Source organism: Pipistrellus kuhlii, unplaced genomic scaffold (genome assembly GCF_014108245.1).
Source record: "Pipistrellus kuhlii isolate mPipKuh1 unplaced genomic scaffold, mPipKuh1.p scaffold_m20_p_5, whole genome shotgun sequence".
Taxonomy (NCBI): domain Eukaryota; kingdom Metazoa; phylum Chordata; class Mammalia; order Chiroptera; family Vespertilionidae; genus Pipistrellus; species Pipistrellus kuhlii.
The window spans coordinates 79579144-79650620 of NW_023425551.1; the positions used below are offsets into that span (position 1 = coordinate 79579144).

The window sequence follows — 71477 nt, forward strand, 5'->3', positions numbered from 1 at the left end:
CAACCAGTAGCTTATGTCCCTCGGCCAAAGCGTGGATGACACGGCCATCCCAAGCTCCGAGCGAGACCGGGAAAGAGGCTGCCTGGATGGCCAGTCTGTGCGCGTGGAGCCGGCACAGAGGCCTGGCGCGGTGTGGGCGGCCATTCGAGAGGGATCACCGCAAACGGAGAACACGTGCTCAGTCAGTACTTACTGGTGGAAGTCCATCTTTTTATGACCTGATTCTTCTGTAATTTTTTTTTAATTTCAATTCCAGTTTATATTAAAAATTATTTGATATTCGTTGCAGGTGTACAGCAGAGTAGTCCCACTGACTTTTAATAATGTATAAAGAGCCCTCGTCATTGCTGTGGCTAATCAACACTGAGTACACCGTCTGTCTGTCTGCCAAGCTTCGTGCAGGAATTTGCTCATCTCTTCGCAATACCTGTGACACCGGTCTCACCCAGCTCCATTTTACACGGGAAGCAATTGCATCGCAGGTAATTACACACCTCGTCCGACTTGTTGGGTTACCAGCCGGTAAACGGGGCAGCGGGGGTTTGAACTCGGCCTGACCCCCGAGCCCATGCTCCTCCCTGGAACTTTGGCTCCTCAGACCCGAGCCCGGAACATTCCGGATGGAGGGACGCTGAGGCCCAGAGGTGGGGGGCGACAGCTCCAGGTCACAGCAAGCCACTCCCGAGCCAGAGCCAGGCCCGGGGTGCGGGGCTCCCAGGCCCCTGAGCACAAACTGCACGTTAGTTTAAGGCCTTTGGAGAGACAAGCGGCCGAACGTGGGGTGCAGTGCACAATGGGTTTAAAAACATGTATCTGAGTTTAGGTTTGGGAGATTAGAACAGCTTGTTTCTTTTTTTAAGTGGACACTTGATGAGTTGGCTCCCACGGTGACCCCCCGGTGGGAACTCCGGTCCACACAGGGTTTTGGGTTCTTGGCGGCAGGAGGAAGAGGAAGGGATGTCCGTCAGGGAGCCGGTGGGGCTCACACTCCCAGCTCCGGCCCAGAACGCCTTCTCCGTGGTGTCTGACCGCGTCCCGTGTGCAGCCTGGGAAGCCGCCTGGCCGAGTGCGACCTGGGGGGTTCAAATCCCACTCTCCCCCAGCTGACTGTGAGATCCGGGCCTGGTTCCTGAGGAGAAGCGGGGCTCCGGGTTCCAGGAGCCTCAGTCCCTGCTCTGTCCCTGCGCCCTTCGCCCTCAGCGGCGCCTCCCTCCCGCTGCGCCCGCCTCCCCGGCCCCCAGGCCCTATGTCTGCAGAACTGAAATCTTCCAGGGAGACCTTTGCTGAGATTGAAGTCATTCCGATGGAGCGGGTGAGACCCTAGTCTCAGTGAGGTTATAAGCACAGGCTCTCCACGTTGAGAATGTGGCCTCCCGTGTGCGCAGTGTGTCCCCTCCAGGTCTGTTCCCCTGCAGGGCAGGGGGTTAGCCGCAGTCCCCCTCAGGGCTGTAGAGGGGGCTGGGGGACTGTGACTGAGCCTGGTCACGTGGTGAGCAGGCACACCTCCCCAGCTGATCCCTGGTCACGTGGTGAGCAGTCAGACCTTCCCAGGTCCTCCCACAGCTGATCCCTGGTCACGTGGTGAGCAGGCACACCTCCCCAGCTGAGCCCTGGTCACGTGGTGAGCAGGCACACCTCCCCAGCTGAGCTCTGGTCACGTGGTGAGCAGGCACACCTCCCCAGCTGATCCCTGGTCACGTGGTGAGCAGTCAGATCTTCCCAGGCCCTCCCACAACTGAGCCCTGGTCACGTGGTGAGTACGGCACACCTCCCACAGCTGAGCCCTGGTCACGTGGTGAGCAGTCACACCTTTCCTCCCACAGCTGAGCCCTGGTCACGTGGTGAGCAGGCACACCTCCCCAGCTGAGCCCTGGTCACGTGGTGAGCAGGCACACCTCCCCAGCTGAGCCCCGGTCACGTGGTGAGCAGGCACACCTCCCATGGTTGAGCCCTGGTCACGTGGTGAGCAGGCACACCTCCCCAGCTGAGCTCTGGTCACGTGGTGAGCAGGCACACCTCCTCAGCTGAGCTCTGGTCACGTGGTGAGCAGGCACACCTCCCCAGCTGATCCCTGGTCACGTGGTGAGCAGGCACACCTCCCCAGCTGAGCTCTGGTCACGTGGTGAGCAGGCACACCTCCCAGGCCCTCCCACAGCAGTTTTCATCTGAGTTTCAGTGCAGGTTTGACAACACATCTTTGCTTCTTTTAAGGCACGGACAGTGGGGCAAATGTCTAATGTGGCACCAGAGGGGATGGCATAGCAGGCAGTGGCAGCGAGCCTGGGACTGCAGGACAGGAGACCTGAGTTTGAGGCTGGGCTTGCCACCCGCGCCTATGTGTCCTTTCTCCGCGTCAGTTTTCCTGCTGAAGAACCTGGGGGCGGGGAGAGGGGGTTGGGGGAGAGGGTCGGGGATAAAAGAGGTGACCGGTCTGATCATCCCGGCCATAGACGTCCTTGCGCTCACAGCCACCCACACATCTTCTCGAAAGCCTTAAGTCACCGCACTCGCAGCAGCTGGGTGAAGGTTCAGGGTCCAGTCCTCTGGGTTTGAGAATGAAGAATCCTCCTAAGACCTCCTCCCAGACCAAGGAGAGCCGGTCAGGGGGAAGCAGCAGCCTCTCCGTGTGAGGGTCCCAGGCCTGTCCTCCCCCTCCTGCCTCCCCACCTCCTCTATCCCCCCCCCCCCCCCCACACACACACAGTGTGACTCCATCTTCCACCTCTTCCCCAGACACCCCGTAAACCTGCTCTCGGATCCTCTCCACGTTCTGAAATTTGCTCAGCACCTTCTGGGTGCCAGGCATCCTCTGGGAGTGAGCAGAGAACGTGGGTGGAGAGAGTGCCCCGCAGGGAGCAGGATGAGCTGGGGAGGGCAGAGACGAGTTTGCAAGCAGGGACAGGCATGAGCTGGGAGTGTGTGAAGACACGGTAATGGTGCAATGTAAGGTGACATGTGGGGAACCTCTTTTGTTCGGATAATAAGAGCCCAGGAAGAGAGCGCCATGGCAGGTGGAGAAATGCCGGGGAGCATGTTGTTTCTTCCAGATCAAAGCTGCCGCCTGGGCACGAGCTCTGCTGGTGCAAGCGCCCAGGGCAGAGCTGCTGGAGGTGACCAGCTTCTTAGGGTGAAGGAACTTCTGTCACCCCTGAAATGGAGCCGCTATTTCAAGAGACTTGAAATAATGATAATTTATTAGTGTCATCTGCGGACAGCCATGGGTTGGTGTAGAGGAGTTAACTCATTTAAGCTCATCGGCACAACGCAGGTAGTAACAGTCCCTCCCCCTCCCGTTTCTGAGACGTAAATGAGCTAAAACGTGCAGAGACTGGTCTGTGTTGGCCAGATATTCTCATCTTCCTCGTCCTTGCTGCCAAAAACAAGCTCCCAGGGCCTGTGCCTCCGGCATTTCTGGGTGGAAACCAGCCCGAGAGCGAAGCTGAGCTGCAGGTCCCTCCCCATGGGCTGCATTGCAACATCCGCTGGGAGGCAGTGTGCCCGGGAGGGAGTGGGGGGAAGGGCACTGTGCTGGGAGCCAGGAGCCCTGGGCTGCCATTCCTCCTCAGCCTGCAAGGCAGAGGCAAGCTATTACAAACGATTAAATACATTCACAACTTCCGGTCTAGATGGCGGAACAGGCAAATGCTGTGCTCACCTCCTCCCACCACCACATCAGTATTACAGTGAAATTCTGGAACGACCTTGAGAACCACCTGAAGATTAGCCAGAGCTCCTATAACGAGGGACAAGCAGCTGTGAGACTGGTAGGAGGGGTGGAGACATGAAATGGGCCGGTCCCAGACGCATGGATGGTGGCTAAGAGCGAGGAGGGATCACACAGGTCCCCAATGAGGAGCGAGGGGACCCAGCCTCACACCAGGCTCCGGCCCCGAGCACCGGTGCTGGGAAGAGGAGTCCTCGTAATATGTGGCTGTGAGTATCAGAGGGGATTCTGTCCAGGTGAGACAGGGGACCGCTGTCTTAAAGGGCCTGTGCATCCTTGCTCCCTCACAATTACTTGCCTTAAACTCCAGTGCAGGGACAGCAGCAGTTCAAAAACCACAGGGACATACAGCGAGAAGATGGCTTCAGGGCAAGGGCGGAAGGGGCAGCTTTCCCCCAGACAGGAAGTGCTGGCTGAAGCCATTGTTCCTTTGTTAAGCCCTCTCCCCACAGAGCCATCAGGCACAGGTGGATGCCAAATCTGAGTCTCCGTCAGCCAGGCGAACACTGCTCTTATCCCACCCAGGTGATTCTCTGAGGCCCCTCCCACCTAACCAGCACTCTAGCCTGAACCTCGCAAGCAGCCAGCCTCAACCCACACTGCGGATTTTCCTAAAATCTCTGAAAGGTCCACAAACCCAAACAGGTAACAACTGGCCTCAGTATGTCCTGGACCCTGGCTGAGTGGCCCCGCACTAGTGGCAGCTGGCTCAGTTCACAGCATGGGCAGCTGCCAACTGCAGGTCACTTTGTAGCTCCTGCCAGGAGGCCCCAGGCTGGGCACAGGCAGTGGTTGACCTGGGGCTGGACTAGAGCTCTTCCCAAGAAGACCCAGAACCAACACTCCGATGGCTGGCTTCCAGCCACACCGGGGCACCACCCAACCACCTCTGCAAGGGTCTCACTGAAGTGAACCCCACTCTGTGAGGTCAGTCCTCGCACAAAAGCTTGTTCACTTCGGTCACAGCCAATCAGCCAGAGGTCATCCCACCCACTGACATGCATACAGTAATCAGGGCTCCACTACAACAGGAGGGCACACACAACCCACATCAGGGACATCCCTGGAACACCCAGCGCAGGTGAGTGGGGAGTTTGCCCCACTGGGCCCCAGGACACCTACTGCATAAGGTCATCCTGTCAAGGCCAGGAGACATAGAAGAGCTACCTAATACATAGAAACAAACATGGGGGGTGCGGTGGGGGGCAGCCAAAATGAGGGGACAAAGAAACATGTCCCAAAGAAAGAACAGTACAAAACTCCAGAAAAAAGAACTAAAAGAAATGGAGTCAAGCAATTTACTAGATGCTGAGTTCAAAATACCGACATAAGGATGCTCAGTGAACTTAGGGGAAGAACAGGTAAACTCAAAGAGAACTTACACAAAGAGATAGAAGCCATAAAAAAGAACCAGTCAGAAATGAATAATACAATAGCTAAAATGAAGAATACACTAGGTAGAGTCAAAAGAAGATTAGATGAAGCAGAATACACTAGGTAGAGTCAAAAGAAGATTAGATTCAATTAGAGAATTGAATCAGCAATTTTGGAGAAAAGGTAGCAGAAAACACCCAATCAGAACAGCAAAAAGAAAAAAGAATTTCAAAAAATTAGGATTGTCTAAGGGACCTCTGGACATCAAGTGTAAGAACATTCACATTATAGCGGGACAAGAGAGAACAAAGGGCTGAAAACCTATTTGAAAAAAAAATAATGACTGAAAACTTCCCCTAACCTGGTGAAGGAAATAGACATACAAGTCCAGGAAGCACAGAAAGTCCCAAACAAAATGAACCCAAAGAGTCCCACACCAATACACATCATAATTAAAATGCCAAAGGTTAAAGACAAAGAGATAATCTTAAAATCAGCTAGAGAGACAGTTATCTTCAAAGGAGTTTTTCCATATGACTGTCAGTTGATTGCAAAACAGAAACATTCCAGGACAAAAGGGATTGGCATGAAATATTCGAAGTAATGAAAAGCAAGGACCTACAACCAGAACTACTTGACCCAGCAATGCTCTCATTTAGAGTCAAAGGAACAGATAAAGAGCTTCCCAGACATGAAAAAGCAAAAGGAGTTCATCAACACCAAACCAGTATTACAAGAAGAAGAAAAGAAAATTTAAAATATGAATAATACAATAGCAATAACTAATTACTTTAAACGAAATGCATTAAATGCTCTAATCAAAAGACATAGAGTAGCTGAATGGATAAGGAAACAAGACCCACACATATGCTGCCTAAAAAAGACCCACTTCAGATTGAAAGGCACACACAGACTGAAAATAAAGAGATGGAAAAATATATTTCATGCAAATAGAAACAAACAAACAAAAAAAGCTGAGGTAGCAATATTTATGTCAGACAAAATAGACTTTAAAACAGAGGCTTTAACAAGAGCCACATATGGTATATTTCCTTATACCATAGCCAAGATATGGAAGCAACCTAAGTGCCATCGATAGCTGATTGGATGGAGAAGAGATGGTACATCTACACAATGGAACATCACTTGAACATAAAAAAAGAACTCTTGCTCTGGCCAGTGTGCAGCTCGGTTGCATCATCCTGTGCACAAAAATAGAGGTCACCGACTGGCGGTCCATGGGGTCCGAAAGGTTGGCAACCGCTGCACCTAAAGGTTACTGGTTTCATCCTAGTCATGGTGAGTACAGGAGACAGCTGGTTGGTGTTTTTCTCATACACTGATGTTCCTTTCTCTCTCTTCTCCCCCCACTTCTCTAAAACCAGTAAAAAAAAAAAAAAAAAAAAAAAGCATATACTCAGGTGAGGATTAAAAATAATTTTTTTAAAGTAAGAAGAATAAAATCTTACCATATGCAGCAACATGGATGGACCTAGAGGGTATTATACTAAGTGAAAATGTGCAAGAAAGACAAGTACCATATGATTTTACTTATATATGTAATCTATACTAATAAAAGGGTAATATGCTAATTAGACCAGATAGACTGGACATCTTCTGGACGTTCTTCTGGACAAAGCCACGGTGTCAGGGGCTGAGGCAGAGGTGGTTAGGGATGATCAGGCTGGCAGGGGAGAGCAGTTGGAGGCAATCAGGCCAGCGGACAGAGGCAGTTGGGGCAATCAGGAAGGCAGGAAGAGTGGTTAGGGGCAATCAGGCAGGAAGGCAGAGGGGTTAGGGGCGATCAGGCAGGCAGGCGGGTGAGCAATTGGGAGCCAGCAATCCTAGATTGTGAGAGGGATGTCCCAGATTGGAAAGGATACAGGCCAGGCTGAGGTACCCCCATCCACCTTGCAATGCACAATACATGAATATTGTGCAATGGGCCTTTAGTCCAAAAAATAAAAATAAATGAATAATCAAAATAGACACAGAGAACAGATTGATATTGCCAGATGGGAGGGTTAGGGGGCTAAGTGAAAATGGTGAAGGGATTAAGAAGTACAAATTGGCAGTGACAAAGATGTAAAGTATAGCTGAGAGAATATAGTCAATCCTATCTAATAAAAGTAATATGCAAATTGACCATTACTCCAACACACAAAATGGCTGCCCCCATGTGGACACAAGATGGCCATGACAAGATGGCCAGCAGGGGAGGGCAGTGGGGATGGAGCAGGCCTGCAAGGGAGGGCAGTCAGGGGTGATCAAGCATGCAGGGGAGGCAGTTAGGGGTAACCAGGCTAGCAGAGGAGAGAAATTGGGGACGACTGGGCCTGCCGAGAAGGGCAGTTGGGGGGGACCCAGGCCTACAAGGGAGAGCAGTTTGGAGGGACCAGGCCAGCAGGGACGGGCAGTTAGGGGTGACCAGGCATTCAGGGAAGAGCAGTTAGGGTTGACCAGGCCTGAAGGGGAGGGCAGTTAGGAGTAACCAGGTCTGAAGGGGAGCAATTAGGCATCAATCAGGCTGTCAGGGGAGTGGTTAGGGGGTAATCAGGCTGGCAGACAGAAGCAGTTATGGCAATTAGGAAGGCAAGCAGGCAAGTAGTTGGGAGCCAGCAGTCTCGGATTGGAGAGGGTGCAGACTGGGCTAAGGAACAACACCCCCTCTCCCCCATGCATGAATTTCGTGCACCGGACCTCTAGTATTATAATAACTGTGTATGGTGCCAGGTGAGTACTTGACTTATCGGGATTACTTTGTAAGTTATATAAATGTTTAACTGCTGCACTGTACACCTGAAACTACTATAATATTGAATGTCAACTGTAATTGAAAAGAAAAAAAAAATTCACACTAGCACCGTTTCTAGAAGCAAATATTGGAAGCTACCCAAATGTCCTTAAACAGTACAACAAAATATTAAACGTGCAATCTTAGTGCAAGGAACTCCATACTGGAGTGAAAATGAGCTAACCGCAGCCGAACACCAGCATGCCTGAATTGTGTGTGTGTGTGTGGGGGGGGGGGGGGGGTAAAAGGAAGTTGTAGAAGAATTCATGCAGTAGACACTTTCTTCTCTTCAAAATCCAGAAAGGTGAGACCACACTAGACTTCTATATGGTGATGTAAACGTGTGTAAACACGTGGCAGGACTTTAAAGGAAGAAGGGCACGTGCTCTGGGGAGGGATAGAAAGGAGGGTATTTCATCTGCTCAGTATTAAGCGGAGCCAGGGGTCCCTCCAGCCGCCAGGATCTGGGCCTTGTGTCCCCCAGGCCAGATCTGACCCGAGGATGCCAAGGATGGGGCCAGCGTCCAGCAGCTGCCGGGGATGGCTCTGCAGCCCTTTGTTCCCAGACGGGCTGGCGGGCTTTCCCTGACCCTGCCTTCTTATCTCAGACCTCCCCCCACCGGGATCTGAGCAACTCCTCTGGCATCGCTTCAGAGTCCTCTGAGCCTTCATCCCCATGACGGACATGTGCCTGAGTCGCCGAGGTCAGCCAGCCGGGCCCTTTCATCCTTTCTCATCCTCCCCTCAAGGACTCGGGGTCCTTGCTCTGCTGCCCCACATTCTTTTCACACCCGTGACTCAAAGGAAAGCAGGTCACAGGCATGGCCCCAAGGACCATGGCCTTGAGAGGCACAGGCAGATGCCCATGGGTCCTGAGGCACCAGCCGGCGGCAGGGCAGGACGGAGCCAGGAGCAGGGGTGCTGCTGCTCTGCTGGGAGGAGGCCTCAGGACCAGGTGGGGCTGGGCTGTGGAAGAGAGCGGCCCCAGCCCGCTGGCCAGCGATGGAGGGGCCAGGAGGGTTGTTATTCCCGCTAAGAACTACCTTATTCCCCTCGGAGCCAGTGAGGGGCCTGGAGGCAGCGCTGAGGGGACGGGGGAGCTCTCCCGTCCCCTCCGCCCCCTCCGAGGGGGGCTCCCCCATTGGAAAGCACCTTCGGTTCATAACACACTCCAGGGGCCAGGGCTGTTACTAAGGAAGAGAGAAGCCGAGCTGTATGAGGGGGCTTAGAGGAGCCGTTCGATGAGCAGGTCTGGAGCAAATGCCGGGGGCTGGACACACTAGTGTTGGTGAGTTAGTGGAGCCGCTGGACGCGCACAGCCAGCCATGGGGTGGGAGTTGTGCAGCCGGTGGTCGCGCACAGCCGGCCGTGGGGTGGGAGTTGTGCAGCCGGTGGTCGTGCACAGCCGGCCGTGGGTGTGAGTTGTGCAGCCGGTGGTCATGCACAGCCGGCTGTGGGTGCGAGTTGTGCAGCGGGTGGGAAGCTATTGGCAGAGTCTGCTGGGCTGAACACACACCTGTCCCATGGCCTGGCAGTTCTGCTCCTGGGGATGCCCTGAAGACATCCCTGTGTCCATCATAGCACACGGACAAGAATGTCCACAGCAGGCTGTTCACCACAGCCCCAGCCAGACTGGTTCAACGAACTCCAAGGTGCTTATACATGTGCGGCTACTCGGCAGTCCAGGACACACTGCAGTGACATGCAAAACGGGAGGCGTTCAGAGACAGGGTGCTGCATGGAAGAAGCCGGACAGGAAGAGCACACCCTGCGGGATTCCATCGCCTGAGGGTCAGAACCGGGCACCCTGCTCAGTACCCACAGAACTCCAGGCAGCAGTTCCCCTGGGGCACAGGGCGTGCTCTGTACTGTGAGCTGGGCAGTGGGTTCCTGGATGTATACACACGTAAAAATTCATGGAGTTTAAACGTAGGCTTGTGCACCTTAATTACTATATGTAAGGTTGTATCTAAAGCAACAATACCCAGCCACACAGCCCTCTGCACCTATATCAGCCGGGCTAGACAACTCCATTCTTGACGGCCCTGGCCTGAGGAGGGGGCTGGAGGAGCTCAGGAGAGAGGTACAGCCGCCCACAGAAGACACCAAGAGCGACCCGGCAACTGCTGCCCATTAGAACATTTATTTCTCAGAGAGAAAATAATTTCAGACAGTCATATTATAGTAGGTAAAATTAACTTTTGTACCCTTTACAAGCATAGATTTTCTGTTTATTACCTCTCTTATACCATCTGTTATAAACAATTCTAGAAAGCAAATAAAGTCACTTTCTACAATACAATAAATAGAGCATCGTGTGCTTCACAGCAGATGCGACTGAGGCACGCAGGCCCCACGTCACAGCAGGATCTGAGCGTTTCCCATTCCAAAAGCGCCGTCTTCAAAATGAGACTCAGAGAGAGAGAGAGAGAGAGAGAGAGAGGGGGGGGGGGGAGAGAGAGAGAGAGAGAGAGGGAGAGGAGATACACACAGAAAGAGGAGAAATAGAGAAAGCCCCGAGATCTTACAACACAGGTTGAGACGAAGGTCACAGAGTCCACAGCCGACTGACTACCTGGGGAGAGGGGTGCACTGGCTCCTTAAATACCACACTGTGTGCACTTAAATACTCAGCCACACAATGGAGGACTAGTCATGGGAACTATAGGCCTGAATAATTTAGAGCAGTATTTTACAATTATGTACACCGTGTCCTTCCCTCGCCATGGGCTGCGTTGTATTTTGAGTATTGTACAAAACCAACCCCATCCTTTGTGTTCTGGTTCTGTTGCTTCCATTTAAGACTCTGGCTCGTGTCCGAAATGTATAAGAAGTTGTGGTGGTTGGTTGATTGTATTTTTAAAAACTCGTGTGTGTAAAAATGGCAGTAATCTCCCCAGTGACTTCGTTTTGTCCAAAACTCCCCTATGAAAAATTCAAAACAATGAAAAAGAACGTCGGGGGGGGAAAATCAACATGGCGATCGGCGGCCTGCACCTGGCCCGAGACTTTGGTGCCTAAGAGGTGAGAGGAAACACCCGAGAACATCGGAGCCTCTGCAACTCCTGCTTTGTCAGTCAGCTTCCCATTTCACAGCTTTTTTCCTTCCGTTTTTGAGAAGGTGGTGGTGGGAGGGGTGGAGGAGAAAGAGGGAGGGCAGAGGGTCTGAAATAAAAGTGCAGGCTTCCCGGGATTGGGAAGTGGGTGGCAGGCTGGGCAGGGCCGGAAGACGCTGCACTGCAGGCACCATGCCGTCCGCGGGGTGGACGGGCAGGAGGCCGCCGCTGCAGGAAACTAGAAGAGGCCCCAGGGACAGAGAGGAAGAAGGAAGGGCAGAGGGTTCAACCTCAACAAGCCGCAGCCTTAGCCTCAACCTGCCTCTTGGCCAGACAGGACGAGGGCAGGAGGCCCCCTCAATCCAGAGGGAAGCTCTCCCAGGTGGGTGTCTGCAGACGAAAGGGTCAGCGGGAGGGGGAGCTGGGGGGGGGGGGCAGGGAGCATGTGCTGGTGGAGGGGTCACCCGAGTGGCAGGCTGGCCTCTGTTCTGGGACCTGAGGAGCCAGGCGGAGGCACCCACCTAGCATAGCAGCTGGCCTCAAAGGGAAACACAAAGACCGATTTGGTAATGGTTTCTGTCAGTTTGGCACAAGAGAAAGGAAAGGAAGAGGGGAAAGACTGGGCGGAGGGTGCAGGCGGGACAGGGAAGAGGTGTGAGAATGGGTGATTGGAGGATTTGGGGGGGAGGGTGAGCACACTGACATTCCCCACGGGACCCGAGTGTACCCACAGCACCTCTGGGGTCAATGTCAGCGCCTCGCTCACCTGAGGTGTGGTTACCTGGGAGTGGGGTGGAGGGGTCGCACACCCTGAAGAGCAGGGGACCCCTGCGTCTGAGGCCAGGTCCCTCTCCTTGCTGGGCCTCCCAGCTGCTTCTACTTCTAACTGGTTCTTCAGTGGACCAGCCCCTGAGGGAGCTCAGGTGGGAGTTTTTGGCACACAGTAGGCCCAACAGGGGACCATGCAGTTTGTCAAAACTGGGGCCCCAGCCCAGGCAGCCCCCGGCCTGCTGTGAAGGGGACAGAGGCAGGGCGGCCCGCCCTTACAGGTAGCTGGAGGGGACGAAGGAGTGGGGCCCGCGGACACGGCTCAGGTGGATCATTGCTCGGTCGTAGGCCACCTGCACCGACTTGCGGATGCTAGTCTTGCGACCTTCCAGCATCTTGAGCTTGTCCACGGTGTCCTCCACGCCCAGGGGCAGGACTTTGTCTCTCGGAAGCCACTGCCTAAAACACAGTAACAGTAAGATGCCCGGGCCTTGGTGAGTGGGTCCCACGAGGGTGCCCTCAGCGCCTGTGTGCCCAGGACCAGCACACAGTAGGGAAGGGACAGGCAGAGGGAAGCAGACTGGGACGCCTCAGAAAGGCCACCAGGGGACCTGTTTTTGCAGTCAGCCCCCTCTGCTCAGGAGGTAGTCAGGGCAAGAGCCAGGACGGCCCAGTGCTGCCTCTGGACCTGGTGGGGCCATCGGAGGGCTCCAGGCTCGCCCTTGCAGAATCGGGGAGTTCTGCTAGGAAGTGGGACTGATGCCAGCATTAATCAACTGATCCCTGGGGGCCTGAACCTGGTACTTTTTAAAAATATATCACCAGGTGACTCCAACCTGTGGTTTGTGTCTTAGTTAGACTGTGGAGCCCTGGCTTTCCTCCTCTGTATAAATGAGGACAAATGCAAAGTAATTCACATTAAGGACACTGAGGAATCACATACATGGCAGCTATATTCATCATTATTATCACTCTCACTAGCTCCTCCTACTGCCTCATTCTGTGGAAGCGAAGGTGAAGCTCCTGCTGGTGCTGAGAGAAGCCTGAAGTGCAACCAACAGCATGACCAGCCCCTGACCCAGGACCGAAACAGAGTTCCTGCAGCCACTGGGAGTCCGGCAGCTACGAGCTCTCCGCTGGGTTCTCTCCAGAAATCACCTACCACGTGGGAGCTGCCTGCCCAAGGTCCCTCCCTGCCCAGGGGCAGCCAGCACTCAATGTCTAGTTGGCTTGTGGGTACAAAGGCACAGCCTCAATTTCTGACATGGCTACCGAGCCGCCCAGCTCCAGAGCTCCCCATAAGGTCAGCTGAAGCCTCCAGGGCAAGAGCATTGCATGCAGTTCAATATTTTCTTCTCCCAATGCTGTGTCCCCCCCGTCCCTCATCCCCACAGCTCCCCCCAATGCTGCGTCCCTCATCCCACAGCTCCCCCCCAATGTTGTCTCCCCCGTCCCTCATCCCCACAGCTCCCCCCCAATGCTGCGTCCCTCATCCCCACAGCTCCCCCAATGCTGCGTCCCTCATCCCCACAGCTCCCCCCCAATGCTGCGTCCCTCATCCCACAGCTCCCCCCCAATGCTGTGTCCCTCATCCCACAGCTCCCCCAATGCTGCGTTCCTCACGTCCCTCATCCCACAGCTCCCCCCCAATGCTGTGTCCCCCCCGTCCCTCATCCCCACAGCCCCCCCCCAATGCTGTGTCCCCCCCGTCCCTCATCCCCACAGCTCCCCCCCAATGCTGTGTCTCCCCCGTCCCTCATCCCACAGCTCCCCTCCAATGCTGCGTCTCTCATCCCACAGCTCCCCCAAAGCTGTGTCCCCTGTCCCCACGGCTCTCCCCAGTAAGCCTCCTGAATCAAACTGCCATGTCAGAGCTTTCCCAGGGAATCTGGTCTCAGTTACTATTAACACTACTAATCGGTGTTGCTAGTAACACTAAGTTACTACTAACATGGCAAGTGCAGGCCAGCTGCTGGCGCCTCTCAGCAACTCAGCCTGCACCCTGCACCCTCCCAGCAGCAGCACCCACTCACCAGGTGCGCTTGTTGTCAAAAAAGAGGACAAGGAAGAGCTTCTCTCCAGCCTCGGCCTGTTTCTGCTCCCCCAGCTTCAGCACATCCAGTGGGGGGACAGGGATGGGGACACCATTGTGCAGGAGGCCCTCCCGGGGCATCTTGGGATCGATGATCTGGAGGTGGGAAAGGAGATGGCACTCAGCTCAGGGTGGACGGGGTGAGCAGGGCAGCCCGCCCCAGGAATAACCACCTAACCACCCCACAACCAAGCGATGGAGGTAGACTTCTTCCACGACTCTCAGTACCCCAAAATGGAGACTATTTCCCCAGCTCTGTCCTAATCCTCTGGCCCTGCCCACCCCGTCCTTCAGCAGAGGGAGAAGCTTGCTCCCCGAACTGTCAGGGCCGGGAGCTAGAACAGAAGTGACGGGAGCCCAGCCTCGGGGAGGCAAGGGGGTGGGTGCCTCTGATGTCCAGCGCCGACAGGCAGACTCCTTCCCCCCAGGGTCCCTGAGAGGAGGGGGTGGAGGCGGTTTTCCTTTAGAACCCCGCAATTCACTTTCGATGCTCAGGCCTTCCCAGACACCCAGCTGTGAAGAGGCTCTGCGTCAGCAGGGGCCCATCCTTCGGTTCTAGCCTAACAGCCTCTGCTTGCCCACCGCCTTCTTGCCTGACTGTGACTCGCTGGTGTGTGGACCAGGTACATTGTGGCACCTCCACGTGAGATAAGAGAGAAGCTGGAAGACTGAGCTTGGGTTGCTGGGAAGGAACAATGGCGTGGCTGAAACCAGGGCCACGGGACTAATGAGTCCTCAGGGCTGCATGTGGCACAAGGGCAGGGGCTTGGTGAAATGCCCGGTAATCAACCACCAGTTCTCCAGCACCGTGGAGCACCGACAAAGCTACCATTAGTCACACATGGCCAGCTCATGTCATGCTCGTGCTGGTGCTGAGAAGTCCGGACAGCTATTAGCCGAGAGGAAACCGCCAAGCACAGAAGGAGTTGTAGCTGCTTGAGACCTCGGCTGGGATTGAGCCCAAGCACCTGGACCCGCCTGGGCCTCTGCTGCCCACTGCCTGCACAGCCCCTCCTCCAGAGCAACTGGCTGGCCGTTGCGTGTGCTGAGGCCAGAGGGACTTGGAAACCTACTAAAGGAGCAGCTTTCTCCCGAGATGGAGCAATCTGAACTTCCAGCCCTGACCCAGGGGCCTCTTCCACAATAAACCGTTTTTAGTTACCTCTGGGTGTCGGCCAGCCTCTCTACATCCCTCTCGAGACAAGTAGCTGAAAACAGGTGCTCTGGTTAAGAGTTTACTCCAAGGACGAACCACACCCACCCCGTCCTCAGCTGTGTGATTTGGTCAAAACCCCATCTCCCAGCCTGTCTGTCCCTCCTGGGACTGACGCTCAGGGTCCCAATGGAAACCAACATACAAGCTCCTGAGCTTCCTCCATTACCCTGATGTTTCCCCCTGGACTCAGCCATGCTGGTCAAGGGCGGTGGGGTGGACGGTGAGGAATGTCCCTCAAGGCAGAAGCAAGGTGGGTAAGCTGCCACTGAGGCAAATGGGCCCCCAAGTAATAAAGGACGGTCCATTTATTCAAATGTTATGCAGATGTAAAATGACATGGAAATAAAGTTTGTGATAAACTTTAACATAATAAATGTGTGCATTCGCTATTACAGCTGTAATATATAAACAACCAACAGAAGGAACAGCACAAAGTGCTTACAGTTGGCATGTTAGAATAGTGGGGACTTAAATGGCTTTTCTCTATTTTCCCAAAACTATTGTACTATAATTAGATACATTACTTTATAGAAAAGCAAAAACCATTACAAAAATCCTAAATTTAAAAACTGTATACCCACTCTGGATGCAAGTACAGCTGGTCCTTGAGCACGGCTGTTAGAGACATGACCATGTGCAGTTGAAATCTGAGTACAGCTTCGGATTCCCTCAAAAGTTAACTACATTTGTCTCTTGGTATCCATGGGGGAAGGTTCCAGGACCCTGAGGTTACCGAAATCCGAGGACGGTCAAGACCCTCACACAGTCAGCCCTCTGCATCTGCAGATGGGAACCCTCGGTCTACAGAGGGCCAGCTGTGTGTATTGAGAAAAAAAAAAAATGCAGGAGTGAGTGGACCCACACAGCTCAAACCCATATTCGAAGGTCAACTGTACACATTTAGGAAAGCACAGTAGAGCATAAACCAAAATAGCACAGGTTGTGTTCAGGTGACTGGATTCAGGTGATGGTTGAATTTCTTTGATCACAAAAGAAAATGTATCATTAAGAAGGTAATTATGAAGAAAAAAAAAGATGAGTTTTAGTGGCTTTTTTGCAGTGACATTAAAAACAACAAAACCTGTGCAGCCTTGATCACTTCTCCAGAGACCAAGCTGGGAGTCTCAGGAACAGCAGGGCACAGGCACTGGGAGGACGGCCTGGGCCCCCGCCTCCTCAGGGGGCGGATGACAGCATGGATTCCAGCGCCTGCCACGGCTAAGGCAGGAGGCAGGCCTCCTGGGTCCCAGGGGGGCTTCCGCAAGGTGTACAACCTCGGAGCTGTGATTTCCTTGCCTGTCCAGTAAGGATCTTACCCTCCTTTATGAGCTCTGTGTGCACGCACGAGGTTAGTGGAGGTTCTCAAACTTGGCTATAAATCATCTGGGAAGCTTTTAAGAAATAGTCATGTCCACCTGGCCTCAGAGAGTTAAATGTGGTAGTTCTGAGATGGACCATCAGTATCTGCATTGTTTAAAAAATTCCCCTGGACGATTCTGACAAGCCCCAAAGTCAGAAGCAGCATCTTCCAGGGCCAGATGGACATGACCTCCCCAATACATAAAGAGCTCTAAGAAATAAGTCAATTATAAAAATAGAATTTTTAGCTACTGCTGGTGGGAGCATAACCTGGAACTTTTTAAAGGGCACCCTGGCAATTTGTATTGACTTTGCCTCAAGAAGGCACTCCTAAGAATTCCCCGAAAAGAAATAATCAGGGATGTGCACAAAGGCAAAACTACAATATTTCTTGCTGGTTATTTATCACAGTGAAAAATCCAAAAACAACTTAAATGAGCAATTAGGGAATGGTTAAAATAAGGTAAGTACATGCACAGGACTGAAGACAATGTTGTCATTAATGTGATATTGATGAAGAGTGAAGGCATGAGACATGCAGTTAAGTGAAAGGGAGGTTAAACAGACCATGGTCTTAGATATGCACATATGTATGCATTGAACAACAACAACAAAAAGACTGAGTGGATATACACCAAGGTCATCTCTGAACATATGGGACTATAGGTGATTTTGAACTCAGTGGCTCAGAACACAGGCATCACACATGTTAAGCTCTAACTCAAATTGCAACCCTGCCACTTAATAGCCAGATGACAAGAGTAAGAAACGGATCCTCAGTTTTCCCCCACAGAAATAAAAATAACCATACCTTCCCTCAGTATTCCAATTAGCATGACAAAGGTTTAAAAAAACACCTAAGCATGATTAGCAGCTTTTAGGATTTTTTATAACGAGCACATATTAGTTTTAAGCATTAGCAAATACATCCCTAAGAGCTCGTCTCCGTTTTCCCAAGCTGGGAGCCTTGTTGGTTTGGCCCACCCAAGGCTGGAAGGCACCCTGACTCCCACCACACTCGGATGGCTTGATCCAATCAGATAAGCCCCTGGGGCAAGGCAGGGGCCAGACTCGCCCAGGGAGGGGGAGGTGGCATGGGCAGACTCACCAAGGCAGGGTAGGAGGGATAGCCTCGGCACTTGGCCCACACCAGCTCCAGGGGCTCCAGGTCTCCACGGTCTTCAAAGGGCATCAGGAGGCTTCTGCCTGGGGTGGGGGAGGGGAGGAGACAGTGCCCAAAGGGAACTTGGAATTTGGCCCCGGAGGCCTGCCTGTGGCCTCCACTGGACTGGGGCAGCCTAGGAATAAGTCAGAAACATCCCCTCCACCCTTTCTCTTCCTGCCCCCTCCTAGGAAACTCTCAGACTAGATTAAGGGGTGGCAAACTTGGTGGATAAAGGGCCAAGAGTAAATACTTTAGGTTTGTGGACCACATGGTCTCTGCTGCAACTACTCAACTCTGCTCCGCAGCAAGAAAGCAGCCGCAGATAATCTGTAAATGGCTGAGTGTGGCTGTGTCCCAATAAAACTTTATTTTTGGAACTGAAATTTGAATTTCTTGTAATTTTCACATATTACAAAATAGCATTTTTCGGTGTGTTTTTTCAATCACCTGGAAACATAAAAACCATCCTTAGCTCATGGGCCCACAAAAGCAGGCAATAGGCCACCCTATGCTGACCTCTGGCTAGCACTCCTTGGAAAGTGTAACTGCTTCATCACCAGGGCCCCGGGCAGAGCCTCAGAGTGCTCCCTGGACCTCCAAGTGGAGTCCTCACGATGGAGGCTTCATGGAAAAAGACGCCTGGGACAGACAGACTTCGAGGGAAAACCACTTGCTAAGTGAGTTCTTTCCTGACACGCCACACCTGGCCACAGGTCACCTGATCACAGGGCCAAGCCGTTTGCAGGGCCTTCCCCTGCCCACTTTTATCAAACCGCACACAGTGTGTCACCCGGGGCAGGCACGGCTCTTCAGATTCCTGTGCTGCACCCAGTGCACTAGCACACATGGATGGGCGCTTTACAAAAGCACCTAACACACAGGAGCCTCCCTTCCCCTCCCCGTACTATAACTGGGGCAATAAAGGAAAAAGGCCCAAATCTCAGAGTGGAAATTATGTTTCTAAGGAAACATTATTGCCCCCACTTATTATTTCTTAAAAATGTACTACTAGTAATGAGGTATTGTTTCTACCTATTGAATCAATAGCAATAATAACAAAAAGATAACACCCAATTCTGCAGAGGCAGGCTGAGGGAACTGCAGACCAGCCAGTCCTCCCAGAATGTAATTTGGTGTAAGTCTCAAGAGCCATAAAAAAATGTCTGAACCATCTGCTTCAGTAAATTCCTTCCCTGGAAACTTAGTCGAAGAAAATAACTTTAAAACCAAATAAAAAGATTTTGAACAAAAATATTGATTTACTCTGTATAAACTCAAAAATAATCAAGTTATCTAACAATTGAAGGGTTAAAATTTTTAAAATCTTTTTTTTTAATTATTATTCTTATGCAAGGACATTTTTCCATTGACTTTTAGAGAGAGTAGAAGTGTGAGAGAGAGAGAAACATTGATGTGACAGACACATCAATTGGTTGCCTCCCGCAAAAACCCCAACCAAGGCTGGGAGCCTGCAACCAAGGTACATGTCCTTGACTGGAATTGAACCCGGGATCCTTCAGTCCTCAGGCCGACGCTCTATCCACTGAGCCAAACCAGCTAGAGCTGAAGGGTTAATTATAATGAACTGATTGAAAGATACTTTGTTCTAGTGATGAAGACATATAAAGATTATGTCGATATGAAGGAAACATTGAAAAAGGGAGAATACAGAAGAGCATGTGTTTTAGGTTAGCATTTTGTTAAAAACATGTCTGAAATGAGTAGAAGGTAATAAAGAAATGAAGACAACTATGCTAAGGTGATGAAACAGTGAGAGGTCAATTTCCTTTAGCGGCATTTTAATAAGTATGCGGTTTAAAAAATAAGAATAAAATATCAAAATGTCACCAGCAGAAGCACAAAGTACATGCCAATCCTCTTCTCCTAATTTTGCATCTAGACGTGAGCCTTGCCTCCAGGGTGTGACAGTTGGACAGTAATGAAACACGCAGGCTTGCATTCGTCAACACGTACAAGAAACACAGGGACGCCAAGGGGAGATGACGCGGCTGGGAAGAGGAAAGGGAAGCCTGCAGCCTGGGGAAAGCTTTAAGGACAGGCCTCCAGAGAGTACACACCCCTCAGGGGGCCGGACAAGTGCTCAGAGGACAGCCCACTCTGCATCTGCTCATCCTGAGAGCACCCAGGCCTCTCCTCCGGCCCGCCCTGCTCATTCCCTCCATCTAAGGAGAAAAGACCCACGCATCTCACTGTCTGGGCCAGCTGCAGTGTGTGTCATGAAGAGAAGGCTGGAAGCACTGGATCACATGGAATGACAGGTCACGTGTGTGATGCAGGGATACAGGCCATCACAGATGATTCCAGGGAGGGAAGACAGGCAGTGTTTGCTGAGATTACAAACGCACACCTCCTTCAACACCGCCACTCCACGTCTATAGGTACACCCCCCACGAATACAAAATGATCCCTGGACAAGGCTGCTCACTGCAACACTGCTTATAGCACATCAGTGAGAACAATCGAAAGGTAGAGGGCCGGCTAAGTAAATGATGCACTCCTATATAACGGGACATTAGGCAGACGAGGAAAACCACAGAAGGCTCTCTAAAGATACATTATTAACTGAAAAGAAAAAAGCATGGTTTAGAGCAGGGGTAGGGAAACTTGTTTCTGCTAAGGGCCACTTGGATATTTAAGACATCATTCGCAGGTATACAAAATTAGCCTGCTGTATTGGGTCAAACGTTTAATTAGCTCCCCCCCAGCGCCTTGCAGGCCCAGACCAAATGACTGCGGGCCTTATATGGCCTGTGGGCCCACCGGTCGCCGGTCTGCTTTAGAGGGGGCACATGCTTCTAGAATAGGCTTCTCTTGTCACTATCCTACATGTACACGGGAGTTTTGGCTTGTGTGTGTAAGGGTTACATCTGGAAAGACAAAAAGAAACTACCAACAGTGGTTGCCCTCAGGAGGGGAGCACTGGTTTTTCATTACGCATCTTTTATACCATTCTGATTTTTGTTACCATAGGCATATATTGCCAATTCAAATTTAAGATGAATTGGGGGGTGGAAATAAAAATGATTATGAATGACCTGGGGAGGAAGACCCGGCCCAGTGCCCAAGGATTCGGAAGAGCTCTCGGTCTAGCCAGACCACAGAGCTGGTTCTCGGGAAGGCCTGTCCCCAAGCCCACCTGTGCATTGCTCCTCACCTGAGCTGCTGTAGTCAGAGTCTCCGTTCACACTGTCCAGGAAGGGCACTCGAGACAAGGCTGGCTTCCCACGGCTGCGTTTGGGGGGCACCAGACCGCTGCGTACAGAGCAGGGAGGGAAGGGGAAGAGAGGAGCAATTCAATGACTAACACCCCCATTCCCGCTGCCTAATGGCTGACAGGAGTGGAGCTGCATAAACTCTGCAAGGAGAATGGTTTCTCACCTTCCCCTAAAAACTCACACTCAGCCGTGACACATTTCAGAAAGTTCCCATGAGGCGGGCAGGAACCATTTCCTCCATGTGAAAGGACTGAACCTGGCAAGACATGCCCGCTACCCGCTCCCTGTTTGGGCCCTTGGACTTCATCCAGAGCAAAGCATCCCAGGCAACATGAGAAAGGCCCATCTCACCTCTGCCCAGAATTCTTTGCTCTGTGGCTCACACTGCTTGTTCTTTAGAAATCAGTTCAATTTTTTTAAAAATATATTTTATTGATTTTTCACAGAGAGGAAGAGAGGGACAGATAGCCAGAAACATCGATGAGAGAGAAACATCAATGAGCTGCCTCCTGCACACCCCACACGGGTGATGTGCCCACAACCAATGTACATGACCTTGACCGGAATCGAACCTGGGACCCTTAAGTCTGCAAGCTGATGCTCTATCCACTGAATTAAACTGGTTTCGGCCAGTTTACTTTTTAGAGGTATAAAAATCTGCCTCTTTTCCAAATTTTTTAAAGGACTTGTCCTACTTCTTTAATTAGAAAAGACATTTTTAAATTGGGAAAAATTCCACTTCTCATTGTCACTTTATGTGTGTCAATTTTTCTTAGACAAAGATGGATTTTTTTTTTTAACAAGAAAAATTTTTAAAAATTAAACAAAGACTAAGGGTAATAAGCAAAAATGAGAACAGTAATACCAGAATAATGGTATAACTTGAACCCACAGAGGCATCAGTATTTTTAAGTAGCTCTCAATGCAATTCTAATGCACAACCATAGTTGGGAGTCTCTGGTAAAAATAATGTGACTAAGGCTTTCTTTCCATCCAAACTTTAAAAAATATTACCACTATATAATTTTTTCAACTAAAAAAGGGCTTAAAAGACAGGCCAACAATTTGCAGAAGAACAGAAATGCTAAGAGACCTCTGGTGGGACAAGAGGCGGCCAGGGTTCGGACTGGCGGCGAGCAGGTGCTCCTGGTTTATCGAATCGTACTGTCTGCCTCATGTCTAATAGAGTACACCTGCACAACCAGAATGCAATGAATCATAATCCTTCAGGAAGTAGTAGGTGGGGAGTTTTTTCCTGCTAGTGAAAATAAAGGCTTGTTTGGAAAAACACAAAGAATACCCAATTCATATTTAGGCTTCGGTTCCCACTCACCCTACAAAAATCTGTCACTGAGCCTAGAGACTCTGAGGCCGTATAGAATAGAAGGTACTAGTAATTTTATTAGGAATGTCTCTCCAAGTTCACATCATGGTTTGAGAAGACATCCTCAAATACAACAGAAGAGGGCCCAGCAAAGTGATTAAAAGGTTGAACTGGGGAGCCAGTTCCTGGGTTCAGAACCAGCTCTTTATTCAATAGTTCTGTGACCCTGAGCAAGTTCCTCAACCTCTTTGATGCTCGTGTCCCCCATGTGTTGTTGTGAGGACTTAATGGATTAATACACAGGAAGCGCTCAGGAAGTGCACATACCAAACACTCAATAAGTGGCAGTTCTATAACAATATATGAAGGGCAGTAAACTTTAATATCTCACTTTAAATATTACAAACTATTAATGTACTATCAAATGATGAACTCTGAGAAGGATAAGCTCAAAGAAAATGGATACAACGCCAAAACTAGGTCTGTATTTTCCTGTTTCATAGGAAAAAGCACAAGTGTGCCCCAGCCAGGACACATACAAGAAGCAACCAATGAATGTATAAATAAGCAGAACAAATCAATGTTTTTCCCTCTCTCCCCTCCCCCCACAACCTTTCTCCCCCTCTCCCCCTGCTACTTCTCTCAAATAAATTAAAAAAAAAAAAAATTTTTTTTTTAAAGGAAAAAAAAAGCACAAGTGACTTGACCATCACCTGCATTCAGCCTCTCTCCCATGTTACCCAGGCCTAAGCACACAACCCAACCTATAATTACTCTGTCTCCTGGTTTAACATTCACTTCTGCCCTTCAGAAGATAAGCTCCATGAGAGCAGACACCTTATCAGTGCCTACTATAGTTCCTGGCTCATAGTAGGTGCTCAATTAATAATTAAAGAACTGACCCTTAGAAAGATGGTGCAGCCCTAACCTGCTCAGAAAATCATTAAGACAGATAAACCAAGGGGCACATGGTGGGGAGGGGTATGTGGAATTGATGACCAGAAGTTCTTTCTAATTCTGGGATTATATGATTATCGAGTTAATGATTGTCCTTTATGTTCTTAACACCATAGCACTGAAAAAAATTAAGAAAAAACCCCTTGCAGCCAGAGCCGCTGAATCTCCTATTTTAAACCTTGAAATCCCACTGAGTCAGAGAGGAAATGCCTTCCAAGGGCATGTTTCCCATGTTGAGTGGAGCCCCAGACAGACCAGCCCTGACTGGAGGGCTGCACAAGGCAAGCACACTGGAGCCTGGCCTGGCTGGCTTCTTGTCCAGAGCTGGGAAGAGTGCCCTTCACAGAGGGAAGAGCCCAGCCCGCCTTGGACCTTTAGTTAAGGTGTAGGAAGGGACACTCTTCCCCACCCCCAATGAGCTGGGTCTCCAGGCACTATATCTTTGAAGGGAGTCAGACTAGAAGCATCTGAGAAAAGCCTGAAGTCTCTGCCTCTTCTTTGATAACTATGTTCTTTCCCATCTACTCCCCCTATATCTGGAGAGGGCAGCATGGGAGGGAGCAAGAAAGGACAACTCTAAGGTTTGGTGGGGAGGGAAACCTGAAAGCTGGGCCCTGCAACAGCGGGAACTGGTCCAGGCCCAAGGGGTAGGGGCTTCCTATGGACCCACCAGGAGCCAGGAGCCAGGTTAGAACAAGCACCTTACAGAACGCACAGCCAACCTGCCTTGGAGGTGCTTCAAGCACAGACACAGTCTTCTGGTGTCATTCCCAGGACCATCTCCCCTGCTCTGGATGCAGAATCCATTCGGCAGCCACACGGAGGGACCACGAAGTCAACCTTTGTGACACCGAGGGTCGCCCATTTCCAACAGTTCCCCACTCCCTGGCTTCCTGTGCAGCTCACAGGCCAGAGCAGGGGTTCAGGGGCACCAGCATGGGGGAGAATCATTAAGGCTCTGGTATCAGCAACCCTCCCTTCAGCTAAAAGAATGGGAAAAGAAACTCACCCCAGCTCAATGAAGAGCTGGGACCTTTGGCCAATAAAAGGCAATTTCAACTCTCCTATCAGCTCATTTCTTATCCCTACACCACACCTCTGAAGGGGCCATAGCTATGATGACACAAAAGGCACAGGGTGAACCCATGTCTGTAATGAGCTGGGTTATCTGAGTGGGTCGGGGAACAGGTGGAGGACTGGCTCAAATTTTAACTTCTCTGGGCAACAGAGATATGGCTGGCCCGCTCTCTAGAGCCGAACTCAGCTCCACAAACCCTGTAAAGCATCAGCCTCTCCCTCCCTCCTAGTCAGATCAGGCCTGAGAGGCAAGGGTCACACTGTTTTCTTGGAGCTCCCACAGTTGCAGACCAACGGCCTCAGGAATCAGCAGGGGTGGGGGAAGAACATATCTGAGATATAAGCAGAAAGAGGTTCAAGCTGCAGCCCAACGGAGAATGAAGGGAGAGGTGGTGAAGCTTTGGGACAAGTGTTCTTACCTGCAAGCTTCAAATGCCAGTCCACCACTGAGACCCAAACTGCATTCTGAGTCAGACCCGCTTTCCGCGTGTTTCCCGAAGCCGTTGGTTACGCCTGCCAAGGACACACAGAGTGAGCCTGAGGCAGCACCCCGCGTCCCCCCTCCCCGCCCCTCGCTGCAGCATGGCCACCACAGGAGGGCTCGGCGAGGAGGGGTGAGAATGCCGTGCCCCCCCTGTGGGAAATGGTCTTGGTGGTAGAATCTGATACAGATTTGGGGAAGATGTTGGCGGGGACAATGAGCAGACGCTGCGTTTTCTTTCGCTTCCTCTGGCTTTACTGTCAGGCAAACACAGCTCACTCCAGTATTGTCATCTGGCTCCAAAGGGAAACACCAAGACTTCCCCACTCCGGCTGGCTTACAAGACCCTGGATCTGCTTCCCATTTCAAGCCTCGATTATCAGGGAGTCTCCTCTGTCTCTTGGGGAGCCCACCCGCCTGGCCCACTCAGATAAGCACTCCTATCCATCACACCCTGGCAACAGCCAGCTTCATTCTTTTGGGATGGTGTCAGGGAGGCTGGGCGGGATAAGGCTGTGTAACCACGCCTGGAGATATCTAGCAGGGCCTGTCAGACTTGAGGATGGGGGACTTTTCCGCAGAACTAAAGCAGACCAGCCCTTTGGGGACAGGGAGTCAGCATTCCCTGCGCTCCAGACCGGGCTCTCGGTACAGGCCCCTTTCCTTAGGCCCTGGCCTCCCCTCTGGGAAGACAGCATGTTCTCACTCACCGCGGATGCTATTAAGTATGAATGAGAGGAGGTCTGTTTACAGCAGGCAGCCCTTTGGAGGCAGATGAAGACTGCCTGCTCATCGCAGGAACATGACTCTCATTGGCTGTGAAGGCTTCAACTCTCCTCTGTCACCCTAGTTCTTAACCATAATCCCGAGTGCTGCATGTCAGAGTGCCAAGAGCTCTAAGGCACCTTGGCCAGAAAACTGTGAGGCAAGTCACACCTGTAAGAGCAGGTGTCTGAGCCAAGATACCTGGACACTGACCCGACTCTGCCTCTAACACTGTGACCTCAATTTAAGTCACTAAGCCAGCTGTGCTACTCAGGTGCCTCGTCTGTAAAGGACCAACACCTGCTTCTGTGAGGGCCGAAGAAGGGTGTGCAGCAGCATTCCTGAGCACAGGGCAGCCGCACTAGAGAACAGACTAGTGGTATCCCCAAGCAGGGGGCCCTCTCGACTTGGGTGAGCCTGATGTCCGCCTTCCCAGTAGCAGGACTTGTCATTTTTAGAGCAGTGTTCTCAGTTTGCTTGGCTGTGCCTGACGTGGCTGAGAGGATGACAGCGGTAATTGCTACCATCTACTGCTACATGCCAAGTGCCTCATACAGACTACTTCCCATCCTTAGAGCCCTCCAAATCAGGTGTCACTACACCCCAGTTAGAAATAAGGAAACAGCCTGTTCAATTTGTCCCAGCTAATTACTTTGATGCACAGCTGGTAAGAAGACGGAATTTGAACGCAGGTCTGCCTAACTGCAGCCCTCAAGCTCTTGACTATACCAACCTACTCCCCTAATACAGAGAAGCTTGGGCCAGGTGGGAAGGGACGGTATTACTTGTAACAGTGATAGGAAGAAAGAAAAGCATAAAAACATGTGCTGGCCATACATCCCAAAGCCACCATATAAAAGGACATGCGAGGGACATGAGGAGCAACAGCCAAGAGCAGGCCCCTCCCCAAGCAGCAAGCTGGCCTTCCATATCCCACCGAGACTCAACTCCTCTGTCTACCAATGTGGACCCTGCACAGTCCTGCCCACTCACCCTCCAGCCTTGGTTCCCGACTCTCCAAACTGTCCCGCTCAGAGACTATCCTTGTTTCTACACACACCTGTGCCTGACCTCTTTGTTCCACCTACTCTTTTCCATTCTGCTCTCAGCGCTTAGGGACAACTCAGGCATCAACTCTTGGTGCAACCTTGCCTACTCCTCCAGCTCATGGTCCCTGAACCCCTCCAGCAGTGCTATACCTGTCACCTGACATATAACCATCTACTGTCCAGCGCTGCGGCACCTCTGTGCCCCAAGAGGCCGTCCAGCCTCTCCACTAGCCTGTGGACCCTCCTGCAGCTGGAACTAGCCTCATTACCTGCCCCTCCCCAAGGCCAGCTGGTGCTGGACACATAGTAAGAATTCTTTAGTGACTGAGCCCCCATTACCCACTTCTGAGATGCATTTCTATCATCCCTGGCTCATTCTCCTACATACAGCCAAACTGATTCCCTTGCTGTTCCTCAGACGTGCAGGCACGTTCCCACACAGGGCCTGTGCACCTGCTAGTCTATCTCTATTTGGAACGTTCTTCTCCCAGATTCCCAAAGAGCTCACACCTTCAACTCCTTCAGATCTTTAGTCAAATGTCACCTCCTTGAAAGGCCTCTCCTGGCACTCTCTAATACCACCCCAGCGTCCCTTATGCCCCTTCCCTGTTAGTTTTTTCTCAGTAACTTCTAATATGATATACAATCCACAATCCACTCACTTGCTTTTAATATATCTTCCCTCCAAGGGAGGAGACATTTGCCCCAGTACCTAGAAGAATGCCTGATATAAATATCCGATGTATGAATGAACTAAAATGAAGACAGGACCTATTTTACCAAGTCCAGCTTTGCATTCCCATTAGGGCCAGAGAGGGCCCCAGACACAAACTAAATACTTGCTCAAAGCCAAATTCCGCAGGCCTCTGCTCATCACGGCCAGGCACAACTGTGACCCAGGGAGCCCTCAATGCTACTACTGGCATCCACAGGAGCTTTCAGAGAGCCGGACGACTGGGGGGGTGCTGGCTGGCAAGGCAAAGCAGAGAAGCAGGTGAAAAGTAGTGAGAGAAGTCACAGGCAGATCACCTGTTTCTTGCTCCTGCTGGGAGGTCCTCTCCCCGTCACTCTCACTACAGCTCCTGCTCCTTGGCCGCTTCCGGGAGTGCTGCTCATCTTCAATGCTGCCAGGAGAGGCCGGAGAGCCCGCTGCATCATGGTCCTCGCCATTCTCCAGGGCCCCATCTGGGCTCCTCTGCAGCTTAGCCCCATTCTTGGCCTTCTTAAAGAGGACTGAGGCGCGGCGGCCCACATTACCGAGCGGGGCACCGTCAGGGTCATCGGAGGCCATGAGGGTCAGTCTGTTGATGCCACCATCACTGAGCAGGTCTTGAAACGGCTCGTTCCCTAGCTGCAGAGGTGATTTTCGCAAAAGCTCATTTTCTTCCACCTTTCTGGGTTTTAGGAATCGGCTTGGAGGTTTGTTGTCACTGATAGGTTTTAGAGTGGGGGGATCTGGAGGGGATTCTTGCTCAGACAAGGAAGGTGCAGGCCCAGTAGGCTCCAGGGTTGGTGGGGGAGGCAGTTTGGAGTCATCTGTTAGAGAAAAAGAGAACCTGCTTGAACATTTTAGAAAAAGTCTGCCCCTATGAGCCAGCTAATGAGACTGATAACCAGAATCAATGGCACTAGCCGTGGCTTGAGAAGCATCCCAGGTCTCAGTCTGAGGTGAAGAGAAGGGAGGACTAAGTTTTCTTAACACTGGCCATGAATTAGGATCACCTAGGAGGTTTCTTAAAAGTTTCAATGCCCAAGTCCTATTCCAGACCACTGGAACCAAACCTCTAAAGATGAGGCATCCCTTTTTAAGCTTATCAGTGGAGTCTGATGAGGTAGCGTTACACACCATTGCTCCACACCTGAGAAAGCCAAAGGCTGCCTATTTCATCAATAATTAGGTGAGTCTCAGCTGCACAAATCAGGAGTCTACCGTTCTCCTTAGACTCAAATGTGTTCCCATCTTTCACTGTATTTTGGTTTGCATCACCCAATGAAGGAAATAGGACAAGCAGAAAGAATAAGTTTATAGATACAGAAAAATGAGGCTAAGGGTTCACCTACCACCTTGAAACTTTTTTTTTTTTTTAAAGAATTTTTATGTTGATTTTTAGACGAAAAGGGAGGGGGGAAGAAGGGAGAGAGGGAGAGAGAAAAAGGGAAAAAGGGAGAGAGAGAGAAGGGGGGGGGGGTTGATTTGTTGTTCCACTTATTTATGCATTCGTTGGTTGATTCTTGTATGTGCCTTGACCAGGGGTCAAACCCACAATCTTGGTGTACCCGACTGCACTCTAACTAACTGAGCTACTGGCCATGGCCGAAACTTTTAAAAACTGAGATTCCAAACCACAGCCGAGACTGCCCTAATCTGCATCTCTGGGAGGTGAACCCTGGGAATTTTGTTCAAAATCCTTCAGGGGTGGGAAACCTTTTTTCTGCCAAGGGCCATCTGGATATTTATAACATCATTCTGGGGCCATACAAATAATCACCTTAAAAATTAGCCTGCTGTATTTGCTCAGACTGTAATTAACTCGCCCCTAAACTTTTGCAGGGCCAGACCAACGATTTCACGGGCCTTACATGGCCTACGGGCCGGACATTTTCCACTCCTGCTCTATGAGCTGCCGCAAGCTGGGCCACTGGGCATGACCCTATGCTGCCACAACCTGGGAGGGGGATACTGCCATGGGGACATATGCTGACTGCCACATGGGGAGTGAGGAAGAATCACAACAGACGCAAAGCCCTTTAAAGCCAAATATGACCTCTCAGCCATGTCCCCATTCTTTGCCAATCTAAAATGGGCCATCCCCCTGTAATTTGGCCCTCTTCCCTCTGGAAATAATTCTCAACATTTTGAACTGTATAGATGACACTCCCTCCCAAATCATAGGCTCAGATCCAAGGATAGGTAGGAAGACCATTCTGTCCCCAGTGATGTGGGAGAATGGAAAGCAGCTCAGGTGTCAAGCCTCAGAGTCTCTGAGAATCACTTCCCCAGCTGTCTTTGCAATCTGGCCTTTCTGCTTTGGGATGGGCCTATAGACTCAGCCAGCTAGGGTCAGAGGCATGAGGCAGCTTGAGAGCCCAGACTATCTTTAGCGTCTTTCTTTTCTATAGCCTGTGCCCCACCATAACATGAGCTGCTCTAAGAACCTCTCTACATTATGGTATAGGTGAGCTGATATTTAACTGGTATGTGCAATATGACCATATCAGGAGCAAAATCCTACCTAATAAAAGAGTAATATGCAAATTAACCATCACTCCGCTACACCCACCAGCCAATCAAAGCGAGTACGCAAATAAATCCAACCAAGATGGCTACAGCCACAGAGAGTAGGAGGGAGTGGGTTTCCCAGGCAACTGGAGGAAGCCAAGCTTTCCGCCTGCCCTCAAGACTACAAAGTTTCAATTATAGAAGGTAAACAAATCAAACAGAAATGGCTGCTGGCCATAAAGCGAGCAAGAGGCTTGGCTCCATAATTTCAATTGTAGAAGGTAAACAAATTCCATATACCAGGGCCTCCACTTGGGTCACCAGGGGGCATGGCCGGCCTGCAAACCACCACAGGCCCCTCCCTCGCTCAGGCCACCCGACGCCTCAAGGGAACCCCCACCTGATCCAGGACACCCTTCAGAGCAAACCAGCTGGCCCCCACCCTTGCACCAGGCCTCTACCCTATCTAATAAGAGTAATATGCAGATTGACCATCATTCCAACACACAAAATGGCCGCCCCCATGTGGTCAAAGATCCTGCCCCTATGTGGACACAAGATGACCAGCAGGAGAGGGCAGTTGAGAGGGACCAGGCCTGCAAGGAAGGGCAGTTGGAGGTGATCAACCCTGCAAGGGAGAACAGTTAGGGGTGACCAGGCCAACAGAGGAGGGAAGTTGAGGACAAACAGTCTGGCAGGGGAGCAGTTAGACATCAATCAGGCTGGCATGGGAATGGTTAGGGGTGATCAGCCTAGCAGGCAGAAGCAGTTAGGGGCAATCAGGAAGGCAGGCAGGCAAGCAATTGGGAGCCAGCAGTCCTGGATTGTGAGAGGGATGTCCACCAGGATCGGGTCTAAATGGGCAGTTGGACATCCTTGGGTGGTCCCAGATTGGAGAGATGCAGGCTGGGTTGAGGGACACCCCCCAAACCCCACCGCCCTGTGCACGAATTTTGTGCACCAGGCCTCTAGTACTAAAATATTTCTTTACTGGTTAATAACATCTGCTGAGCCCCAGCCTCTGAAACTCCCCAAACCTGTCCACAATCCAGCAACTAAATATCCACATCAGTAGCCAGGAGTTCATTCCAATACAACAATCAACACCTACTCTGACTGATAAACTTTGATCTCTACTGATAGTTAAATATTTTGAATATCAACCCTGGGCATATGCGCAAGTGTGACCCCTCCAAGGGCTTCTGCTTGCCCACAAAGATCAGACCTAAACTCAAGGAAGGACGTTTCTACTCAGGATTTCAGCTTAACCCTTGCTCCCTTACCCTGCCCCCAGCATCTCACCTCTGTCCCCATCATCTTCTGGTTCCTCCTGCAGGGCCTGCGCAGCCACATCTCCCTGGGGCCCTGCCAGAAGCTCCTCATGGGACACAGTCTTGTTCAGTGAGGGCGGCTGTGGTGGCGGTGGCTGTGCCAGCTTCTGCCGAAGAGCATTGATCTCCCGGCGCAGCATGCGGACGCGGCGGGTCCGGGCCCCACTGGACCGCATGGCACTCACCAGGTCCAGTTTCTCTAGCAGCTCCTTCAGCTGCACCTCCGGGGACAAATGGGCTCGGTTCTCTGGGATGAGGATGTTGTCCACTGCCAGAGAGAAGGGAAGAGAGAAGGGGCTGAAGGACCTGCCTAGCCCAGGGGAAGGGGGAGGGGCTAAATTCTTTGGATGCAAAATATTCTCCTGGAATGCCTGAGCCAGTGGCTTCCAGCAACATCACTGTGGGGCCTTGGCCCTGGCACCACAGCTGCCTACAGGGCAGCCACAAGGACAAAGTCAGACTCTGGGAAACATCTGCAGGAAGCATTCCACAGTCACGATTATGGGCTCTATGGAGCAGGCACGAGGCAGTTTGGCAGTTCCCTGGCCTGAGTGACTGTTTGGCTGCTGCCATTGAAAAGCAGAGAACAGGGTCAGGCAGAGTGAGAGCTCCGAGGCAATTCCGTTCTCTGCACTCTCCGTATCCTCCACCTGCACCCTCTGAGTGAGCCAAACACTCAGCCGCCTGCATTCACTGCCCCATGCCCCGGTGCCAGACAGAGAAGACACCAGTGAGGCTTTCGCTTCTCAAAGAGACAGCTAGTACCTGATTCCCCTTTCCTACCATTCAGGAAGTGCTCAGTGAATTAGTTAAACTTTAATCTGCGAAACTATTACAGCCACAAGCAGATATATTCCAGCCTGTGCCTACCCCCAGCTTTGCTCCAGATATATTCCAGCCTGTGTCTACAGCCCCAAGATCCACTCTGATCCCTGGCTTACTCTGTCCCTGTGCCTCCTCCTAGCCCCTGTCCTCCACACCCGTCCAAGCTTCTCACCGTCTTCCCAGGAAAAGCGATAGAAGTCCCCCAATTTGGGTGACTCGGGCAGGTGTGTGCCCCTCTCGGGGTCATAGCCGATGTTGTCTGCCTGCCTCCGGGCATGCCGCAGGATGGCCCCTCCCAGGTCCCGCAGGCGGACAGCTGCTCGGTGGAAAATTGTGTCTTTAGCATTATACTTCATGCAGTTGGAAACTATAAGGTTAAAGTCCTCCTCAAACTCCTCCAAGGTGTGGTACAGATGGGATTCCAGCTTCCGCCTCATAGTAGAAAAATCCATTGGCTTGGATATGAATTCCAGGTAATCTGGAACCTAAACATATAAAACCTGTACAATTACAACAACCATTTACTAGCCAAACAGGCGCACCCTTCACCGGCACTCTAGCCTCCCCATTCCCTGGTTTGACCATTCTGGGCTCACAGAGCCCCAGGGCCCTGGCCCACCCTGGTCTGCTGACCCCTCACTATTGGCAGTCTACTGGCCTTGCCAGACACCCCCAGTTTTGGTACACTCTGTCATTCAACCCCCTCCTGGCCTTTGCAGATAGCTCCCAGTTCTTGAGGGGATCACTCTTCAGAAAGTGGGGTGGGGGGAACTTGCCTCACTCAGGCTGACGGGTTCGGCAAAGATGTGCGCGGGATCCTTCTCCTGCAGCAAGTCCAGGGTTGTCCTCAGCAAAACGTGGAATGGCATCAGCTCTAGCTCCAGGGCAGCCTGCTGGACCCTGATCTGTGGGAAGGTGGGGAGAAATCAGGACGCCCCTCCCCTCGAAGAGGCACTGAACGCTTTCTTTATACCCAGTTTCCCCGAAAGTAAGACAGTGTCTTATATTAATTTTTTCTCCCAAAGTTGCGCTATGTCTTATTTTCATGGGATGTCTTATCTTTCCAGGTGCTAGGTCTTATTTTCGGTGGATGTCTTATTTTGGGGAAAACATGGTAGTTTGACTTTCACCAATTGTGTATAATGAATTTTCACAGGCTATTAAGCTGACCATTTTATTAGGAGTGACCACCTAACCCACAGCCTAGAAATAAAGATACCAAGAGCTACCACTATGTGGATGTTTCCTATGTATCAAGCACCACACCGAAACTTAACAGTGATAATAATTATATAGTTGATCATTGAAAAACACAGGTTTGAACTTACACATGGATTTTTTTTCAATAAATATTAACTTATGCTCTCTTCCTTATGATTTTAACATTCTTTCCTCTAGCTTATTTTATTGTAAGAATATAGTATATAATACATAAAACATTCAAAGTATATATTAGTCAACTGTTAGCAGTAAAGCTTCTGGTCAACAGTAAGCTACTAGTGTTTAAGTTTTAGGGAAATCAAGTTATATGCAGATTTTAAACTACGCTGAGGGTCAGAGCCCCTAATGCTCACATTATTCAAGAGTCAACTATAATAATAATGACTACTTTTATAGTCCTTTCTAAGTGCCAAGCAACTTTCTAGCATTTTATATGTGAGTACATGAGGTAGGTACAGATATTATACAAAAGGAAATGGAGGCAGAGACTGGTCCCAGGTCACACAGCCAGTAAGAGGCAGAGCTGAGACGACATCCCAGACAGCCTGATTCTGCAGTGTGTGCTCTATGTCACACTGCCTCTCTATTCACATTACCTCAGTGAATCAACATAACCACCCTGAAAGAGAGACTTATCATCCCCATTTTATAAATATGGAATCTGAATTAACCCATGGTCACCTGGCTCAAGAGCAGGGTCTGACTTAGTCCAAGGGGCACAGTGATGATATAAAATGTGCCTTGGGCCAGAATTCCCACCTACTGTGCTGAGATATTGATCCCACTGGCCTCTGGAATGTCTGGGTTAAGCTGGACTAACCTGGGCCTCCAGGCTCATCTCCTCGGGCAGCAAGCAGCTTCCCATATTTACAGTAGTATGTTTTACCACATTATATTCATGTGTGTCCTACTATGAAAAGGTTGGGAAGCCATGGATTAGACTTGTCTCTTGGCTACATTAAAACAGGCCTGCCTGCCTGCTTTCTTTCCCCTTTCATTTATGTGAACCAGAGGCAGGAAAAAAAGCTCAGGTGCGAATCCAGGCCTGGGATGGCAAACAGTGTGAATCCTGAGATTCGGTCCTGAGATGTCCTTCATGCTAGGTATAGCAAGAGCTGCTAGGTCTCAGAAATAAACTCAGGTCTTGCACTGGGGCTGAACAGAAGTGGGAGTTTGGAGAAAGAGAGAAAGGAACATCTTTGACCCAGGCCTATGAAGCATTCCAGTAACAGCTGCTATTCCTGGACCAAAAAGAACAGTTTTAGCTCATCATTCATTGAATTAATAGTATTTATGCCCTAGCCAATTTGGCTCAATGGATATAGCATCGGCCTGTGGACTAAGGGGTCCTGGGTTCAATTCAAGTCAAGGGCACATACCTTGGTTGCAGGCTTCTCCCCAGCTCAGGCCCTGGTCGGGGTGCATGTAGGAGACAACCAATTGATGTGCTTCTCTCACATTAATGTTTCTATCTTTCCCTCTCTCTCTCTCTCTCTCTCGGAAAAATATCCTTAGGTGAGGATTAGAAAAAGAAGAAAAAATAAATTTATTTTTTTTAAAAAAAACAGTATTTGCTTTCATGGACTTATGAAGTAGGAAGTCACGGTTCGATTCCCAGTCAGGGCACCTGCCTGGGTTGTGGGCTCAATCCCCAGTGTTGGGCGTGCAGGAGGCAGCCAATCAATGATTGTCTCTCATCATTGATGTTTCTATCTCTCTCTCCCTCCCTTGCTCTCTAAAATCAATAAAAATATTTTTTAAAAAACAACAACAGTATTTGCTTTCTGCCATGTGTAGAGAACTGCAGCAGGTACTTCAGGGAGGCATAGTGTCAATAATGATGATAGAAACTGACACTGTAGCCCCTCTACTATATGCCAGGCACTGTTCTATGCTCTTTGTATATACAAGTCATCTAATCCTCACAACAACCTTATGTGGTACGTTCTATTATACTTCCATTTCACAGTTGAGGAAACTAAGATATAAGGAGATTAGCAATGTCTCACAAGTAGTAAGTGGCAGAGCTAAGATTTAAACAAAGCAGGATGGTGCCATAGTTCATATTCCTAACCCCTCTGCCACACTACCTATCTCAACTACCTTATATTTTAAGGCTTTGAGTATTCCCCATACTCAAAGCCTTAAAATATCTTTGAATAGATGTTGGGAAATTTAAATGACTTAATACCAAAAGTGTTTAAGGGCCTAGTGAGGAGCCTCGGAAGTTCCCAAGCCAGGGGTAATGGACATCAGAATGGCCTGAGAAGCTTTTTATTAAGTTTTTTTTTTTAAACATATTTTTATTGATTTCAGAGAGGAAGAGAGAGGGAGAAATAGAAACATCAATGATGAGAGAGAACAATTGATCAGCTGCCTCCTGCATGCCCCTACTGAGGATTGAGCCCACAACCTGGGCATGTGCCCTTGACCAGAATCAAACCTGGGACCCTTCAGTCCACAGGCCGGCATTCTACCCACTGAACCAAACCAGCTAAGACAGCCTGAGAAGCTTTATAAAATACTCAAGGACAGGCTCTCCCTAGAGTCTGAGTCAGAAACTCCAGGGACTGGCCCAGGCATATGATATTGAGCTTATGCCTGAGACCACCAGAAGCTGAATCCCCAGAGAGAAGCCCTCAGCAGCACCACGGAGTAGGCAGCCCATAGAGCCCATAATGCCAGGTAAGAAGGGGAGGAAGTTTACACCAGGTCTCCTGGTAACTCACTGACTGGGAGAAAAAGTTCCTGGATAAGAGTCTTGGGGCTCAGAGCTCCTCACCTGCTCCCGCTTGAGCTTCTCTCTTTTCCGAATCAGCTCGATGAGCAGCCGGGCTCGCTCCAAGTCGTGCCGCAATTTCTGCCAGTATTTCAGCTCTTCCTTCACGGCGCTTGTTTTCTCATCCTGCTCTCGCTGCAGGAGGGAAGGGAAGGGAAGGGAAAGGAAGGAGCTAGGTGCCTCCTTCCTGCCCAAAGTCCTCTCCCTAATCAAGCTTCATGGGGCCTTGACAAGTTAAGAGCCCCAACCCCTTCCTTGACCCACAGTCCCTCAAAGACCCTCCACTCCCTTTCCACCCACTCCTTCCTCCTGGGCTTCCCCTGACCCTATAGCAATGTTTCTTTACTGCAGTACAACTGCCCGGGTGAGATCTGGGACCACTCCTCCCACTCTTGGGGACACCAGAGAGCACTAGTGCCCCTCAGGGCTGAAAAGAATTTCAGAAGGAAACTAGTAGACACCTCAGGATAGGATTTCTCCCTAGAGCTTCAACTTTGATCTAGAAAACGAAGTGTTCTTACTATAAGCTTGTACTAACTGACTTTAAAACACCTCCACCCCACCAAATAAAGGGTTGCAGACCTAGAAAAGATTACAACGTAGTAGGGGGAAGTGTAGGGTTTGATGCACAAGGGCACAGTAGCAAAAAGACAACAAAAACTGATCAGAGACTGAATATAAGATGCTGCGAGGATATAAAATAGAGAGGATCTGAGTGGGTTGGGATTAGGTCAGGGATGGCTTCCTGAGGGAGGAATCTTACTAGGTTTTCACATGTGGATATGGATGAATAAAGCAGTAAGGAAGGTCTTTTTTTTTTTTTTAACATATATATCTTTATTGATTTCAGAGAGGAAGGGAGAGATAGAAACATCAGTGAGAATCATTGCTCAGCTGCCTCTTGCATGTCTCCTACTGGGGATCATGCTTGCAACTGGGCATGTGCCCTGACTGGGAATCGAACTGTGACCTCCTGGTTCATAGTTTGACGCTCAACCACTGAGCCACGCTGGCTGGGCAAGGAAGGCCTCTTCTGGAACTAAAGAAACCATAGAGCCAAAGGGTGGAGGGATACTCAGTGGTTCTTTGCTTGGTGAGAAAAAATGAGCTGGCCAGAGGAGAGAAGCTGGAAAATCACAAAAGCCATGAAAGATCCAGAACCCAGCTGACAAGAAGCCTCAAATGCCAGACCAAACAGCCTGGAGCCTGGACATATTCTGGGAAAGGAAGTGACAGGATGGAAAATGGTGTGTAAGACATCACCAGTTGTAGATCAAAGAAAGAATGAGAGGCTGGTGACAATCTAGATAGAAAGCTACTGCTGAAATTAAAGGGATATGTGTGAGCAATGTAGCTGGAGAATGGAGACAAAGGGCCATATACTGATAAATCCTCCAAAGAGCTTAGGGAGGAGTAACTGCGGCTTGTTATGGAGGGAAGAGTCAAGAGTAACTATAAGGTGGGGAACGTCTGAGATCATGACAATAATGAAGAAATATGTTTACTGAGAGGAAGGAAGATAATAAATTCAGTTCCCAGTACCTGAGTTACAAGAAACAACATCTACATGGACATCTACAGTTCCTGTGCCCTATAGGGTCTGAGGGTAGAAAATAAGGATGAGGACAAGTCAAGAAATCTGTAGCAACTACTCCACAGTTATTTACAGCTACGAATGTACAAGTTCTCCAATCAGACAGGCCAGCAACTGAGCCTCTGGGAATGTTACCATTAAGGAGTAAGAAGTAGGATGGGCACAGGGTGCAGCCTGTGGGGTGTTGGAGGTGGGAAATGAAGTCACAGAGAAGCTCTAAGACAAGATGGCCAGCGTATCAAATGTATCAAACAACAGTCAATGAAGTGAGAATCTAAGGAAAGACTTGCTGAGCTGGGAGGAGGTCACTGATGTTCCATGGGAGGCTACAGGGGAGCACATGGACCATTTTGAAGAGAGACCAGATATAGAAGTGGCACCTTAGTACTCAGTTCCAAAAGGCAAAAGTGAAATCAGACAGAACGCAGAGGTTATCATGTGTGAGAATACTTAAAAGGCAGAAGTAATGGAGCAATGAATAGGGAGAGAGAACTAAAAATGTTAAGTCTCTCAGGCCCAGCTGGCATGACTCAGTGATTGAGCGCCCACCTATGAACCAGGAGGTCACAGTTTGATTCCTGGTCATAGTACATGCCTGTGTTTCAGGCTCAACCCCCAGTCGGGGGGCATGAAGCAGGCAGCCAATAAATGATTCTCTCTCACCACTGATGTTTTTATCTCTCTCCCTCTCCCTTCCTCTAAATAAAAATATGTATTTTTTTTAAGTCTCCACCCTCACAGAAAACATTAAACATAGCAATTCCAGTTGCTAGTGACTAAAAGGTCATGACAATTGGGCAAGCTATGCACAACTTACCGTATTTTTCGGACCATAAGACGCACTTTTTTCCCCCCAGAAGTGGGGGGGGGGGGGGAAGTCCCTGCGTCTTATGGTCCAAATATAGCCTACACATATACTTTAAAAAAAAAGTTTTTTTACTTGCCCAGCTCTGTGTGGTCTCTGTGTGCTTGCCCGGCTCTAAAATGGTTCTAAATGCTGCTGTTTACTTTACAGGGTTGATTACATGTGTTTATGACTGTGATGTTGGGTTTTAATGCACATAAAATATTTTAGGACACTATTTGTTTCAGAATCTTTTTTTCTTCATTTCCCTTCTCTAAAAACTGGTGCGTCTTATGGTCCGGAGCGTCTTATGGTCCGAAAAATACGGTAGATGGTAAATTTGTGTATTTTCTATGAATCACTTTTTTTGGCACATGGCAATCCAGTGTCTTGAGGAAAGTGTGCCTTTTCTTAATTCATGCAATTCAGTGCTGCCTGGCTCTCATTCATCCCACTACTTCCATTCTGCCACATCTAAAGGCTTTTATCCACATATACAGACAGCTGGGCTTGCTCTTCACTATTCCCTACAATTTGCTCCGAAGTCAAGCTTCTCCCATCCAGAAGGAGATGCTGTCTGGTCTGAGGAGCTCTATACTGCTGGAGGTCATTCCCGGGATAGACCACCTTTAGGGGTGATCACATATGGGCAAAGGCTCCACTGAGGGTTAGGGGAATGGGGAGCCCCAACCATCACTCCTTCATCGCTCCACCTCCAAATCACCATGTCACCTACCTGCTCGGCATTTCTTTGGGACTGCAGGTGGGAATGCAGGCGGCGAATGAGGGGTACACCGTTCCGTGCCTGCCGCTTCAACAGCCAATAGTTGTGAAGCCGCTGCATGAACTGGTTTTTCCTCTGAAAGGAGAGACCACTACAGATCTTGTTCAACCTTGAGTAGAGGCAAAGGGAAGTGACAGACAGGGTCAGTGGGCAGACCAGATTATAGCCTCCTCTCCAGACCCTGGTTCATTTATGAACCTTATAAAGGAAGACAGAATAAAGTGGCCCAATGCCTCACCTCAGAGAAAGGCTTGAAAAGAACAGCAAAGTCAAGCAGCTCAGATTCACTTGACTTTCCACATCCTGCATTGCAATCCTGAACCTCCATGACAACCCTCTTCTAGAAAACCTGTTTCCTGCAGTTGTGGACTCCTGAGAAGCAGGCCTGCACCCCAAAAGGCTTGTCTTGATAAAAGGCAGCAAGAGAACAGGAACTTGAGTAAGCTATGAGCAATGTGGTCACTATCTCCTGTGTCTGAGGGTCTCACCAGACCAGCTGGAAGGAAAACTAGCTACTCTCAAATGCAACCCTTTGGACTCATCTGACCTCTGGTTTTTCATTAAAAACCTCAGCAGCCCCAAAATGTCTGATTTTGAACCAAAATATATATTTTCATGAATTTCAAGGTATAAGAGGATGGAGAATCTGAAAACTTAGCCTTAGCCTTACGGTAGGGGTGTGTGGCAGGAAGGGAAAGAGGTAGGAAGGGAATTAATGAGAGCCTACAATCTCTAACCTAATGCCCATACTGAAAGGTGGGTAACATTATTTCCATGTTATAGAAGATGGAAAGGCAACTGAGGAACAGAGGCTGAACAAATTGTCAAAGTCACTAATGCAGCTAATAAGATGATGGAGCTGGGGTGGGATCTGAACCATGATCTCTTGGCTGTTCCATGCAGTGTTCGATAATTGGTTATCTACCGGGTGAGCAAAAGGCCTCAGTGCTCCTGTGGTGTTTCTACTGCTTTTCTCTTCGTCTCACCCCACTGAAAGGAAGATAAGCATGGCTAAAGAAGGTAGAACCTAAGAAGAATGGGCATCTTGGACTGGACATAGCTCACCTGGGCCTTGCGCCTTTCCACAGTCAGACATTCTTGCCCAAAGCCAAGCTTACAAAATCAGGGCCTAGGTAGGACTTTCCCCAAAGGACAGATCCCCCACCAGTGCCCATGCCAAGCACACCTGCCCAGATGCAGGGAGCCCCCTCCCTCTATAACCTCTTGGCCATGGAGGGTCCCAATAGCATTTGTGCAGATAGGAAAAAGAATAATAATAAAATAGCAGCAGCAGCCATTTATTGAGAGCTTACTATTTGCCAGGCACTGTCCTAAGTGCTTTACTTGTATTATTTCTCACAACCCTATGAAGTAGGTTTACTTACAAATAAATAAGTAACTTGCCAAAGGTCACACAGGTAGTGATAGAAACAGGATTCAAATATAGGTCTGTATGGTCCTTAGCCAGCCTGCAAGAGACATCTTAAGAGCAGACATGGCAAAAAGCCTAGCGCCAGGGCATAACACCTACAGATGTGGACTAAGCCTTTAACAGGGTGTCCTGGAACAGTTCTGTGACTAGAGGATACATTTCCAAGTCGATTAAATTCTAACTCAAGCCATGGCTTGCAACAAGAGCCTCTCCCTCCTGACCTTCTATGCTCTTATGTCTTCTTTCCAAGAGACAAGTCTGATTGCCTGTTTCCCTTGTATAACTCATTCCTCACTACCTCTAGTATTCCTTTATCCCTATTCTTCTCATCAAGTGAGAGAGACAGCAGGTATAGAACCTACAGTTGAGCCCCAGTTGTGGTCCAGAGTCAGCCACTTTCCACCTGGTTCCAGCCCTTAGAACAGGACTTGGCATATAGTAAGTGCTCAATAAACATCTCAATGAATAAATAAAGGAGTGAACAACTTTACCTCCAATGGCCGCGGTTTCTTCATCTGGGGGTGTGGGAGAAGGTGCAAGGACTATATTAGATGAATAATCTTCACGATTCCTTCCTGCTCTAACATTCTACTTATTTATGAATATCATCCTTGAGATGAGCCTCCACTGGAAAATCTCCTGTCTCTTGTTCTCCACCAACTTCCCAACCCTCCAACAGTTCCAGAGACCTCTACGGTGGCTTAACAGGTACACTGGTCTCTTTATACACTTAGTAGGCTTATACATAGCTGACGAGTGATCCTAAATCTAAAAACTTCTCAAGAGGAGTAACATGTACTCCCCACACCACCACCCCTCCCAGAAAATCCCTATCATTCCCAGGACCAAGCTTTCTAGATAGTAGAAAACCATACTGACCCCCGCAATTGGAAGTAACTGCATCACTATAGAGTATTTGGAAACATGTGGGGTAGGTTTGATGTTGTCACAAAGACCAGGCAATGAAGGAGGGGATCCTACTGGTATTTACAAAGACCACAGATGCTCAACATCCAGAAACACCTGGGACAGTCCTAATAATGAAGAATTACCATATCCCAAATGATATGGTAATTCTTGATCCTACTGAAAAATACTGCCTTAGACATCCTGTCACCTGAGCTACTAAGCAACTCAATTGTTTATCTCACCTTGAACCAAAGGAAACACATTGTTCTGAAAACACAACCAAAATCACAAACCAGACTAGGTAAACCCAGGACCCAGGAGAAATTTGAGGGCACGGAAGAGAACAGATGTTCATCAACGTGCATGGGAAAGGCCACCACCAGCCCAAGAAGAAACCATTAGTCTCTGGGGCACCCTCCTGGGCAGGTTTACCTGTAAGAGGGTATCTGTGGGACGGTGACCAAGGGGACAACGGAGGGCATGTCTCGACCTACTTCCTCTGGATCTTTCTTGATTTTTTGCTTCAAAGTCATCTTGTTCTTCTTAGACACTCCTTTGAGGGGGCCACCTACTATACCTTGGCCTTCATCTTCCTCCTCTTCCACCTCTTCTTTGTCTTCCTCCTCCCCATAGCCTTCCTTCAGCCCTTCCTCATTCCCAGGCTCACTAAGGCTTCCAGGGGAGACACCCTTCCTCCTCGCAGTGGCAGCACCTGGGGGTGAGTGGGCCTCACAGTAGGCAGTCTTGCGCACTGAGAAAGTGGTGCCATTTAGGCTGGTTTCGCGCATGGGCTCAATCTTCATGAAGAGCCCGGCCCGCTGTGCACACGTCACATGGAAGGCTGTGTAGCAGTTCACCTTTTGGCACTGGATGGAGGCACCCAGCCCCTTCTGCTTGCAGATATAGCAGGTCAGTTTCCAGCGGGCAGGTGGGATGTTGTCAATGCCCTCGATGGGCTCCAGGAACACGGTGTTAGCAAAGCACACTTCAGGGATCCAGATAGCACACACCACGTGGGCCCAGTGCCCATCGCTGGTCTGTTTGAAGGCGCCACCTTTATTGGGGCAGAGGACACAATCCACAGGCCGGGAGGGAGACTGCAGGCAGCAGCGGCATAGCCACTGACCCTCGGGGATGTAGGGGACTCCGTAGCACTCCTGGTGTACAGCCAGGTTGCAGATGTCACAGAAGAGAATGACGTTGCTATTGTGGCATTCGTCATCCAGGCACACACAGCAGAAGGCGTCTTCGTCAATGAGTGACTGCTGGGCCCCACTGCTACGACTCTCCAAGTATGACTCCTTCTCAAGCCGGTCTACCAGCAGCTCAAAGGTGTCTGCCGACACCGAACTGTGCCCATCCGTTCGCCGCTTCTCATTCACCATGTCCAGCCAGGCCAGGTCCTCCTCATCCATGTCATACTCTACCTCTGCATCCAGGTCTTCAGGCGATTTCTCAATGTAGCGGTAGTAGGCAGCAGGCAATGGGGGTGCTTCTGGCTGACTGCCTGAGTCCACCACGCGGAAGCTGGGCTGCGGGAGGTGGAAGGAAGTGCCGGATGCATGCTTGGAGCAGGACTCTTTCTTCTTGCCCTTGGATGAGGGTTTTTTGGACTTGCCAGGGAACTGAGGCTGCTCGCTGTTTTCCTTGTTACTATTACATTCAGTGATATCCTGGGCAGTCAGCTCATCCTCCGTGATGATCTTGAGTGGGTCATAGATGCTGATACGATGCAGGCGTCCATCAATGTCCACTTCGACAATTCGCTGGGCCTGGGCATATGTCAGGGTCTCCCGAGTAGGTGAGCACTTGAGACTGTAGGGGGATGGGGAGCGCCGGCCCTCGGCATTCTGCCGTGACTTCTGGCGAGGCTTCCTCATGGCACCTGGGAAACAGGGGGACAGGCCTAAGGAGAGAAGTCAAGGAGACTGTGAGGTGGATGCACTCATTCACCCTCCCACCTGACCAAGCGGCCAAGAAAGAGGACTGAATACTCCTTCTGTCTAAACACTGCTCTGTCCCTTAGATGTCCCCATGGTTTACTTCTTCACCTCCTTCAAGTCTTTCCGAAAACATGATGCTCAGTGAGAATTCCCTGACCATGCTCCCTAAAATTGCAAATCCAGCCCTAGCCAGTTTGGCTTAGTGGATAGAGTGTCAGCCTGCAGACTGAAGGGTCCTGGGCTCAATTTCAGTCAGGGGCACCTGCCCAGGTTGGGGGCTCGATCTTCAGTAGGGGAGGTGCAGCCAATCAATGATGTTCTCTTATCATTGATGTTTCAATCTCTCCCTCTCCCTTCTTCTCTGAAACCAATAAAAATACGTGTGTGTGTGTGTGTGTGTGTGTTTAACTGCAAATCCCTCTTTTCTACCACAACCTTTCATTCTGCTTTATTTTTCACTATACCACTCAGCATCTTTTACTATGCTATGGAATTTACCTCTTTATCATGTACTAGTGGCCTGGTGCATGAAATTCATGCACATGGGGGTATCCCTCAGCCCAGCCTGCACCCTCTTGCAATCCGGGACCGCTGGCTCCTAACTGCTCTCACCTGCCTGCCTGCTGGCCTGATCACTTCCAACTGCCCTCCTTGCTGGCCTGCTTGCCCCCAAATGCCTCCCTGCCAGACTGATAACCCCCAACTGCCCCCTACTTACCCACCACTGACCCTCAGCCAACCTGATAACCCCCAACTGTCCTCCCCTTCTGGCCTGATCACCCCTAACCACCTCTGCCTTGGCCCCACCACCATGGCTTTGTCTGGAAGGTCTCCTGGTCTAATCAGCATATTACCCTTTTATTACCCCTAGTATAGATGTTTGCTTCCTCCCACTAGATGTAAGCTCCATGAGGGGAGGGATTTTTGCCTGTCTTGTTCACTATATCCCCAGCGCCTGGAATGGTGCCTGGCTCCTGAATAATAGCTGAACAAAAGGAGAAATCAAACATGCACGATCTCTGCCTTCTAGAAGCTCTGTCTGACTGAAGGGACAGAAAAGTAAATAGTTCATTACAATGCAACATAAGGCTGTGGGACAGCTATCTATGGAAAAGTAGGGGCAGTTATGACTTCAGAAAACAAGAACTACATACATTTTCAAGCTCTGAACATGCACAGTCCCATCCAAGGATGAACAACTCACATTACTATGATCAGAAACCCTATCCCCTGCCCCTGCCCAGGGATGAAGGGGTGAAGGCACATGAAATGTCTATCTCATGTAGTCTAAAGATTTCAAACTACAGTCTTCAGGGTTTTATCTGCAAAAGGCAGCATTCAGGATGCACTGGCTAGTACATTAGAGAGAAGCTCTGGAAGTGGCCCCAAGTGGCACTGAAGCTGTAAGCTGAGCTACCTGGGCCCTTCACTAGACCTAAGGCTAAGGTTCCTGGGGCAATATCTGAGGTAAACTCTCAATGCATTCTGTTTCCAAAACACTTATATCTAGCCTACCCTGTGCAGCCAAGAGAGAGCCCTAAAGTCTTCTACATCGTTCTCTGGAAAGAGGGAACGATGTCAAGCTCAAAGGGCCTGTGGCAAGCAGTCAGTGAGGCCATCACTTACAGGAAAGATCTCTGGGGATATGCCTGGGGTGAGGGTGATTTGAAAGGGTATGAACAGGGACAGGATTTCAAAGAGAAAAACAGTTTGTCACCTTGGTGGAAGGACCTACCATCCCTATCTATAAAGCAGAGATGACAAGGCCCTTTCACTTTTAATATTTCTCACAACCAATTTGGGAGGCATTTTACAGATGGAGATATCTGAAAGATGTCACTCAACCCAAGTGATAAAGCTACAATTCAAACCCAGATCTTTGACCTGCTCACCTTATCTTCTGACTTACTAGGAGGTAGAACACCACAGAGGTGCCTGGTCTGGTAAAAAAAAAAAAAAAAAAAAAAAAGGCTCTAATCTTGCCCCTCGATGACCAGAAAAAAGTCACTTAATCTCTCTGGGCCTCTATACTCCATCAATAAAACAAAAACAGTAACATCTACCTCTTAAGGGCTGCTATTCGTTAGTAAGGTATTAAGATCCTCGTTTAAAAAAGGCCTTCCACGCCCTGAGCCGGTTTGGCTCAGTGGATAGAGCGGAGGCCTCCAGACGGAAGGGTCCAGGTTCGATACCAGTCAGGGCACATGCCCCGGTTGTGGGCTCGATCCCCAGTGTGGGGCAAGCAGGAGGCAGCCAATCAATGATTCTCTCTCATCATTGATGTTTCTCTCTCCCCCTTCTCTTTGAAATATATACTTAAAAAATAATAAAATAAGGTCTTCCAATCCCACAGTGTGACTGAAGCATTAAAAAAACGAACACCGCCAGGCAGGCAGGCACACAGCCTACCTGGAGCCAAAGCAAACAAGCATCACATCTGTCCGGACTCCAGAGGCCCTTGGCCGCTACATGCCTGATAAATGCCAACTCCCTGGGGGCAGCCTGGGCCAAGGGCCCGGCGGACGGCCTCCTCCCCTGGCCTGGAGACCCCTAGGCGGGCGCGGGCATCCACCTCATCGCTAGCTTCCAACAGTTTAAAGAGGCTGTGGCCCCTCCGATGCAACTCTACCTTCCCCCTTCCCCCTTCCCCCTCCCTCCCTCCTACCTCCCAGCAGCTCAGGAACCTCCCCGCCAGGCGGTAGGGAGACCTCTTCCGTCCCCCGCCAGCTTCTGGAGCCCGAGGGGCAGACTGAGGGGAGAGGGCTGCCGCTGAGGAGAAGGAGGTGAGTTTCGCCCACAAGGAGCTTACAGTCGTTTTTTGGCGGGAGTTTCTCATCCCACACAACCCTCCCCACAGCCACACCTCCAAGTATCTCTAACAGCCCCAGCGGTCTTCCCGACATCTCCTGGGACCCCATGGCCCACGCCACCCAGGTCCCAGGGAATGAGGGGTTTCTGCAAGAAGACTGTACCCCTGCGCCCCTCAGGAGGTCCTCGTGAGACGAGGACCGCAGCCAAGGCTTCTGCCCCTACAAAGGGGCACCATTTCCAGGAGGAGCTTGCTTGACTCCTCAGAGGAGAAGGGGGGACATATATCGCCTCTCCGCGGAGGAGGGGGCGAGCGCGCCAGGCGGACTGACGCGAGTGTGACCCTCGGACCGAGAGCTGGCACCGGGGACACAGCGGCGCAGAGGCGAGCCCCCATTGGCTGCCTCACCTGCCGCTTAGGGGAAACCGGAGCGCCCAGGGCCGCTCAGGGGGCGGGACTCCCCTCAGGCCTGGCCAATCGGAGAGCGAGGCGGGGGCGGGGCTCGGGCGCTCCGCTTCCAGGGCCGGGGGAAAACAAGATGGCGGCTGCGGGAGGGGGTCCTCGCTTCTCTGCTCCCCCCTCGCCCGCCTGCCTGTCCCCCGCCGCCGTCCCCGATCCGGGAGAGGGCTTCACCCGCCCGCGCCCTGCTCGGAAAGCCCCCCGCTCCCCTCCCGCCCCCGCGCAGCCCCGGGTCCCCGTAGGCCCCGCCGCCCCCGCGCCCGCCCCCGCTCCGTCTGGCCCCGCTGCCGCCCCCATTACCTCAGCCACCGGCCCGGCCCCAACGTTCGGGGATCCTGGGCGCGGGCCGGCCGGCCGTGGAGCAGGACGGGCGGCCCGGGAAGCGGAGCGCGGCCTCCTCCCGCGCCGGCCTCCGCGTGCCCCCGCCCGGCCCGCGCTGGGCCCCAGCCCGGCCGCCGCCGCCGCTCCCGGGGGAGGAGGGGGAATGGAGCCGCCGCTGCCGCCGCCGCCGCCGCCGCCACGGAGCCCGGCCGAGGGGAGGGAGGGATCAGCCCCCAGGCAGGATCCGCCCCTCCGGCCTCCCCCCGCCACCTCCACCCCTTCCCTCGCTCCCTCCCCGGCTCGGCGGGCTCTCCCGCTGAACGGGAGCGAGAGCGCGAAAGAGGGGGACGGGGAGATGTCCCCCGCCCGCGGCGGGGGCGGCGCGGAGGGGAGCGCGGAGCCGCCGCCCGGGCTCGGTCCCCGGCGCGGCCTCGCGGTGGCGGTGCGGGGCGGGCGGCGGCGCGGAGCGGGCGGGGGTGCGCCGCGCCTCCCAGGCCCAGCCGCGCGGCGAGCCCGGCCGGGGCGCTGGGACATCGGGTCTCCCCGGGAACGACGGGGGCCCCGAACTCTCGTCAGCCTCCCCTCCCCTGTGCCGGGGGGGGGGGGGGCTCAGTTTTGGGGCAGCACCCCCCCCCCGCGGAGCTCGAGGGCCCCCCCAAAGGTTACGCCAGGGCAGTGGAGTCAAAACTGGTCTGTAGTTTGGGGTGCAGGTGCCTGCTCTCCAGGAAGTCGCCGATCCCCCCACCCCCCCCCAAATCGGGAGGACACTGATCTCGCACGTCGGTCCTCCCCCGGGGGACAGCAGGCCAGCCCTGGGGTGGACAGGTGCGCGCCCGGCTCCCCGCGAGAACCCTCCTCTCTGCTCCAAGGGGGGAAACAGGAAAGTTTGTCCACCTCCGGGGCCGCCCGGAGCCCGCGCAGCGCAGAGGACGGGAAACCCGGCCGGGCTAGTCGATTCATTCATGCGACAGCGGCTCCCCGGGAGATGCCGGCCGAAGGCAACTTGGGGCCGGGCTTCCAGGTGCGATCCCGCCGGCTGTGTTTGGGTAACTTTGAGAAGCCGGCCCCTCTGCCACCCCCGTTACCTGTAAGTGGGAAAGCGTACCTCCTAGGACCGAAGTCTGCAGCCCCAGCCTTTGCTGGTGTTTATAGCGGACCGGTGGGTGAGCTGCCTCTGCAAGTCAAGATGAATGACACATTTTGAAAGTGTCTCCTCTGCCCACGCCGGTGGGGAGGTTTTCACAAGTTCTGGCGGGTTCTGTGATCCAGGACACCCACTGTAGTCAGGTTTTTACGAAGTCTCAGGACCCAGTCTTCCCAGGGTTTGGGCTGAAAGGTATTGCTCCTTCTGAAGTTTTTAGTCGCCCATTATCCTAAGGGATTTAAATACATTGTGTTTCGAATTTGATAAAAGGGAGCTAATTTGTATCACCAAGATGTTTTCCTGATAAGGTAGGTGGTAGCTCTTTCTGGTGGTGATAGCCAAAATGCTTCGGTTAACCAATTTTTTATAAAAGGGAGTGGTTTGAGGAGCTAAGCCCGGGCAGGGCAGTGTTTTGAAAACTGAAGAATACTGTGAATTAATGTGTTCTGAGGCCAAAGGGAATAATCATTGCGAGGGAAGGTGTGGAAGAAAGGATTAATTGTGAAGGGAAAGCCCTAGAGGCAAGAGAATATTACAATTACTTTTAGTTTAAAAAAAACAAAAAACGAAAGACTAGTGCAAACAAGGAAACTGAATTTTATTTCTTATTCTTTTAAAATGTGAAATATACAATTTATACATATGGTTAATAACATTTCTTGATGGGTTTTCTCAAATTGTACTTAACACAATTCCATTTGTGTGATTGGGGGTTATATTTTTTCCACTAAAATTAATAAATACCTTGAGAAAAAATTCATTGGTTTCCATTTGTAACAGTAAGTAAAATAATTATTTTAGTGCTATTGTAAAAGCATCAAGTTAACCTAATACATATAATTTCTAGGTTTTTCTATTAAAAGGTTTCATAGAAAGACATTCAACCTGAGTGTTTTTCTTCCATTTCCAAGTTCCATTTTCTTATTATAACATTACAGTTGTCCTTACTTTTATTTTTGACATTTGAGATTGTTTTCTAATAGAGTAACTGCACAAATAACCAGTTCACTGTGATGTAATCTTAAGTGTAACATGTGACAATTATGTTATTAAAAACAAATTTGGAACATCAAAAATCCCACAGGCACTAAATTTAACACACTTTAATCTTTATCTATTTTAAAGAGTTTAAATTCACCAGTCCCTGGCCTTTCCAGTAAACCTTACAATTATTATGTTCAATTACCAGATGCACTGACCTTTGATTCCAAATAGTAGTTCTAAAATCCTGCATTTCTAAGTAGAAACTAACTTAAATTGAAATAGGAGAATGTTTTGCCATTTAGAACTAAAGTGGAAACATGAATACAAAAAGTACCACCCCCCTTACCCGTTTAAAAATTTATTATTATTAGCATCCCATTATATCTTTGTCAATGCTTTGCTATTACCTTAGTTTACCGAGGCAAGAAACCTCTGAGGGGTCAGTTGGGGGCAGTTGCCTAAAGTTTTCTGGGGGGGAAACACACACACACACCCTCCTAGAGCTAGATGATCCAGCATGAGCAGAGAAAGGTATAACATCATTTAAGGTAGATTCAGGGAACAGTGAGATCCTCTCCCCTACCTCCCCCCGCCAACCCCCTGCAAATGGGAGATGTGAGAGAAAAGCATGAAAAAGGAAAATCAGAGCATGGGGCTGTTGGGTAGTGAACTGGATGCAAAGGGACATGTCACAGATGACTTTTGGAGATCTAGCCAGGCAAGAGAGCGAGATACAACATGGTTTATATTATCCATCTAGCATGGCTTGCATTATCCTCTTTGGACTTGTATTCTAGCTAGAACATACCACAAGCCTGAAAGTAAATAGTGGCAAGTGTAAATTATTCAAACTGAGTTGAAGTCTTTTCATTTCAACTTTTAATTAGCACTTCTGCCCTAGCCAGTTTGGCTCGGTGGATAGAGCGTCAGCCTGTGGACTGAAGGGTCCCAGTTCGATTCCTGGTAAAGGGCATGTACATCCCCAGAAGGAGTTGTGTAGGAGGTAGCTGATTGATGTTTCTCTCTCATAGATATCTCTAACACTACTCCTCTGTGTAAAAAATCAATAAAATATATTTTAAAAAATAATTAGCACTTCTATTAAATCCTAAGCTCAATCACGAGTGAAGTTACACCATAAGGTAAGTAATTTTCATGTTTTATCAAAAGGACCAACCTTCTAAGTAGCCATCTATGTGGTATAATTTGACTAAAGAGAGAGAAAATGCACAAAAACACTAACACCTCCCAAAACAGAACTTGCATTTTAAGAAGATTCCCTTAGCTAGGTGATTCAGATGTGTGATGGTTAATTTTATGTTCCAACTTGACTGGCCTAGGAGTTACCCAGATAGCTAGTAAAATACTTCTGGATGTGTCTGTGAGGGTGTTTCAGGAAGAGACTAGCATTTGCTTGGGTAAATGGAGTAAAGAAGATGGCTCTCATCAATGCATCATTCAATCCACTGAGGGCCTGACTAGGACAAAAAGTAGAAGAGATTTTGCATTTGCTCTCTGAGCAGCAACACCCATCTTCTGCTCTTGGACATTTGTGTGTCTGGTTCCCAGGCCTTTAGACTTGGACTAAATTATGCCAGCTCCTTTCCTGGTCCTCCAGCATGCAGACAGGCCATAGAACTTCATGGCCTCCAAGAGTGCTTGAATCAATTCTGATAATAAATATCTGCATTATAGATATCATGAAGATTGAGAGTTAAGTGAATGCTCAGTCTACACATTTTATCTATAACAGATGTTTCTTTGGAGAATCCTGCATATTGAAGTGGTGGATTAGAGGATAATAAGAGAACTATAGGATTAATGTATTTTAAGATCCTTGCATTGTCTGGGAAAAGGGTAAAGTTCTAGGGATAACATTAGCTGTAGATTAGTCAACAATACCTGTTGTAACATAATCTGTGATTCCATTTCTATGAAATTCTTGAAAATGCAAACTATAGTGACAGGAAACAGATTGGTGGTTGTCTGGAGGTGTGGAGGAGAGGACTGGCTGAAGGGTCATGAGGGAACTTTTCGGATGATGGAAAAATTCTGTCAGTTGACTTTGGTATGGAGAAGCAAAAGGTATATACATCTGTCATTGATGTACTGGATAGCATATATATATATACATATACATATACATATATATATAATTTGTTTTATATAAATTATACCACAGTTAAGTTGATAAGAGCATACCTATTGTAATTTTTTAAAATATATTTTTAGCCGAAACCGGTTTGGCTCAGTGGTAGAGCGTCGGTCTGCGGACTGAAGGGTCCCGGGTTCGATTCCGGTCAAGGGCATGTACGTTGGCTGCGGGCACATCCCCAGTAGGGGATGTGCAAGAGGCAGCTGATCGATGTTTCTCTCTCATCGACGTTTCTGGCTCTCTATCTCTCTCCCTTCCTCTCTGTAAAAAATCAATAAAATATATATATAAAAAATAAACTTAAATTGCTTGATTAAGTTATTAAAAAAATAAATAAAATATATTTTTATTGATTTTAGAGAGGAAGAGAGAGAGAGAAACATCAATGATGAGAGAGAATCATTGATCAGCTGCCTCTTGCACATCTACTGAGTGAGGATCGAGTACACAATCCCAGCATGTATCCTGGACTGGAATCAAACCCTGGACCTTTCAGTCCGCAGGCCAACATTCTATTCACTGAGCCAAACCAGCTAGGACTGTAATTTTTAGACTGATCATGAAGAGAACAACAACAAAAAAAGAATATTTCACAAACAGAGGAAAAAGGAATAAGTCAGAAGACAAGAGAAAAAAGAAACATAGTAAAGGTAGAACAAATAAGCAATGAAATGATGGCAGATTTAAACTCAATCTACATGCTACACTGTAGTGGTCATAATGAGAGAGACATTTCTGGGAAAGTTTGATGATAGATGGCTAAAATGTGTGTATTAAGTATGCATTTACCCCCTAAACTTCACTAAGATGTTAGTAAAGGATTAAAAAACACAAGATAAAATTCATAAGAACAAAGAGAATGGAGTAAAGAAAACAGCAGATGAGATTTGTCAAATTTTGGAGAATGGAAGTGGATGGATGAACAAATCAGAGAAAACTAAACAAGCCTGTAAAAGACCAGCTTAGAAATAGGAGTCTGCAGGTACTTCTCAAAAGGAGGTGAGGAATGGAGAATAGACCTTGAAAGTTGGATTGGCTGAAAAATCTGTAAAAAGTGCAGCTGGTTCTTGTCAGGTCTCCTCATTTAATAAATAATATGTACATAGAAGATGAAAATATTAAGGCAGGCAATTATGAATTCCAGGAAATGTAATAACTCACAAGAAAAAGAAGTATAATTTCAATTGAACCTATGTGGCTCATTTGGAAACATCTATTTTTCATTATAATCATAACTAGTGGCGCGGTGCACGGATTCATGCACATTGAAAGGAAATTAATTAGAAGGTGGCTGGTGGGGTGGGACTGGGTAAGGCAGGCTGGACACGCCCTGGAGCCAACCTCCCACAGTCCAGCAACAATATAACAGCTGGGCCAAAGGTGGAATCATGCAGCCCTAAATCAGGCTTCCTCCTCTATGGTTCCAGGGTGCGTCACCCGAGAACCGCCACTGCCAAGTCACAGCAGCTCAGCAGCTCCTGCATTGAGCATTTCCCCCCCGGTGGTCAATGTGTGTTATACCTACCAGCCGGTCAAATGGTCAGCCAGTCACTTAGCCTTTTATATCTAGATATAATGAAAAAATAGAGATTTAACTAAAATTTATGATAAAATAATATTGAAACTATAAGGTGAGTTGTGGCAAATATAAATTAAGTCATCATAGTTGAAGGAAAGAAGATGATAGATAAAATTGAAAAATATAAAACTAATAGTAAAAGCACTTTATCTACACTAATAAAAGAGAAACATGCAAATTGACTGTCCCTCCACTACATCCACCAACCAATCAGGAATGAGTATGCAAACCAACCCAACAAAGATGGAGATAATTTGCATATGAGATGAGGATCAAAGACTGAAGACTGATTAGAAGGAAGTCAAGTGCTGCAGAAAGGAGCAAGGCAGTAGAGAAGGGAGTGAAGCCACCCTTCTCTGCTTTGCCCAGGCTGCAGGAAGCCCTATTCTTGCAGGAACCTTCCTGCAATGGGTCTCTAGTTTAGAAATAAAAGATAAACTCTGGAAGAAACTACTCAACAGTTTGAAATAGTTGCTTTTGGATCGGGGAGCTGAGTTGGGATGAAGCAGGGATCTCTGGTTATATATTTTTAAGCCTCATAGTTTTATTGACTTTTTAAGACTGTAATTCTATAAAAAATTAATATGAAAACTATCTAAACTGAAAAGGTATTATTCCAGAACTAAGGGAATGAAAAGTGACTATGATAAATTAGCTTTCCAGTGCAATGTGGCAGAAAGAATGCAGCTTCTGCAGAAAGGATTAACATAGCAGACCTGACCGACAGCCTTTGAAACACCTGCTTACAAGGTTGGCCTGTGGGTAGTATCTGGGGACTTGAATTTCAAGAAGGTTCTCACCAACTAATAAAAGTGGCTCCTTGTGCCTAACCTACTTGTGCAATGATATGGTTTATGCTTTCCTTCTGGAAGGGTGGATGTGAATACACACTAGGCAGAGGGTGACTGTGTAACCAGCCCCCAACAAAAACTCAGCACAATCTCTAATGAGCCTCTGTGGTAAGCACTGGGCACGTGTTGTTGCTTCTCATTGCTGAGGGAATTGTGTCTCCCTGCGTGCCTCCACTGGGAGAGGACTCTGGAAGCTTGGGCCTGGTTTCCTCCAGACTTTTCTCTGCTGATTTTGTTCTGTATTCTTCCACTGCAATAAGTCATAACAATAAACATGGCTGCATGCTGAGTCCTGTGATTCCTTCTAGGGAATCATTAAATTTGGAGGTGATCTTGCAGAGCCCTAACACTTTACTTCAAGAATTTCATTAAAACAGAAACGTAGTCCTGGCCAGTTTTGCTCAGTGTTGGCCTACAGAGCGTTGGCCTGCAGACTGAAGGGTCCCAGGTTCGATTCCGGCAGGGCACATGCCCAGACTGCAGGCTCAGTCCTCAATAGGGGGCATGTAGGAGGCAGCCGATCAATGATTCTCTCTCATCATTGATGCTTCTCCCTCTCTCTCCCTCTTCCTTCCTCTCTGAAATCAATAAGGAAATGTATCTTTAAAAATATAGTAGTGTAATTACAGAATGTGTGCTTGCAAGCAACAAAACCCAATTCCAGCTGTCTTAGGCAGAAAGATACTTTATTGGAAGGGTTTAAGGAAGACTCATAGATTGATAGAAGACTGGAGGAGCAAGCAAGCTAAAAATCAAATATACTGTAACCAGGTTGTTGCCACTAGAGCCTGTATTGTAAATAGTATCTTAAAATGTTTTTCTTTTAGTTGCTAGTATTGGAAATATAATTTATTGTTGTATGTTCATCTTATATTTAGCCAACTCGCTAAACTTTTTTACTATTTCTAATAATTCTTAAGGGTTTTATCCGTAGATAATTATATTATCTGAATAATAGTTTTGATATTCCCCTTTTCTTCTTTTTAGAGAGAGAGGGAGAGAGACAGAGATATAGAAACATCAATGAGAAACATCATTGACCTGCTGCCTCCTGCACGCCCTCTACAGGGGATAGAAAACCCAACTCGGGTATATTCCCTGACCAAGAATCAAACTGTGACCTCCTGGTTCATGGGTCCATGCTCAACCGCTGAACAACACCAGCAGGGCTGATCTTCCCTTTTCAAAATTAGACCTCTTCCTCCCCCTTCTCTCTCTCTCTCTCCCTCTCTCTCTCTCTCTCTCTCATTTGAGCAAGATAAAAGTAGATGTAGTAGCCACCCTTGTCTTACTAGTTTAATGGGAATCCTTCTGATATTTCCCGATTAAAAATGAAGCTTGCTTTAGGAGTATTTAGACAGCTTTTAATAGATTAAGAATGATCATTTCTATTCCTTCTCTGCTAAAAGTTGTTTTATCATAATTAGTGTTGAATTGTATTAATTGCTTTTTCTGCATCTATTAGGGTGATAATTGATTTTCTTTTTTACTGTTAGAGAATTGGTTTTCTAATATTAAACTATTCTTGTATCCCTGGAATTAGCCTGACTGTCATGATTTATTGCCTCTTTTATACATCACTGATTTGGTTTGCTAATACTTTAATATATTTGCATTGAGGCTCACAAATGAAAGTGACTGTAATTTGTTTGGGGAATTAAGTTCTAATCCTATATAATAAAAGGCTAAAATGCAAATTGTCCCCTCCTCCTGAGTTTGACCCAGGGGCAGGGCTGGCCTGCCAATCACCATTGGCCCTCCACCCTCGGCTGAACCCCACAGAGCACAAATTCATGCTTCGGGCCTCTAGTCGCATATAATGAATTAAGAACATTTCCCCTTTTTCTATTTTCTGAAAGAATTTGTATAAGATTGAAATAAACTTTCTTGAAAAGCTGGTAGAAGTCACCTACTAAATTATTTAATCCTGATGGTTTCTTTAAACTATCTTCAGTTTCTTTTAATGAGCATAGGATATGTGAGATCTTTATTTATTGAGTTGTATTTTTCTAGGATCTATTCATCTAAGTTTTGTAAAATATTATCCTTTAAATCTCTGCTGCATCTGTAATGTCCTCCTTTGCATGACTAATACATTTTCTTCTCACTCTTTTCTCTTCCCTCTCCCATCACCCTGTCAGTTTTATTAGTTTACCCCCAGATAACCAGTTTGTTTTTTCTTTGTTGATCTCTATTCTATTTTCTTAATTGTTGTTCTAATGATTTTTATCTGCTTCCTTCCACTGTTGGTGAGTTTATCCTATTATTTTTCTAACTTAAGTTGGGTGCTTAGTTCTTTAATTTTAGACTTTCATTTCTAATATAAGCCTTTAAGTCTATAAGTTTACATTGCATTACCACTATTATTTGTTTCTCAAGCCTTGATACATAGTTGTTATTATTATTATTATCGCTCAGTTATAAATATTTTTGTACTTCTATTGTGATTTATCTTGTTGCTTTTGAATTTTGTTTATTTTTAATTTTGAGATAATTGTAGATTCACAGGCTGTTGTAAGAAATAATACAAAGGGATTTTATGTACACTTTATCCAGTTTCCCCTAGTAGTAACATCTTGCAAAATGATAGAAAATATTATAACCAGGATATTGACATTCAAGAGAATCCAACTTTTCATCTGACTGAGGATCCCTTATATATGATGAATCACTTATCACTTTCAAGATTCTCTCTTTGTCCTTAGCTTTTGACAGTTTATTGATGATGTGTCTAGGTATTGATCTCTTTGAGCATCTTATTTGGAGAGTGTTGAGCTTCTTGAGTGTATAGGTTAATGGTTTTCACCCAATTTGGGAGGTTTTTGGCCATTATGTCTTCACATATTCTTTTTACTCCCATCTCACTTCTCCTTCTGAGACTTCCATTATGTATGTTGATACACTTCAAAGTGTTTCACATGTCTCTGAGGCTCTGTTCATTTTTCTTTTTTATTTTACTGTTTTTATTGATATTTGGAGAGAGAGGAAAGGAAAAAGGAGAGAGAAACATCAATGTGACAGAGAAACATTGGTCAGTTGCTTCTGCAGGTACCCTGGTCAGGGACTGAATCCAAAACCTGGGCATGTGTCCTGACCAGGAATCAAACCAGGGGACCTTTTGGTGCATAGGACAATGTTTCAAATAACTGCACCACACTGTTCATTTTTCTTTACTCCTTTTTTCTCTCTGTTCCTCAAGTTGAAAAACCTTAATTCACCTGCCAAGTTTGCTGATTCTTCTCTCTTTATTGGTGTCCCCCTAGTAATTTTTTTTTAAATTTTAGTTACTGTACCTTTCAACTCCAGAATTTCTATTTGGTTCTCTTTTATAATTCTACTAGAGGCCTGGTATACAAATTCATGCACATTGAAAGAAAATTAATTAGAAGAAATATTTTAATATTCTCCCTTTCTCTACAATAGAAGTATCAACCAAATTCACCATCGGCAATTGGTGCTAGCAAGAGTTTTATATAAATTTGCTTAATTATACCTATTTTCTAATTTAGCTAAACTTTTTCCAGCCCATAAACCACCCCAACTTCTCTTTCAGGTAATTGTCAGCAACACAGCAATAAATATCAGCATAAAACAGATTACAATTGTAGATCATGCAAGAAGAACAAAAGGTAAAATATTTAACTACAGCAATGTTTGACTATATTCTGCACTGTGAGAAAACCTGTAGTCATTTTCAAGGTCCACCATTTCTTACTTCTTTTTAGTTAGATCAAGTTTCTAAGTGTTCTAAATCTTCATTTTCCAGCCAATGAAAAGAAAATAGGATTCCACCAAGTCTCCTATCTATCTACTCCAGGACTTCTGTGAGGATCAAATGAGATGAGGCACGAGAAAATGCTTCACAGACATTTGGTTAAAGTGTAAAATGTTTGCACCTGGCTATAAAGAAAGTTGTGTTTCTGGACTGAAGAAACTGCAAGGAGGCTAGTTGCTAGGGAGAAGAAGCTGGGCATTGGTAAATGATGTCATTACCCGGCACCCACAGCAACCATTTCGGGGCTGGGCTGGGCTGTGGGCAACATTTTGCACCATGGGGTCTTGGCCGTGATGGCTGCAAGTTGGTGGGGTGTCACTCCAGGGTGGTGGTGGGGCTTGTGTCCACTTAGGGGGAGCCAAGTGTTGCTTTGTGGGCATCAGGTCTGCAGTGCTGTTTCTTTGTAAATGGTCGGTGTGCATCACAGCAGCTCCCCCAAGAGGAAGGCAACTGGCAGCGGCAGGGGTTGGGGGGAGCCAGCCAGCGGGCAGCCAGCAAGGACCTCCTCATCACCCTGTCCACTGGTCACCCGACAGATGGCCCTGATCGCTGGCCAGGCCTACCCTATATGTTGGGAACAGTCTCTTAGATTTAAAGATTAAAACCTGGCAAGGCTGCTCTAACAAACATCCTGTTTGAAAAAACAGGATGATGCAGCGATGACGGGCATGGACTCTGGCTTGCACATTTTGTGGTCAGCCCTGATTCTACCACTTATAACTGTGTGACAGCCAATTACTTAACTTCTCTCTGCTTCAGTTTTTCTGCCCATAAGATGGGGAAAATGGTACTACTGCCTCAGAAGGATCATGTTATGTTCTACTTTATAATCAGGGCAACAAAATGTAGCTGCCCATACAACAGCAAGATGCCTTTCACCTGTATGGAAAGTATGGTCACTGGTGCATGCAGCGTCCCAGATTGCGAGAGGGATGTCAGACTGCTGGTTTAGGCTTGACATCCCCCGAGGGGTCCTGGATTGTGAGAGGCTGCAGGCCAGGCTGAGTGAACCCCTGCACCTTTCTGTGCACAAATGTTGTGCACTGAGCCTCTAATACATATATATAATAGCTGATTTAAAATCTCTATCTAATAAAGTGTGTTCATCTAGGCTCCAAAGACAAATCTGTTAACTGCTTCCTTCCTCCTATCCCATGAAAATCACATTTCTCCCCCTTTTATCTCAACTCTCATAAATTTTTATTGAAAACTAGACATTTTAAATAATATAATGTAAATCAGAATTCTGGAAGTCAGAATTCCCTCACTTCCTAGGTGGTCCCTCCCCGCCCCATTATAGTTGACATTATTATTTTATATTAGTTTCAGGTGTACAGCATAGTGGTTAGACATTTATGTAACTTACAAAGTGATCCCTCCAGTAAGTCTAGTCCCCAGCTGGCACTATACAGTCTATAGTTGATACAATATTGACTATATTCCCTATTGACTTCTCATCCCCATGAAAATTTTGTAACTGCCAATTTGTATTTTAATCCTTTTAGCTTTCTCACCCAGTCTCCCAGACCCCTCCCCAATCTGGCAACCATCAGTTTGCTCTTTGTATCTATGAGTGTTTCAATTTTTTTTGTTCATTTTTTTATTCCTTAGATTCTACATAGAAGTAAAATCATATGGTATTTGTCTTCCTCTGTCTGACATATTTCTCTGGGCATAATACCCTCTAAGTCCATCCATATTGTTGCAAATAGTAAGATTTTTATTTTATTTTTTATTTTTTTTACTGAATTTATTGAGTGACATTGGTTAATAAAATCACATAGGTTTCAGGTGTACAATTCTATAATATATCATCTGTATTTTTTGTGTGTGTTCACCACCCCAAGTCAAGTCTCCTTCCCTCACCATTTATCTCCCCTTTACCCTCTTCTACGTCCCCCAACTCCACGCCTCTTTCCCTTTGGTGATCACTGTACTGTGGTCTGTGTCTATGAGTCTCTCTCTCTCTCTCTCTCTCATTAATTCCTTCACCTTTTTTGCACAGCCCACCAACCCCTCTCCTCTGACAGCTACAATTTCACTTTCTGCAGTGGCTGCACCAATTTGCATTTCCACCAATAGTGTACCTTTTCTCCACATCCTCACCAACACTTGTAGTTTTATTGATGATAGACATTCTGACAGGTGTGAGGTTTTTATCTCTTTGAGGTTTTAATTTGCATTTCTCTAATGATTAGTGACATTGAGCATCTTTTTATATGTCTGTTGGTCATATGTATATCCCCTTTGGAGAAGTGCCTATTCGGGTCCTTTGCCCATTTTAAAATTAGATTGTGTTTTTAGTGTTGAGTTTTTATAACTTCTTCATATATTTTGGATATTAACTCCTTATCATGTATCATTAGCAAATATGCTCTCCCATTCAGTAGGTTGACTTTTCAGTTTGTTGATGGTTTCCTTTTCTGTGCAAAATCTTTTTAGTTTGATGTAGTCCCGTGTGTTCCTTTTTCCTTTCGTTTCCCTTGCCTGAGGAGGCATTGCAGAAAAAAAAATATAGCTACCAGAAATGTATGAGATTTTACTGCCTATGATTTCTTTTAGGAGTTTTATGGTGTTGAGTCTAACATTTAAGTTTTGTGTTTATCCATTTTGAGTTTAATCTTGTGTATGGTATAAGAAGGTAGTCTAGTTTTCTTCTTCTTTTCTTTTTGGCATTTATCTGTCCAATTTTCCCAGCATCATTTATTGAATAAACTATCCTTACCTCATTGTATGTTCTTGCCTCCTTTGTCAAATGTTAGTTGATCATAAAAGTATGGGCTTATTTCTGGGCTCTCTATTCTGTTCCATTGATCTATGTATCTGTTTTTATGTGAATATCATGTTTTTTTAATCACTAGGAGCTTATAGTATAGTTTGAAATCAGGTAGCATGACTCCTCCAACTTTGTTCTTTCTCAAGATAGTTGTTGCTGTTTGGGGTCTTTTGTGGTTCCGTATACATTTTTGGAATATTTGTTGTAGTTCTGTGAAATATGCCATTGGCATCTTGATAGGAATTGTGTTGAATCTATAGATTGCTTTGGTTAGTATGGACATTTTAATTATGTTAATTCTTCCTATTCATGAACACAGTATTATGTTTTCTTCAATTTCTTTCACCAGTGTCTTATAATTTTCTGAGTACAGATCTTTTACATCCTTGGTTAAATTTATTCCTAGGAATTTTATTTATTATTATTTTCTTTTTTTTCAATCCTCATCTGGGGTTGATATGTTTTTTTATTTTAGACAGAGGAAGAGAGAGAGAGAGAGAGAGAGAGAGAGAGAGAGAGAGAGAGAGAGAGAGAGAGAAACATCACTGTGAGAAAGAGAAATCAAGAGAGAGAGAGAGAGAGAGAGAGAGAGAGAGAGAGAGAGAAACATCACTGTGAGAAAGAGAAATCAAGAGAGAGAGAGAGAGAGAGAGAGAGAGAGAGAGAGAGAGAGAGAGGAAACATCACTGTGAGAAAGAGAAAACAAGAGAGAGAGAGAGAGAGAGAGAGAGAGAGAGAGAGAGAGAGAGAGAGAAACATCACTGTGAGAAAGAGAAATCAAGAGAAAGAGAGAGAGAGAGAGAGAGAGAGAGAGAGAGAGAGAGAGAGAAACATCACTGTGAGAAAGAGAAATCAAGAGAAAGAGAGAGAGAGAGAGAGAGAGAGAGAGAGAGAGAGAGAGAGAGAGAGAGAGAGAGAGAAACATCACTGTGAGAAAGAGAAATCAATCAGTTGCCTCCCATACACGCCCTGAACCTGCAACATAGATATGTGCCCTGACTAGGAATAAAACCAACAACCTTTTGGTGTATGGGGCAATGCTTCAACCAACTGACCCACCTGGCCATGGCCAGGATTTTGTGTTGTTGTTTTTATGCAATTGTAAATGGGATTGTTTTCTTAGTGTCTCTTTCTGATAGTTTGTTATTGGTGTATAATATACAACTGACCCAGCCAGTGTGGTTCATTGGTTGAGCATCCATCTGTGTGAATCAGGAGGTCATGGTTTGATTCCCATTGAGAGCACATGCCCTGGTTGTGTGCTCAGTCTCCCATGTGGGGTGTGCAGAAGGGAGCCATCAATGATTCTCTCAGCATTGTTGTTCCTGTCTTTCTCTTCCTCTCCCTTCCTCTCTGAAATCAATAAAAAAAAAATTTAAAATACAATTGATTATTTATTTTTTATCCTGCTGCTTTACTGAATTCACTTATTGCTCCTGATAGTTTTTTTATGGGATATGTAGGGTTTTCTATATACAATATTGTGTCATCTGTGATTTCATTCTTTCTATGGCAGAGTAATCTTTCATTGTATATATGCACCACATCTTTATCCCATCATTTACTGATGGGTACTTAATTTAATTTTACTTCCTGCTTGTGACATCTTAAAGTCTATCTGTGGCGAGAGAGATTAGGGCCCTCATATACCTTATATGTGCATAGCCCTGCACATGCATGTGACCTCCTAGATCTCCAGGAACATGTTGGAACTTTTCAAAGATCCCTATAGATATCTTATTTCCAAAATATGCTTCCATATTTTGGTTATTATAAATAATGCTGCAATAAACATAGGGATACAGATAGCTTTTCAAATTTGAGTTTTGAATTATTTTTGGATAAGTACCCAGAAGTGGGATTGCTGAGTCATAAGGTAGTTTTATTTTTAATTTTTTGAGAATCTCCATACTCTTTTCCAAAATGGCTGCACCAATTTGCATTTCGACCAATAGTATACCAGGGTTCCCTTTTCTCCACATCCTCATCAACAATTGTTGTTTGCTAGTTTATTGATAGTAGCCATTCTGACAGGGTGAGGTATATCTCATTGTGGATTTAAATTTGCATTTCTCTGATAATTAGTGACATTGAGCATGTTTTCTTATATCTATTGGCCATTTCTTTGGAGAAGTGTCTATTCACGTCCTCTGCCCATTTTTTAAAATTGGATTGTTTATGTGTTTTGGTATTAAGTTGTATGAATTTTTAAAATAAATTTTGGATATTGGCCCTATATCAGAAGTATCATTGGCGAATATCTTCTCCCAGTCTGTAGGTTGTCTTCTTGTTTTGTTGATGGTTTCCTTTGCTGTATAAAAGCTGTTTAGTTTGTTGTAGTCTCACTTGTTTATTTCTTCTTTTTCTTTTTTTTCTTTTTTTGTCCAGGGTTTGTTGGTATTGTTATTTGTTATTGCTACTGCTGCTATTTGCTTATTTAGTGATTTTCTTGAACTAATTCTGTAGCCTGTATTATCTTGTGTGGCCACTATAGTCTCTGCTTGGTTAGCTTAATGATCAGTTAATTAGTGGACAGATATTTCTTTAGATGCCTTGAATTAATCTTCCAGCCTTTCCCAAGGTGTGAGTGTGTGCGTGTGTGTGTGCATGTGTGTGTGTGTGTGTATGTGTGTGTGTTAGGGTATGTCTTTGTTTTGTTTTTGAAAATAATTGATATCATAAGCCTGAGGCTGCTGTCTTTATTTTTTTTAAATATGTTTTTATTGATTTTTTTAGAGAGAGAGGAAGGAAAAGGGAGAGAAGATAGAAACATTGATGATAGAGGAACATGATAGAAAAACATCTATCGGCTGCCTCCTGCACACACCCCCACCTGGGATTGAGCCCACAACTGCAGGCATGTGTCCTGACTGGGAATCAAACCAGCAACCTCGTGGTTCCTGGGATGATACTCAATCCACTGAGCCATGTCAGCCAGGCTAAAGTATACCTTTAAGACTCCAGCACACTGTGGACAACTCTGCTGGAGTTTTACTTCCTGCCTGTGCCGTTTCAAGGTCTGTCTGTGGCGAGAGATTAGGGCCCTCTTCTACCTTATATGTGCGTAGCCCTGCACACGCATGTGGCCTCCTAGATCTCCAGGAACATGTTGGAACTTTTCAAAGATCCCTATAGATATCTTATTTCCAAGTTTTTCCTCTTAAGCTTTTTGTCATCTTTGCCTCACCCAATTGTTATTACCTAAGACACCAGAGATGTAAACAATTGCCACTGTTGATTTTTGTTTTGTTTTGTTATTGTTGTTGTTGTTTGTTTGTTTGTTTGTTTCAAAATACTCCAGGGAAAATGGTATTTACAGTGAATGATCTCTGAAGAAGTTCAAATAAACACAAGTCCTAAGGGTGGTTGTTTACTTCGAACAGCAAAATGGGCAAAATGGAGCAGAGGCTTCAGACTTGGATTATGGAGCAGGGCCAGAGCAGCATGTGTGTCGACCAAGCTTATTCAATGTCAGGCAAGAATGTTTGCAAGTGAAATGAGTTGTTGATTTTACAGGAAAGGTAAAATGGTGCTTCCGTTTCATGAGGAGAAAAGAGTTGGCCATGAGAACATGAACAAAGTTAGCTCAGAAAATGCCAGTTTCTGAGGATGATTTCACATATATAGTGACTCAGCAGACAGCACTGATACAATAGAAGTTGAAGAAATTGCTTTGTCTTGAACTAATAGTGATGAAGAAGAGAGCAGTGATGCAACAGAGGCTGAATAAAGTAATATGCTGCATAATATCATAGTACTGGTATGTAAACATTACCTTCAATAATTACTAAATAAAAATGTGGTTTTTTTATTTTAAAATATTGATTTTTAAATTTTGGGTTGGAAAAGTGTGTGTGTGTGTGTGTGTGTGGGCGTCTTATACATGGAAAAATACAGTAAGTAGATACAAGGTTGAATCATATAGGAGCATTTATTCCAATACTGCTGGCAATATGGGAGAGCAGCAGGTCATCCACAAAAATCTACTCTATATCCCACCATAGCCAACTGCTTATATCAGATAGGGGTGTTAGAGATAAGGCGAGCTCTCCAAGTCAGGGGTTCTGGTAGAATACAAACACTTGGGAGTCAGGCAGCAAGGCAAACATATTTACTTCAACGTAGAAGGGTGCACATATATGGTCTGGAAGCACATGCACACCAAGCAGGTGGGCGGCTTGGGTTTATAATCCCTTACCCATGTGATCTGTCCTTTGCTCTTGATTGGAGCTCAGGCACATAATCTTTTGAGATTGGCTAATTCAAAAGAAGGGGCTGGCCTTTGAAGTTTCAAGATGGCGGCCCCCAGGGGAGCTGCAAGCCATGTGGCCAACATGGCGGCTGCCACATAACACAGTCCAACATGGCAGCTGTCTAAACTGTTTTTTGACAGAAAAGATGACTTGTTTATTCTCACAAAGGGACAAAGATTACATGGGGAAGTAGGCAAAAGGGTAGGCCAAATAGGCAGTTATCAGGTAATGCAGGCTGGAGATTTGTAACGCCTGCAGGTATACAAAGGCTGAGGGGTCTTCAAAGGGCTGGCTGCTTTGGTTTCTGCAATGAGATTGATAGTGTTTCCATAATAATTGGCAGCTCCCTGATGGGGAGGATGGGCTGCATTTCCAGGTGAGTTCCCAGGTCCCAGGGGCAACTCCCAGCCAGAGTAGAATGTGTCTTCTTTAATCAGAACAAAACAATCATGGTTAACGGAGCATGATTAATGTTTCTTACAATTATAGTTAGTCCGCAATATTCTACTTCTGCCCCACCAATTGCTTTTATGGAGGAGCAGATTTTTGAAGGTCCATACTCCACCATTTTAGAAGTGGCTCCTATCATATTCTTATTGTTGTAATTAGCTAGTTTATTAATATTAATAAAAGGCGAAAGATTTATGCGGTCTGAAGAGAAACCAGAGCATAGTTTATTAATATTAATAATAGAAAGAAAACAAAGGGAAGGCCAAACATTATAAGCATGGTCATCTAGGCAGCTTCATCAGGAACCTACTGCTTCATGCTCCCCAGGGAGCCATGCCCTGTAAATCGCTGGGAAGGAAGTGAACAAGGAGGAAATGGGTGCATGCGGAGTGACGTCAGGGTCACAGGGAAGGTGCTTGCCTGGGAAAAGATCATTGGCTAGCAGGAAGGAGCCACTGCAAGCACCCAAAATCTTGGTCTGGTTAAAATCCCAGAGTTCCCTCTCTCCTTGCTCCCTCTCGTGTTCTTGCCCCATGCACTCACCTGTGTTCTCTCCATAGCCATTCAGCCTTAAGCAGCCGTATGGCCCGTGGCCTCCGGGACCTCAGGCACAATGAGCTGCAGCTGGGAACACAAGACTTTAATACGGAACAGAAATTCTGGGCAGTGGCCTTAATTCTGGCCCTGCTGAAGACAAAACAGGTCTTCTTGCACGGTGGGCAGGACAGAGATGGTACCTTGGAGGGGAACCCCCTTAATTTTACATCATCAATAAAATAATTGTACATCATCAATAAAATAATTTTACATCATCATGAAACCCCATCCTCCCATGGGGGCCTCAGGAAATTCTTTTCCTCATGGCACCCCAAGAACTCCACTTCTCCCAATATCGACATTGATACAGCAAAGAAAAAAGAACAATTTCATCACCACTAGGATCCTTCCTGTTGTCCCATTATAGACACGTCTATTCCCTCTTAAGTCCTGGCACCCGCTCATCTGTTGTTCTGGTCTCCCTAGAATGTTAAGTGGAACCATACAGTATGTAACCATTTGCGATTGGCTTTTTCCACTAAGCATACTTCTCTGGAGATACATCCAGATTGTTACCTTTATCAACCATTTGTTCCTTATTATTGCTAAGTAATAATTTTTGATATGGATATACTATAGTTTGTTTAACCATTCACCTGTTTAAGGACATCTGAGTTGTTTCATTTTGGGGCTTTAATGAATAAAGCTGCTATCAGCATTCATGTACAGGTTTTTGTGAACATAAGTATTTTGTAAAATATATTTTATTGATTTTTTTACAGAGAGGAAGGAAAAGGGATAGATAGAAACATGGATGAAAGAGGAACATCGATCAGCTGCCTCCTGCACAGCCCCTACTGGGGATGTACCTGCAACCAAGGTATATACCCTTGACCGGAATCGAACCTGGGACCCTTCAGTACGCAGGCCGACACTCTAGCCATTGAGCCAAACTGGTTAGGGCAAGCTTTTCTTTTTTTAAGTTATTATTGATTTCAGAGAGAGGAAGTGGGAGGGAGAGACATAGAAACATCCATGACGAGAGAATCATCAATGGGCCGTCTCCTGCATGCCCGCCCTCTATTGGATTGAGCCTGCCAACCGGCGTGTGCCCTGACCAGGAATGGAACTGGCCAGGCTGTGCACATAAGTCATCATTTTTCTGGGATATATGCCCGGGAGCCCAATTGCTGAGTCATACGGTAACTGCATATGGGCAGGTCCTATGGAATATGATAGGGTATATCACTCTCATGATTGTGTTATGTGGCAAAAAAGAAGGGATGTTGCTGGTGTAATTAGCATCCTGATCTGTTGACCCTGCGTTAATGAAAGGGAGATTACCTCAGAGGAGCCTGACCTGAGCAGGCAAGCCCTTTCAGAGCGGGTTTAGGACCTTCCCTGAACTCAAGCTTTCCCGCGGGCTCTGCAGAGGCCCGCTGCCCTGAGCTTGCCACTGCACAGAAATGAATTCTGCCGCCAGCCACGTGAGCTTTAGATGGAACTGCGGCTGGGCTGGAACCTCCACCGTTGTTCTGTGAGACTCCGGGAAGAGGACCCAACTGTGAAATAATAAATGCACATGGTTTTAAGCCACCGTGTTCGTGGTAATTTATCACACAGCAACAGAAAACCAATACTATTTTTGCATCAATTCTCAGAAGTCATTCTGGTCTGTAATTTGCTTTCTTGTCAGATTTTGGTATTAATCTCATACTTGATTTGTAGTAATAATTAGAATGTTTTCTTCATTGTTGAGTGCCTTGAAATAGTTCAAAATGTACTTGAGAAGTACACATCAGCCAGCTGCTGGTTTTTTAAAGGTGTGGTAGAATTTCCTTGTGAAATCTGGGATTGCTTTTATTTTGGGAGGAATGTTCTTTACAAACTGTCTTGTTTGCCCAGTCAGTGTGTCTCGGTTGAGTATCGTCCCCTGGACCGAAAGGTCACCGGTTTGATTTCCAATCAGGGCACGTGCCTGGGTTTCAAGCTCCATCGCTGGTAGGGGCGTGCAGGAGGCAGTTGATGGATGATATTTTTCTCTCATTGATGTTTCCATCTCTCCCTTTTCCTTCATTTCTCTCTAAAGTCAATACAAACATTATTTTAAAAAACACATTATTTGGGAGTTTGTTTTGATATATTTTCCTCAAAAGCAATGTATTTTATTTAGGTTTTCAAAATTGCTCACGTAGCGTTAAAGTAATTTTAAATTATTATCAAGGTTATAATAATTGGGGTTATTTCTTACTTTGTGTACTTGTGCTTATTTCAATATTTCCTTCACTAGGCTAGGTTAGGATGTCTGTCTTATTTTTCCTCAGCACCTTCCCCCAGCACTTCCTTTTAAAATTACATTTTTATTGATTTCAGAGACGAAGGAAGAGGGAGAGAGAGATAGAAACACCAATGATGAGAGAGAACATTGATCGGCTGCCTCCTGCACACCCCACACCAGGGATTGAACTCACAACACAGGCGTGTGCCCCAGCCAGGAATCAAACCAGGACCTCCCGGTTCATAAGCTGACACTCATCCACTGAGCAGCGCCAGCGAGGCTCGTTGTTAATTCTCCCATTTGAATTCAGAGAATGGCTTCTGTGTTATCTTTACTTTTGAGAGTTTTGTTGTGTGTTGTGTGTGTGCATGTGTGTGTCTGTGTGTTGAGTACTCATGGCCCCTTGAAAAGAAGGTATATTCTCAATGTCAGAATATAAAATTATATGTGCACATGTACCAGGTGTGTGTGTTTTTGTCCATGTGATCTTACAAATACTGAGAGTGAATTAAAGTATCATTCTGCTAGTATATTTCTTTCTATTTCTACTTATACCTCCTGACATATCTTTATTAATTTCACTGCTGTATAATTTCATTACAAGATGTTCAAAATTATATCTTTGTTGTGAATTGTGCTTTATAGAATTATGGAGCAATCTTCTTAGCTTCATTTAACTTTTTTTGTGTCTGAATTCCGCTTTTCTGACATTGAAAAGACCCCCACTTTCTAAAAATGTGTATTGTGCCAAGACCGGTTTGGCTCAATGCTTAGAGCGTCGGCTTGGGGACTGAAAGGTCCTGGGTTCGATTCTGGTCAAGGGCATGTACCTTGGTTGCGGGCATATCCCCAGTAGGGGGTGTGCAAGAGGCAGCTGATCGATGTCTATCTCTCATCGATGTTTCTAACTCTCTATCTCTCTCCCTTCCTCTCTGTACAAAATCAATAAAATATATTTAAAAATAAAATAAAATAAAATAAAAATGTGTATTGTATTTTTTTACATTTACCTTTTGTATATTCTTTTATATTTTACCTTTCTGAATTATTTTTTGTGTAAATCATTTTCTTTTCATGGATTATTTAAGTTCATTTATACTTGTTAATATAACAGGTATTTGATTTGAGCTGTCACATATTTTGTATTATAATTACATTTTTCTGTTTAAATCTTTCAGTATGTTCACTATGCTCTGCTTTTTGTTGTGTGGCTCTTCTGATATTTAGAAAGGTTTTTATTTTTGTTCAAATGTTCCCTTTTATGATTATAAGTTTATATAACACCCTTAATTCTCTCTAACTTAAATAGCATGAATTTCCTACTGTTAAAATATATGTTAAAATCAATGTGTTTGTCTTCCTTCCCATTGCCCTCCCCCTTTTCTTCTACAATCCAACATTAGTAAATAAAGTTATCTTTCGCTGTGTTTACCTTTGAAGTGTTAAATATGGCTCCACTTCTATTCTTTGATTGGTCAACTTTGAATGGTGTTATTTGATCCCCAAATTTTACAGATGAGGCAGTTATCCAACTTAATGTATTTCCCTTTTTCTTTTCCCCTTCTCCTCCCATTTTTGCTAGTCCTATCAACTTATGTATTATCAAACCACATTACATTTAAATACTGATTTGCCACCTTGATTTCTACATCGACTTTAATATTACTCTATTAGTTACTTATTAAAGAACATGCCCGTCCCCATCCTTTGGCCATGGTCTTGGCAGTCATCTTCTCGTGGCTAAAGTTCATCCTTTAGACGTTTTCTCAGGGCGAGCTCCTGGGAATAGCATTTCTTGAGTCTGTGGGTGTCTGTAGTTTTTACACCTGAAAGGCAGTGTGGTGGGGAGATACATCTTTGCCTTACAATTTTCATTTTCCTTTCGTATCTTTCAGGAATTGCCCCACAATCTCCTGGCGCTGAGTATTGCAGTTGAGAAATCCGAAGCAGCATGCATTTTTTTTTATCATAACTTTATTTTGAGGATGAGATACCTGACTCCCCAATCAATTCTTTATTTTTATGATCCAGTAATTTTACTGTGATATGTTTGGGTCAGTTTTCCCTGGCTCATCCTATGTTCTTTGACTGAAAAGAAGATTCAAATCTTTTATTTCTGGGAAGATTTAAAAATTTATATCTTGAAGTAGATCTTGAATTACTTCATCAATACTGAACTGCTCCATTGGTGTGGTTTTCTTCAGGGATTCTAGTTATGGGGGCGGCTCTCCTTTGCCTGCACGCTACAGCCAAATTTCCCTCCGGCCCTGTGCTGTCCAGTGTGGTAGCCACTAGCCACCTGTGGCCATTTATTTAATTAAAGTTTAAATTAAGAATTCCGTTTCTTAGTTGTACCAGCTACATTGTATGTGCTCAATAGCCACACATGACTAGAGGCTGCCACTTTGGGCAACATACATAATTATATTTATAATTTCCATCACCATAGAAAATTCTATTGGACAGGGCCACTCATTTGAACTTTTCTTTCCTTTCTTTAAAATGAATTTTATTGAATTTTTACAGAGAGAAAGGCAGAAAAATAGAGAGTTAGAAACATCAATGAGAGAGAAATATCAATCAGCTACTTCCTACTTACCCCCTACTGGGGATGTACCTACAACCAAGGTACATGCCCTTGACCGGAATTGAACCTGAGACCCTTGAGTCCACAGGCCAATGCTCTATCCACTGAGCCAAAATGTTTAGGGCTGAACTTTTCTTATTTCCATTTCATTTTCTTTGCTTTTGTCATATCAGTCCTTTACCGATATGTCCCTTACTGTGACATTCAGAGATTGTTTATTTTTCCTCTTTTATTTATTTCTTAAGTTTGGCCAACTCACGTTCCACCTGTTTTCTTGCCATTTCTTTCTTGATTCAATGCATTTCTGCTATGAAGCCTTTCTTCATTGAGGCAGTTACTTGTTTTGTTTTATTTTGCTTATAGTTAATTTTTAGTCAGAATTTTAACCTCTTCCTTACTTAGTTCTTCATCTCTTAACTTTTGCTATTCCTTCCAACCTCTTTTATTGTAGTACAGGGTGTGGCAAAAATTGGCTTAAGGCCCTGGTTGGGTGGCTTGGTTGGAGCATTGCCCCATACACCCAAAGGTTGTGGGTTCAATTCCTGGTCAGAGCACATATCTAGGTTATGAATTTGATCCCTGGTTGGGGCGTCTATGGGAAGTAACTAGTTAATCTTTCTTTCTCACATTAGTCTCTCTCTCTCTCTCTCTCTCTCTCTCTCTCTCTCTCTCTCCTCCTTTCTCTATAAAAATCAATAAAAACATCCTCAGGTGAGGATTTTTAAAAATATATATTTTATTGGTTTTTTACAGAGAGGAAGAGAGAGGGATAGAGAGTCAAAAACATTGATGAGAGAGAATCATTGATCAGCTGCCTCCTGCACACCCCCCCCACTGAGGATGTGCCTGCAACCAAGGTACATGCCCTTGACCGGAATCGAACCCAGGACCTTTCAGTCCGCAGGCTGACACTCTATCCACTGAGCCAAACCGGTTTCGGCAGAGGATTTTTTTAAAGGTAGGTTTACAGAGTTTATTTTTGTATTATGATTTATTAATTATTGCATTATTTTCCATACAAGCAGCTGTAAACCTACTTTTGTTCCACCCTATATCTTTGTAATGCCAGTTCCTTTTTTCTTACTCTTAGGCAATGAGTTGGGGTTTTTTTTGGTTCAACTATTTGTAGGAGGTTCCTTCAGTGAGTGTGCTACGTGGTATTTTCTGAGACCTGCCACCTCTGGTTCATTTCTCTGTCCT

General features: G+C 47.1%; 1 protein-coding gene across 9 annotated transcripts; it reads right to left on the bottom strand.

Moving 5' to 3' along the window:
* Positions 1–10016: 10016 nt before the first annotated feature.
* BRPF3 (bromodomain and PHD finger containing 3) lies at positions 10017–47049 on the bottom strand. Of its 9 annotated transcripts, none has more exons than XM_045573343.1 (15): positions 46888–47045; positions 44198–44358; positions 43818–43832; positions 41809–43261; positions 38988–39144; positions 35817–35948; positions 32590–32718; positions 31986–32298; positions 30960–31256; positions 27467–27973; positions 24562–24655; positions 20724–20821; positions 17492–17589; positions 13750–13904; positions 10017–12175 (listed from the first exon to the last, which is right to left on the bottom strand). In XM_045573343.1, exons 4-15 carry the CDS (start codon positions 43254–43256, stop codon positions 11992–11994), a joined length of 3612 nt encoding a protein of 1203 aa, XP_045429299.1. In that variant the 5' UTR covers positions 43257–43261; positions 43818–43832; positions 44198–44358; positions 46888–47045; the 3' UTR covers positions 10017–11991. The 9 variants fall into 9 exon arrangements, 6 of the variants coding, with proteins under 6 accessions (XP_045429299.1, XP_036269630.1, XP_036269631.1 ...); XM_036413737.2 differs by having other exon boundaries at positions 41809–43282; XM_036413738.2 differs by lacking the exons at positions 43818–43832; positions 44198–44358.
* Between the last annotated feature and the right edge of the window lie 24428 nt (positions 47050–71477).

Bases quoted from the DNA above. Each gene is read 5' to 3' on its own strand.
- BRPF3 (XM_036413738.2), bottom strand. From the start codon at position 43,256: ATGAGGAAGCCTCGCCAGAAGTCACGGCAGAATGCCGAGGGCCGGCGC. The intron at 39,145-41,808 runs GTAAACCTGCCC...CCTCTACTCAAG, and splicing joins CCACAGATACCCTCTTACAG to GTTGAACAAGATCTGTAGTG. The intron at 24,656-27,466 runs GTGATCTGCCTG...TGTCCTTGGCAG, and splicing joins CCAGCAGGAGCAAGAAACAG to GCGTAACCAACGGCTTCGGG.